At 42.0% G+C, this 60,948-nt stretch overlaps 2 protein-coding genes across 4 annotated transcripts in view; one reads left to right on the forward strand and one right to left on the reverse strand.

Moving 5' to 3' along the window:
- The window catches only part of vps53 (VPS53 subunit of GARP complex), a 235,043-nt gene extending 221,226 nt beyond the window's left edge, over nucleotides 1–13,817 (reverse strand). Inside the window, exons 1-3 of the mRNA XM_043718341.2 lie at nucleotides 13,687–13,817; nucleotides 8,782–8,862; nucleotides 3,421–3,470 (exon numbers count right to left, since the gene is read on the reverse strand). Coding sequence (XP_043574276.2) covers nucleotides 3,421–3,470; nucleotides 8,782–8,862; nucleotides 13,687–13,782 — 227 coding nt within the window. The 5' untranslated portion in view covers nucleotides 13,783–13,817. The remainder of the gene's footprint in view (nucleotides 1–3,420; nucleotides 3,471–8,781; nucleotides 8,863–13,686) is intronic.
- Nucleotides 13,818–32,012: 18,195 nt separating this feature from the next.
- On the forward strand, nucleotides 32,013–59,899 carry LOC122563971 (ceramide synthase-like). 3 transcript variants are annotated; one of them, XM_087977053.1, is made up of 7 exons: nucleotides 32,023–32,067; nucleotides 39,145–39,264; nucleotides 42,263–42,524; nucleotides 48,566–48,649; nucleotides 52,011–52,227; nucleotides 59,099–59,194; nucleotides 59,297–59,899. In XM_087977053.1, the coding sequence occupies exons 3-7, from the start codon at nucleotides 42,403–42,405 to the stop codon at nucleotides 59,546–59,548; spliced, it is 771 nt and encodes a 256-aa protein (XP_087833179.1). In that variant the 5' UTR covers nucleotides 32,023–32,067; nucleotides 39,145–39,264; nucleotides 42,263–42,402; the 3' UTR covers nucleotides 59,549–59,899. The 3 variants fall into 3 exon arrangements, with proteins under 3 accessions (XP_043574277.1, XP_087833179.1, XP_087833180.1); XM_043718342.2 differs by lacking the exon at nucleotides 39,145–39,264 and having other exon boundaries at nucleotides 32,013–32,067; XM_087977054.1 differs by lacking the exons at nucleotides 32,023–32,067; nucleotides 39,145–39,264 and adding an exon at nucleotides 41,843–42,021.
- The last annotated feature ends 1,049 nt before the right edge of the window (nucleotides 59,900–60,948 follow it).

Consider the following 60,948-nt stretch of genomic DNA (forward strand, 5'->3'; position numbering starts at 1 on the left):
CTCTTGTTCCTCAGATGCTGGCTGGCCTGCTGTGCTTTCTCCAGCGTCACACTTTTCAACTGTGACTTTGAATATGTAAAACAACATTAATTAGGACAATAATGACACTGAAGAGTGGCAAATTCCCATGAGTGCAGGGTCTCCACTGCCGAGTTTTAGAAGGGCGTAAGTGAAAACATTGGCAATATTCTAACTATACCTTGCAAAATTCCCTGAATTCAGGAACTGGTCCTATCAACTGGGAAAAAAAAAAATCGCATATTCCGCTCCATTATTCAACAAAGGCAACATGGGAAAAGTCAGAAACTATATACCAGTTAGCCTAGTATTCATTGCTGGAAATGATTAAAAGTAATTTTCAGTTAGCACATATGAAGAGCTTATAAATCTTTAGTTGACCTTCAACCACAAATTCGAGAATAAAAAAATAGGTGGCGTTGAGCGCAACATGGATACAGAGTTACAAGAAAAATTTATAGATCAAGTAAATGCACAAAACAGTGGCAGATGTACTTCAATATATGCACAAAGAAGGGCATAATAGGATAAATTAAAGTGCTTTTCAACTGGTGAAAAGCCACAACCAGTAAAGATCCAGGTACATAAAACATTAAAGCATCGTAGACAGCTATAGGAAATGATCAAAATAGTGAATGGAATGTTAGCCTTTAATCTGAATGACTAGAATACAGAGATTAAAAATGCTACCAAAGCTATGTAAAACTCTAATTAGATTAGGAAACCCTGCAATCCTAGAATACTATGAGCAGTTCTGGGCACCAAATCTTCAGAAGAATGTAATGGTTTTGGAAATCCACCGTAGATATACCAGAATGATATCTGGACTCTTAAACTGCAAACAACAATCAAACAATGGATGTATTTCTCTGAAATTTGGACAGTTAAGGATAAGATTTGATCAATACTTAAGATATAAAGGGGAACCAGTAGCTCCCCACATACTTTATTTTTGCTACTGGAGAGTCTAGAACTTCCGGCAGTATAGCATAAATAGTACAGAGTGAAATTAAGAAACACTTCTACAAACAAAGAGTGGTTGGTAATTTAATTACTGTGAAAGTGATGCACATTACTCGGCTATCCTGCAATATTTCGATCAGACACTAACTAATTTAAGGGGTGATGATATTCTAGCGGCGTTATCCAGTGACTCAGGTAATTTCATGGGGACCCATGAAATCCTGAAATGGCAGACAATGAAATTTGAGAGCAATAAAAATCTGGGATTAAGACTGTGTAATAACGATCATGAAACCATTGCTGATTTTCAGAAAAACCAATCTGGTTCATTTAATGTCCTTTGGAAAAAGAAACTAAGAAACTGAGGACTGCAGACGCTGGAGATCAGAGTCAAAAAGAGTGTGGTGCTGGAAACGCACAGCCTGTCAAGGTAACATCCAAGGAGCAGGACAATCAATTTTTCAAGCATAAGCCCTTCATCAGGAACTTATTCTCGAAATGTCGATTCTCCTGCTCGTCGGATACTGCCTGAACAGCTGTGCTTTTCCAGCACCACACTCTTCGATTCAGAAAAAGAAAACTGTCTTATGACTCCAGACCCATAGCAACGTGGTTGACTCTGAACTTCCCTCTGGGCAATTACAACAGGTAACAAAAACTGGCGCGGCTAGCAACTTCCATGTCCCATGAACGAATAAAAAAAACCCTACCATCTACATTTGAATTTACTCATAAATTAATGCCGTCAATCTCAATCAATGGAAATAATGGAGACAGATTAGCAAACTGAACCCTGATATAGAAATCAAGGGATAATGTTTCACAGACTTCATGTAGATAAGACCCCTTATAATTTTCACTCACAGTCAGGTAATCAGCTACGAGGTGCTTGAACATTTTTACTAGCATTTATGGAATCATACCAATAAGTCTCATGTACGTGCTATTTGCAAATACTGCATGCAAAGTGAATACAGTATGTAAAATGCCTAAATCTACACAAACTTTGTATAAAAAATATAATTTATATTTTGGTGCAATCCCTTAGTAACTATCTGCATTACAAAATCCTTCATTTTCACAATGGAAAATGCCGTTGAAAGTAATCACATTTTGATTACACTCAATAATCACATTTGAATGTTACACTTCATTTAGATAACCTGTGCGCATTGCCATTGAAGACTTACAAGTTAATATATTAAAAGTCCCACATAAAATAACATACATTTATACCGTGCCTTTAACATAGCAGAACATCTCAATCATATTCATAGGAGTGTTATCAAACAAAATTTAACACTGAGCCACAATTTGATTTTAGGGCAGATGACCAAAAGCTTGGTCAAATAACTAAGTTAAAAGGGTGTCTTAAAGGAGGAAAGAAAAGCAGTGAAGTGGGAAGAAGTTCCAAAGATTTGGACTTCCACAGTCAAAGGTATGGCAACCAAAATATGCAAAAAATACAATCGGGAAAGTTCAGAAGGGGGCGGTGGGGGTGGATTTGAAAACAAGGAACAGAACTCTCAAAGTGAAGGAAGAATTGGAAATAATACAGCAGTTCTTTATGATCAGGAAACTATAGTGGTTAAAATTAATGGTTTCCAGTTAATGCAGTCCTTAGGGCACCACAATGGTGAGAGTTCAATAATAGGAACAATTGCTTTGGTGGGGAAGCTGCAAAATGGTGACTCCAAACATCAGTGCTGAGGCCCAACTCATCACCTGATCTATAATCCAGGAATTAGAAGTAGAGAAAAACATACCCATATCATCAAACAATAACAAGTTGGAAGTTAGTGTTAATAATATCGACATGTAAACACATTCAACAAGCACTGTCACAGATCTTTGAAAAAATAACTTTTTTTTTAAAATGAAACTAGTTAATATATCCCATTCCCATGTTCAGATTGTTTTGTTGCCATATAGCTGTGCACATTATGGAGATAACATCATGCACATGTAACCAGCTCAGTACCTAACAACTCGCATATATAACACTTTTAACATAGAAAAACACCTTAAGGTACTTCGTGGAAGTGAAATTAAGAAAATGAATAGCAAAGATGACTCCCCAAGGGATAATCAAAAGCAAGTCAAAGATGGGTTTTAAGGAAGAGGGGGAGCCGGCAAGGCAGAGAAGCTTTGGGGTAATATTCCAGAGTTTAAGAGTAAAGCAGATAATGCCACAGCCAATGATGGAGTAAGGGGGTGAGTGTGAGGGGAGGGGTGTGACTGCAGAGGGTGCAGGTTGGAGCAGGGGACTCTGCTGCACAAGATCATCAAGTGAAGTAAACCAAAACTACTGATGTTGTCAAACACGTCACAAGAATAGAAATGATCAATCTTCAAATATGTACATTCAAATAAGACACTTAACTGGCACACTGTGAAATCTTTCCTACCAATCAAGAGACAACAGTTTATTTCACTTACCTGATTTTTAGTCTAATCTTGTTTACAACTTCATCAATGTTGGCCAAAGACTTAGGGGAGAAAGAAAAGCAAGAATAAGAGAACACTCAGTATCCAAACAAAAAGCAGCTTTAAATTCAGTAAAACAGTGACTCCTAGTGGAGTAGAACAAATAAAGCACAGTTAATTCTTCAAGCAAATATCGATTCTTTCAATCTTAATTTCTTTTAACTATATACATCAAAATCACTTCATCTAACATAGTTAATGTGTTGGTTCACTCACATAGAAAAGTTGCCAATTGAGTACTCACAATGCAATTAAATTAACTTAATCACGCAACTGGCATCCCAACACAAACCAGATCAATAACAACTGTGTATTTATACAACATTTTTAATGTCATAAAATGTCCCATATTAAACAGAAGCATTTGTAAGTAAATATTGACACCTTGTCACATAACGTTCTGTCTTGGCAGATAGCCAAAACAAGCTTTAAGGAAAGAAAGGTAAAGAAACAGAGGGATTATAGCGTCTATAATCGGAAACAGACCCTTCAGTCCAACCCGTCCATGCCGACCAGATATCCCAACCCAAACTAGTCCCACCTGCCAGCACCCGGCCCATATCCCTCCAAAAATTCCAAATCTTGCAGCTGATGCAGCAGTAGGTAATTAAGAGTTATTCTTCTTGTATATTCTCCTCTGCGTAAGAAACAAGACCTTTCAGGCAAACATTAGAACAGTCAAATCCAGAAGTGGCAAAGGTGTGAACGAGGGCTTCAACAGCAGATAAGCTGAGACAGGAACAGAATTGAGCCACAGATTGGAGGCGGAAAAAGATAGTCTTAGCAAGTGTCATCAAAAACCCATCACAAAATCAGACATGAAATCAAAATTGCAAACAGGCAGGCTTCGTCTCAGTTGCCTGGAACAGAGATGATTGCTGTGGCTAGGGAACAGAATTTGATGCTTTAGTCTTCATAATATTTGGGAAGTATTTGCCTCTTCCCTCCTTACTGTCAGATAACCAGTTTGATAATTTAGCACAGTGGAGAAATTCAGAGCAACAATGAAGAGCTACAGCTAAATGTAAACATCACACATATGAAAAGTAGGAAGGTACCTTGGATAATGTCACCGAGGAGCACCTGAAAGATGGGAAATAAGAGGATAGATCTCTGGGCGACACTGACTATAACAGTACAAGTGCAAGAAGTGACGTCATGGTGGGAAATGGCACACTAGCTATAACGGACAGATAAGAACAGAGCAAGGCAAGTGCAGTACTAAGCTTAAAAATGTGTTGCTGGAAAAGCACAGCAGGTCAGGCAGCATCCAAGGAGAAGGAGAATCGACGTTTTGGGCAGAAGGGCTTATGACCGAAACGTCAATTCTCCTTCTCCTTGGATGCTGCCTGACCTGCTGCACTTTTCCAGCAACACATTTTTAAGCTCCGATCTCCAGCATCTGCAGTCCTCACTTTCTCCAAGTGCAGTACCATGCAACTGGATGACAATGGAGGAGAACGTCAGGTAACGGAGGAGAATACGTGATCAACTTTGTCAAAAATCAGAAAAGGTAATCAATTCTCCAAGAACAAAAACATATAATTTGAATAGTCTCTCCTTAAAGTGCTAGCCTTAGAACTACGGTAAGGCAAAAGAGTTGATCCGATTGTACATCTGTTGAATTGAATGCTTTCAAAGTAACCAGGAGGTAGTCACATTATAGCATCAATACAAAGTGGTCCTGTCTAATGACATTGCAGTATTATTGCAAACGCAGCCTACATCTGAAATCCATGTCAAATTTGGCCACCCAAAGTAACAAGTGAGACTCATTTCACATTAGTGCTTGATTAAATATAGGCTGATTTTATTCATTCACAGGATATGGGTGTGATTTCACAAGGCCAGAACTCATTTGTCGATCACTAATAGGAGGTATTTTGAATACTGCAATACTTCAAATCATAGTGGTCTTGAACCAACAGCATGGCTCAGCAGACCATATTAGTGAACAACCAAGGGTCAATCTTGTAGCCATGAGCCTGAAAGATCAAACCACAGAAGGATGGCAGATTTCCTTCTCCAAAAGCAGAACAGAGAACCAAATGAGATTTTGCAACAATCTGGTAGCTTCCTGGGCACCAGTAGGGATATGAGCTTCTATTCCAGACTTAACTGAGTTTAAATTCCCCATTAATGGCATTCAAACTCCACACTATTAATCTAGTGACATAACCTTCGTATCATCGATAGTCACATGTGAGGTGCCAGTCAAGGCTAGAGGTTGGCTAATGTGGTACCATTATTTAAGGGTGGTAAGAGCAAGCCAGGGAACTATAGACCAGTGACTCTGATGTTGGTGGTGGGCAAGTTGTTGGAGGGAATCCTGAAAGACAGGATGTACATGTATTTGGAAAGGCAAGGACTGATTAGGAATCAACATGGCTTTGTGCATGGAAAATCATGTCTCATAACTTGATTGAGTTTTTTGAAAAAGTAACAAAAACTATTACGAGGTCAGAGTGGTGGACGTGATCTATATGAACCTCACTAAGTCGTTCGACAAGATTCCCCATGGGAGACTGGTTAGTAAGGTTAGATCTCATTGAATACAGGGAGAACTAGCCATTTGGATACAGAACTGGCTCAAAGATAGAAGACAGAGGGTGGTGGTGCAGGGTTGTTTCTCAGACTGGAGGCCTGTGACTAGTGGAGTGCCACAAGGATTGTTGTTGGGTCCTCTACTTTTCAGCATTTATATAAATGATTTGGATATGAACATAGAATTTTTTAGTTTGTAAGTTTGCAGATGACACCAAAATTGGAGGTGTAGTGGACAGCAAAGAAGGTTAACTCAGATTACAATGGGATCTTGACCAGATGGGCCAATGGGCTGAGGAGCGGCAGATGGAGTTTAATTTAGATAAATGAGAGGTGCTGCATTTTGGGAAAGGAAATCTTAGCAGGACTTGTACATTTAATGGTAAGGTCCGAGGGAGTGTTGCTGAACAAACAGACCTTGGAGTGCAGGTTCATAGCTCCTTGAAAGTAGAGTTGCATGTAGATAGGATAGTGAAGGTGGTGTTTGGTATGCTTTCCTTTAGTGGTCAGAGTATTGAGTACTGGAGTTGGTTGGTAGGTCATGTTGCTGCTGTACAGGACATTGGTTAGGCCACTTTTGGAATATTGTGTGCAATTCTGGTCTCCTTCCTATCGGAAACTTGAAAGGGTTCAGGAAAGATTTACAAGGATGTTGTCAGGGTTGGAGGATTTGAGCCACAGGGAGAGGCTCAATAGGCTGGGGATGTTTTCCTGGACCGTCGAAGGCTGAGGGGCGACCTCAGAGGTTTCTTAAATCATGAGGTGCATCGATTGGATAAAGAGACAAGTCTTTTCCCTGGGGTGGGAGAGTCCAGAACTAGATGGCAGAGGTTCAGGGTGAGAGGGGAAAGATATAAAGGAGACCTAAGGGACAACTTTTTCACGCAGAGGGTGGCGCATGTACGGAATGAGCTGCCAGAGGAAGTGGTAGAGGCTGGTACAATTGCAACATTTAAGAGGCATCTGGTTGGGTATATGAATAGGAAGGGATTGGAGGGATATGGGCCAGGTGCTGGCAGGTGGGACTAGATTGGGTTGGGATATGTGGTTAGCGTGGACAAGTTGGACCAAAGGGTTTGTTTTCGTGCTGCACATCTCTATGACTCATGGCATTGCATACAGTTTTTCCATCCAGACTAAACAGTTTCAATCAGGACAATCAGTAATTCGGCAGTATTTTCATTATTTCCCTCAAATGGAAAAAATGTGTCCAGAGGAACCTGGCATTCTATTATCCGAATATTGGATTATCCAGCAAGATTCTAAGGTTGCGATGATTGGCTAAAATGTGTTATCCGGCATTCGATTAACCGAACAGAATACTCCCCGCCCGTATCCTTCAGATAATGGAGGTTCCTTTGCACATGCTAACACCATGCTTAACAAAACACAGGGAAATCACTGCAAAATAATAGCACATAATCACATTTAAAATGATGGATGGATAAAGTTGTACAAGCTTGACTTGGTGGCAGAAATCTCTAAAAATTCAGAAAATCCTATACAGGATATTTTTGAAGGGTTTGTTTAACTCCTGCAGATTAGCAACTTTAAACTAATCCGGAATATTCCAAAAAGAAAATGGGATTTTGTTTTCCACCAATTTATTTCCTTCACTTGTCTCTTTCTACATAAGTTTCCCTCAGTTTTGTTTACATTCATGAGCTAAGGGAAAGAGCAGTATTCAAGTTTGCCCTCCCACTGATACCACTCCAGACATAGCCCCGCAATAAGGATTATTACTTTTCCATTTAGTGCATGGAAATCAATTTTCTTGAGGCTTCAGTTCCAATGGAAACCTCTTGGTCTTGGGCTATCTTGATGCATGTCAACTCCAAACATAGCCAATAGGGAGGAATCCCAAAAGAACTCTGCTGAATGCAATGATCGCTGACAGCACACGCCAAATTCAACCAGAGCCAATCACTTCCAGAAAAGTATGTCATCAGCTGAATATAACTACATGACACCCACTGTTACATAAACTCAGTGTAAAAATTGTAACTGAAACCAAGAAACTAGTATCAACTGATAATGATTTGAGAAGATTAAAGATTATCTTATAAACTTTTTAAGACACGCACAAAACAGGAATGCGTTTTCAGTCAGGATTTTGCATCTCTGGAAATCAGAGAAAAAGGTTGATATTAATTTCCTTATTTACAGTTTCTTATACAGCCAACATATCTGGCCTCAAATGGATGAGAAGCTGATCTAAGCACCAGAAAGCGTCATACCAGCATATTTCCCCATCAGAGACTCCTAGCCCAGAGTTGTCTGTAATTCAAAAGTACAAAGGGTATTTACATAACACAAATACTTCAAACTATTTCTGGGCTGCAGGCTCACAGTGGTGCATTATATCTCTTCTCTCAGGACTGCACTAAAGCACTTCAGGTGTCACTGTCATGCAGACAAATTCAGCAGCCATTTTTTAGACAGCAATGCCCAATAACCAGTAATGAGTGAATGAGCAATTACTTTTCTTTTATACGATCGAGCAGCCTCATTAAGGAACTCTAAACACAGAATAAATGCCCCATTGATAAGCAGCAAATGAATGTCTTCCTAAGAATAAAGTTTTTAAAAACCATGTCTGGCAGATAAATACGCTATGGTTTCTGCAAAAATCCAGCTAATGATTAAGTAGCTTCTGATGGTTGTAATGGACAGTTCAGATATCCAGAAGAACATAGTCACTGTTTGACAGAACACTTGAGAAATCACCTGTCATAGAAAAAACATCCACTGTTCTTTCAGCTCTCCTACCTGTTCTGTTGGGAAGAGTGTGTTGATGTATTCCACAGCATTGAAATCAGCCCTGTCCAAGGGATCCTGGCTGGGGAACACCTGTGTGATTCAGTGAATGACATATCAAATGCTTTACTCAAAATTATTATTCTTAGTAACGTTAAGGCGCCTACCTCCGACTCTGTACAATTTTGAGGAAAGAATGTGTAGTTCTACACTAATTCTAGAAGTTTTTTGAAACATGAAGCTCAGGAAAATCATTTAAATCTCTTATGGTTCATGGCTTATACACTAGCTCTGGTTTTTATTTTGCCATTTCTCTCCTTCTTTGCTGAAGATAGCAACTCCTACGGAGGTGAAGTATTCTTGCATGCTTAGCCAATTTTAACAACAGCTCTAACCATCAACTGTTTAAGAAGGGTGGTAAGGACAAGCCAGGGAACTATAGACCAGTGAGCCTGACCTCAGTGGTGGGCAAGTTGTTGGAGGAAATCCTGAGGGACAGGATGTACATGTATTTGGAAAGGCAAGGACTGATTAGGGATAGTCAACATGGCTTTGTGCATGGGAAATCATGTCTCTCAAACTTGATTGAGTTTTTTGAGGAAGTAACAAAGAGGATTGATAAGGGCAGAGCAATAGAGGTGATCTATATGGACTTCAGTAAGGTGTTCGACAAGGTTCCCCATGGGAGACTGATTAGCAAGGTTAGATCTCACGAAATACAGGGAGAACTAGCCATTTGGATACAGAACGGGCTCAAAGATAGAAGACAGAGGGTGGTGGTGGAGGGTTGTTTTTCAGACTGGAGGCCAGTGATAAGTGGAGTGTCACAAGGATCAGTGCTGGGTCCTCTACTTTTTCAAATTTACAGAAATGATTTGGATGTGAGCGTAAGAGGTACAGTTAGTAAGTTTGCAGATAACACCAAAATTGGAGGTGTAGTGGACAGCGAAGAGGGTTACCTCAGATTACAACAGGATCTTGACCAGATGGGCCAATGGGCGGAGAAGTGGCAGATGGAGTTTAATTTAGATAAATGAGAGGTGCTGCATTTTGGGAAAGCAAATCTTAGCAAGACTTGTACACTTAATGATAAGGTCCGAGGGAGTGTCGCTGAACAAACAGACCTTGGAGTGCAGGTTCATAGCTCCTTGAAAGTAGAGTTGCATGTAGATAGGATAGTGAAGGTGGTGTTTGGTATGCTTTCCTTTAGTGGTCAGAGTATTGAGTACTGGAGTTGGTTGGTAGGTCATGTTGCCGCTGTACAGGACATTGGTTAGGCCACTTTTGGAATATTGCGTGCAATTCTGGTCTCCTTCCTATCAAAAAGATGTTGTGAAACTTGTCAGAAAAGATTTATAAGGATGTTGCCAGGGTTGGAGGATTTGAGCTATAGGGAGAGGCTGAATAGGCTGTTTCCCCTGGGGCTGTTTCCCCTGAAGCGTTGGAGGCTGAGGGGTGACCTTGATCCAGAAAGGAGTTTTCAAACTGCTTTAAGATGATCCCAGATCTCCAAAGGTAAAAGAGAACAAAGCTTCCCAATCCCACAAAATTATTTTGCTTAAAAAGACATTGTTTCTCACAAGCAAATTCTCTACATTCCAACTTGTTGATTTTAAGTCTGATTCTATCCACAGATCTGGCAAATAGGTTTGACCAAAAGGATAATGAGTTTTCAGATGAAGTCCTTGTTATCTCAACATATTTCCATAACGCAAGTTTCAGAACAACCATGAACTTCGAGTCCAGTATGACAGTTCTTCAGAGTCATACTGAACTCGAAACTTTATTCTTTCTCTCTCCACAGATGCTGGCAGACCTGTTGAGTGTCTCCAGTTTCCAATATTTTGTTTCAGATTTCCAGCATTCACAGTAATTTGCTTTTTTATTAACCCTGATGACTCCTTCAGAATCTCTCAATAAATTGGGTACAATGATCCTATTGTGATCTCAAACAAGGCTATCTCATTTCTTGCGAATCTACTTACCCCACCTCAAAACTTTATTCAACTGGAGTCATTTTCTAATATGAGGACACTATCAACGCCTTGTCAAACAGAACAGCTGAATCTTTCTCCTATCCATTGTATTTAAACAAAAAAGGCAAAATCACTTAATAATCATTTCAGTATTGTTCCCACCTAGCATGCAAGCTTTTACATGTATCAGTATTAAACACAATTCCATTCATCTGATATTCCTTGTAGTGTGCATGCATCCAGTTCTTTAGATCCCCAGTTTTCACATACAACTTACCATTACCGACAAGTAATTCTGCGAACAAATTATTAATCAGGTGATTGACAGACTTGTGAAAATGGTAATCTTTGGATGAACTTTAGGTGACTTATAGGTGGTATTGTCCAATTAATATAAAACAAAGAACTGCAGATGCTGGACCTCTGAAACAAAAATAAATAAATTGTTGGAGAAACTCAGCAGGTCTGGCAGCATCTGTGAAGAGAAAACTGAGTTAATGTCACAGGGTTGGGGGAGTCCAGGACTAGAGGGCATAGGTTTAGGGTGAGAGGGGAAAGATTAAAAAAAAAGACCTAAGGGGCAACTTTATCTCACAGAGGGTGGTACGTGTATGGAATGAGCTGCCAGAGGAAGTGGAAGATGCTGGTACAATTGCAACATTTAAATGGCATCTGGATGGGTATATGAATAGAAAGAGTTTGGAGGGATATGGGCCAGGTGCAGCAGGTTGGACTAGATTGGGTTGGGATATTTGTTCGACAAGTTGGACTGAAGGGTCTGTTTCCGTGCTGTACACCTCTATGACTCTTATGCTTTGAGTCCAGTGACCCCTCATCAGGATTCCAATGAATTCATTTTCATTGGTGTCATGTCTGGAATAATATTCTGATTTTGTGTGTTAATATGCCACCAATTGTGGAATTGCTTTATGTAGATATTTTGGTAGGAACAGGAATGGAATTCAATTTGCACAGGAATTTGGTAAATACTGGAATAAAATTAATTATAATAATCTTCCTAATGTTGGGAAATTGGTGCAAAGAAAATAACTAATGAAAAATCATAGAATCCCTACAGTGTGGAAACAGGCCATTAGGCCCAGCAAGTCCACACCAACCCTCCAAAGAGTAATCCACCCAAGTTCATTCCTCTACCTTATTACTCTAGGTTCCCCCTGACTAATGCACCTAACCTACACATCCCTGAACATGGTGGGCAATTTAACATGGCCAATTCACCTAACCTGCATATCTTTGGACCTTATGAGGAAACTGCAACACCTGGAGGAAGCCCACACAGACACAGGAAGAATGTGCAAACTCCCCACACAGCCGCCAGAGGCAGGAATCAAACCCACACCCCTGACGCTGTGAGGCAGCAGTGCTAACCACTGAGCCACCATGTTGCTTTATTATTTTTAAAATATATTTATAAGATGAGACTGTTACTGACAGAGTCAGCATTTCTCCCCTCAAATTAACAGATGATGGTGACACTTTCTGGAGTTGGTGCAGTATTTGTATTGTAAATGTAGTCACTGTGCTGTTAGTTGACCCACCAGTGAAAAAGCAGTGACATATTTCCCAGTTAGGAAAACGTGAGACCTAGGGGAGAGAAGGCAAGCTTTGGTGATCTTTTGTGCCTGTTGTCCTTGCCCATCTAGGCAGTAGACTTCATGGGATTGAAAGATGTTGTCAGAAATGAGCTACTTCAAAATAAATGATTACTTGAAGTGCTTGATAGCAATCAAGCAGTCTCCTTTGCCCCTGCTATCAAGCTCCTTAAGTGTTATTGGAACTGCACTCATCCAGGAAAGTAATGAATATACCATCACAGTCCTGCCCTGTACATGGTTGATGGTGGAAAAATTCTCAGGAGTCAGAAATTGAGTTACTTAGTGCAGAGTATCCAGCCTCTGATCTGCTCTTCTATGCACAGTATTGTATGACAATTTCTATTTTTGTTTATTATTTGAAGAATCTGGGCAAGCTGGAATAAAGGAGTCAAGCCCAGCAAAGTTTGGTGGGTGATTGTGTACTTGCATGATATATTAGGTCAGCTCTAAGCTTATAACTGTATTTCATTTTCATTGGTGTCATGTCTGGAATAATACTCTGATTTTCTGTATTAATATTCCACCAATTGTGGAATTGCTTTATGTAGATAATGAAATGGGAAAATTTGGTACTTGTGATGCAGCAGTCCCAAAGATGTGACTGGTGCTGGATTGCAGGTTCAAAGATTTTTAGTTTAATGTACAAGTAGAAGTACACCATTTGGCTCAGTGGTTAGCACTGCTGCCTCACAGCATCAGGGACCCAGGTCCAATTCCAGCCTGGGTAGAGTTTGCACATTCGCCCCAGATCTACATGGGTTTCCTCCAGGTGCTCCAGTTTCCTCCCACAGTCCAAAGATGTGCAGGTTAGGTAAATTGGCCATGCTAAATTGCCTATAGTGTTCAGGAATGTAGGTTCGGTGCATTAGTCAGGGGAAACAACAAGTAATAGGGTAGGGGAATGGGTTTGCAGGGTTACTCCTCAGAGAGTCAGTGTGGACTTGTTGAACCTAATGGCCTGTTTCCACACTGTAGAGATTCTATGAATTTGATCCCTCAAGTCAGGGATGATCTTTTTAAAAATCGACGGGTTCACAGTTTGTGTCATCTCCTCTAGCAGCTATGTGTGAGTCGCAGCTCAACAGGTTTGGGCAAAATGCAAAAGTAAAGGAGTCTACTGGTTTGGAGAGATGACTAAGAGCTGTTGTGACTCAGTGCAAGTGGCCAGGGACACTGCAGGACCCTGACAGACAGCTGTCAACAAACAATTAAGACCACCCCACCCTTTATTATTGGGCAGTCACCTCACCCCGCTCCTCGCCAAAGTTAATAAAAAGCCTCAGCCCGCCCCCCCCCCCCGTCACTTTCGAAGGACCGCCCTGTACCTGCTCGATCGCCTGCTGCACCTCCGGAGACAGGTGCAAAACACCCTCTAACTCATCCACACACTCCAGCTCTTCCTCCTCCATGGTGGCGGCCATTGCCGGCGATTTGCACGCTGGGATACAGGAGGACTCAGCCGAAGACTGGCCGGGAGGCTGGGTCATCACGTGATCTGGGCGGAGCCCCAGGTCATTGAAAAACAAAGAGAGAGACTATTGGAGAAAATTAGCAATTTCTGACAGCCAGGAAAAAGTGGTATTTACTGGGGGACAGGGTAGAAGTGAGGAGATGGAGCCCAGAGAGAGTGAGATAGATATGAAAGGTGTAAGGAATGAAAACATTTCTAAAAAAATGAAATGGAGAAGTTTAGATTGGATTATCTACAGTGTGGAAACAGGCCAATAAGCCCAACAAGTCCAGCACTCACTTTCACCTCCAAGTCCACACCGACCCATTTCCCTCTGACTAATGCACCTAACACTGTGGGCAATTTAGTATGGCCAGTTTATCTAACATGCACATCTTTGAATTGTGGGATGAAACCCACACAGACACAGGGAGAATGTGCAAACTCCGCACAGTCACCTGCGATGCTATATCAAACCCAGGTCCTTTATACTGTGATGCAGCAGTGCTAATCACTGAGCCACCGTGCCACCATAAATAAGCAAGGAGATTGTGGATAGCAGGATGGCAGAAGAAAAGCTGAATAAGTGATAATAAGAGCAAAGGGCAAGGGAAAATGGATGAGCTGTATTGAATGCCACCCATTATAGTGGTTAGAGACTGAAAAAAATTGCAGACGCAAGACTCCAAGGTAGACAAGCAGGAGGCCGGGAGAACACAGCAAGCCAGGGCAACCACACCCTCCCCCCACTTCCATTTATCTCATTGACCCTTCTAGTCACCAACTGGATTCATTCCTCCTAGCGATCAACCAGGTCATACCCTCTTCCTGTGTTCACCTATCTCTACCTCACCACCCTGCACCACCACCCAACTGCAACTCCACTGACACCAATCCCCAGTCCTGAAGAAGGGTTGCACCTGAAATATTGACTTCTCCACCTCCCGTTGCTGCCTGGTTTTCTCTGTTCCTCCAGCCTTCAGCTTGTCTACCCATTATTAGTAAGCCCAGGAGAACATGGGAATAGGTGACTGTGCTAATAACAACCCAGGTCATAACAGAAACAAAAACAAAAGTTGCTGGAAAAGCTCAGCAGGTCTGGCAGCATCAGAACCGTTCTGAGGAAGGGTCACTGGATCCTAAATATTAACTGATTTCTCTCTTCAGATGCTGCCACACCTGCTGAGATTTTCCAGCAAATTCTGTTTTTGTTTCTGTAATGACACTGGTCGCTTTTAGCACAATCACCTATTCCCATGTTCTCTTAGGCCCATGAAAATGGATGGCATTCAGTACACTCACCCATTTTCTCCTGCCCTTTGCTCTTATTCAGCCATCCTGGCCTGCAATCAGCAGGTGTGGCAGCATCTGTGGAGGGAAATCAGAGTTAACGTTTCAGGTCCAATGACCCTTCATCAGAACAGTTCTGATGCTGCCAGATCTGCTGAGCTTTTCCAGCAATTTCTGTTTCTGTTTTTGTTCCTGATTTACAGCATCGACAGCTCTTTTGGTTTGTATTTAACCGTGTCATAATAGGACAGGATGTGGGTTGGATAAAAAATACATGGAAGGATGTGAATCAAGCTCTAAAGTTATTGAACTCAATATTGAGTCTGAGATGTTGCAGGGTCCCCACACAGAAAATGAGATGTTGTTCTCTGAGCTTTTGCTGAGGCTTGCTGGAGCACTGCATCAAGCCTGTGACGGAAATGTTAGTCAGGGAACACTGTGGTGTGTTGAAGTGACAGACAACTGGAAGCTTGGGGTCATTTTTGCAAACAGAACATAGGTGCTCTGCAAAGCAGTCACCCAGCCTGTATTTTGTCTCCCCGATGTAGAGGAGACCACACTGAACAGCAAATACAGTCGACTGAACTGAATGAAGTACAGGTAAATCGCTGCTTCACTTGGAAAGTATGTCTGAGGTCTTGGATTGTTAGATGGTAAATGGGCAGGTATTACACCTTCTGCAATCGCATGGGAAGATGCTGTAGTGGGTGTGAGGCAATGTTGGGAATGGAGGAGAAGTGGACCAGGGTGTCCTGGAGGGGGTGGTCCCTGCAGAATGCCTCATTCCTGATGAAGGGCTGATGCCCGAAATGTCGATTCTGCTGCTCCTCGGATGCTGCCTGACCTGCTGTGCTTTTCCAGCACACACTCTCAACCCTGCAGAATGCTGATAGGGAGGGAAAGGAATATGTCTGGTCATGGCATCCTGTCGGGGGTGAGAGATATGGCAGCTTACGTTCCAAAGGCTGCAGAGGCTGGTGGAATGGTCATTGAGAATCTGTTGTGGGAGGGAAAGAAAGGAGTGAGGGCAGACGTGTGGGAGGTGGATCAAACATGGCTGAGGGCCCTATCAACTGCAGTGGTGGGAAATCCTCAGTTAAGGAAAAAGGTGGACATTTGAGGATTCCTGCAGAAGGTGGCATCTTCAGAATAAATACAACAGAGCTGGAGAAACTAGGGGAATGGGATGGAGTTCTTGCAGGAAGCAGGGTATGAGCATGTATAGTCGAGGTAAATGTTGAAGTCGATGGGTTTGCATTGTATATTGGTGTCCAGCCTATCCCCAGAAATGGAAACAGATGTTGCAGAAGGAAAGGGAAGCATCAGATGGACCAGGTGAAGGTGAGGACAAGCTGGGAATTGGAAGCAAAATAAATTAAATTTTTCCAGTTCAAAACTTTGTCTTCAGCATAAATACCACTGCTGGTGCTGACAGTTCTGAGGAAGAGTTACCAGACTTGAAATGTTAACTCTGTTTCTCTTTCCACAGATGTTCCCAGACCTGCTGAGTTTCTCCAGCAATGTCCGTCATCGTTTCAGTTCTCTGGCATTCGCAGTTCTTTGTTTTATTCCAGCCAGAGAGAGTCAGAAATGAGGGCTTCTAATGGAGTAGGGTTAGTGTCCTTGCCTCTCATTCAAGAGACTGGGATTCAAGTCCTACCTGCTCCAAAAGTGTGTACTAACATCTCTAAACAAACTGATTAGTAATTAGCCTTTAAAATTAAAAATCTGTGAAACTTAATGTTTTCACTCATATTAGTGATGGGACTTAGTTGTGACTGAGCCTATGTCGTGCAGCAAATTGTTGTCCAAATTTCTTAAAGTTTTGCAGGAAGTGGATTTGGTCATCAGAAATCCGTGGTTTCTCTAATTTTGGAAAATAAATATTAATAAGCTTATACCAGGGAGAAACTTGGAAATTTTATGTGGTTGAGGTGGTGTGTTTAGGGCCTTGGATGGTGAGGAGGAAGAAAGGAGCAGGTTTCATGTATCGGTTTTACTGGTATCTTGAAGTATACAATATGAGCTGGACCACTAAAGCTCATTCACCAGTTTTCTTTAAGAGGTAGCAGCATTTGTTGCTATCGATCACATTGCAGAATAAATAAATCTTTGCCGTTAACAAATCTGTTAAGGTGAAGTAATTATTTGTTTCACAGAGATGCAAACAGAAACTTGTAATTTCTGGAAGTGCCAAATCAGAAGCAACACTGAAAGACCTCAGCAGGTGACAGATGGAAAAGTGCACTTGGCCCATCTTAATTCATTTAACCAGACACACATGACATTAACTTTTTAAATTGTTTCTTAAAGTCTTTCTGATTAATGATCCAAAGCATTTTGGAATCAGGTATTCCTGATGTTGAACATCAGACCTGCGGTACGTTTTAGGTTGGTGAAGGGTTTTACAGATTAGAGAGCCTAAGTAGATGGAGTTCAAATACTGATCAAACATAATGGAATTGAATTTTAGAACAAGTTCAAGGGTTTAACTAAACTACCTATGTTCCTGGGTTCCTAAATAATTCAAAATGTTTGCTGCTGCTATTTTATCTGTACATTGATCACTCTTCAAATAAAATGATTACTTTCACAAACAGATTATTTGTGACAATTGGTAACCTAATTATACATTGTAACTAATTAAGTGTAGAGTTTAACAAATATATAGAGGAGATTCAGGTAGCTAAATTACAGTTGTAACCTCTGTCATTATAGAAACTGGAATGGGCACAGTGCTGAGCAGAGCTAAACTATTATGCATATATTATTAATAAATAATGTTAGAACAAAGACCTGGAGATGTGGCCTGAGGTTATATTCATAGATGGACTCATACTAAAAGATTTTTCATCTTTAGTTGCTGCGATAATATTGGGTATGTCAGACAATTTGTACACAGCAAACTCGTGCAAATAACAATGTAATATCGACTTAGATAATCAATTTTAATTATGTTATTGAGGGCTAAGACACTGGAGTAACCCTCTGTGCTTCTTTGATCTTTTATATCCATCACTAGGAACATGTAGGGGATACAGTTTAACATCTAATCTGAAAAAAGCACTACCAATAATGCAGCATTCCTTCAGACCTGAACTTCAGTGTCAGCCTAGATTATTGGGCTCAAAAGTCTTTGGTGTGGAAAATTGAGCCAACAATCTTTTGTCTTCAAGTCAAAGGGGCAACTAACTGAGCAACAGCTGACACTTAATAAAATCCTCAATGCTGTAAAGTATGAAACTCAAATGGAAAATGCTGAAATTAAACAGTTCAGCCACAATCAGTAAAGAGAAAAATGCTATTCAATCAATTATACATAGTATACCTCACAACAGTAGGTGGCAGATTTGTACAATATCAGTCCTCCTGCATCCCTGCCTTTTACCTGGTCCTTGAGATCTTTCTGTTGCTGTGAATTCCCAATAACTGAATTGATTATAGGAAGGTAAGAGACACTACATTGAGAATTCTACAAGTGTAGAATGACACAGGACCAGAAAGCTAATGTTAGATTGCAGCTTTATCACACTTTCTTCTCTAGGTCCACTTAGGTGTGTTTCTAGCTGTTGTTAATCAACCTGTGCAAACAAACTGCTAGAGCATGTGGGACTTAAACCTGGACTTTCTAGCTTGGAAGTGGGGGACACTAATACGATGCCACAAGATCCCTACAAGTGTATTGTGTTACAGGTATTCAGTCTACCCAATAGTTCTCAGCTGTTAATTACATGTTATATTAGCAAGGAGTTGCTTCTTGGCTCTGTACTAATAAAACCAAATTGAAGCAAATTAACTTTTAAAATCTTAAGCTCCTTTTTACCTTTCCCAGAAGTCCAGAAGATGTGGGCAATTGGCTGAAAATTGGACCAGGGCAGTTCAAACATGGAAAAGCTCAGGTTGGAAATCAGTGTAGATAAAGCATTGAAAAAGCTTTGAAGGGGAAAAGAGGGCCTAAGGTAGGGTGGTGTTTAGAATGAACAGGGGAATAGAAACAGAAACGTTTGGGGGGGTTGGCATGGGACAGTGCAGCATTGATGCAAGAGCAATTAAGAGTGATGAAGCCATCAAAATGATGAAGAGCCAAAGCTAATAGAATAGGATAGCAATAACTAGGGACAGATGACAGAGCTACATTTTCATGTGTGTGTGTGTGTTAGATGAGACTTAAAATGGGTCCCTTTTCTTTTGGAAAAAGAAGACCAAGGAAGACTTTAGGATTATGAAAGATTTTATAGTGTGCACACAGAGAAAACATTTCCTCTTGTATGGGAGAGGCCTTCAATACACAATCGCAGGGAGATGATGGGATTGTGATAATGTCACTGGACTAGTAACCAAGTAAGCCCAGGCTATTGTAGTGAGGGCATGGGTTCAATCACACCATGGTGGTTAGTGGAATGTAATTTATTAATCTGGAAAATAGTCGTGGCACTACCACCATGCTAAATGAGTCAGGCTTCAAACATATCTAGCAACTCAAAACTAAGCACCCATGAACCCATCAACAGTACCAGAATTGTATTCATGCCAATCTTACATACAGGTATATCCCCATTCTAGCATTACGTCTCCCAGGAGATTAACCCTCATTTAATGAAGAGCACAGAAGAACAAGCCAAGAGCGCTCCCAGGCATACGTAAAAAATGAATTGTCAACCTGGTGAAACTACAAAACAAGCCAAATATTAGAAGCAATATTCAACAGACAGGGCTAAGTGATCCCACAACCAACTGACCGAATCTAAGCTCTGGAGACCTGCCATATCTAGTGAATGGTGGTGGACAATTAAATTACAGGTAATTATGCTATAACGCAGTGGTCCTGTTATCATGCAATCCCGTGTTATAAGAAAATTGCACAAACAGCAGCACCATTTAAACTAATGAGGATGGAATTGCATTATAACTTAAACACGCTTTAAAACTTTGTGCTTTAGAAACAGTGTCCCCAATTCGGCAATTGCGCTATAGCGAATTTGTGTTAACAAAATGCACGTTATAGCAGAATGACCTGTACCAACAAGAGGTTACAAATATCACCATCCTCAATGCTGGAAGAATTCAATGCATCAATTCAAAATACAAAGCTGAAATCAGAAACTGAACTGGACCATCCCATGTAAAAAACTGTGGTTACAAATGTAGGCCAGAGGCTCGGAATTCTGTGGGAACGAAGTTACCTCCTGACTCCCCCAAGCCTATCCACTATCCACATGGTGCAAACTATAAGTGTCATAGATAATTCCCCATTTGACTGGATGGGTGCAGTTCTAGCAACACTCAAGAAGCTTGACACCATCCAGGACAAAGCAGCCCATTTAATTGGCACTACATCCAATACCTTCAACATTCATGGCCTTCACAACTGATGCAGAGTGACAGCAGTGTGCACCATCCACAAAGATGCACTGCAGTAATTCACCAAGGCTCCTTCAACAGCACATTCTAAACCAGAGACCTCTATCATATAGAAGGATGAGAGCAGGGGATGGATGGCAACACCATCATCTACAAGTTCCTTTCCTAGCCAAGCACAATTCTGACTTCAAACATCGCTGTCAGTGGTCAAAATCGTGGGACTACATCCCTAACTGCAATGTGGGTCCACCTACACCATGTCAACGGCAGCAATTAAAGAAGTCAGCTTACTCCCACCTTCTCAAGAGCAATTAGAGAGAGATAATAAATGTGGCCGAGCCAGTGGTGCCTACATCCCATGAATAACAAAAAAACTTTTTGTTTGAAGGAGTGGGAAGTGGATAAACACAGAAACTGAGCAACTAATATTTGAGCAGTGGGTCAGGAAAGGCAGCAAGTATTCACATTAAACCAGAGTGTTTCAGGGGAAAGATTTGAAAACCAATTCAAGATCTGACAATAGCCATAGGAAGACATTTCAGAACATGTTAACAACACTATTGAACATATACTAATAATTATGATTGCCACTTCAGATATTTAATAAAGAGTGTCTGTGTACGTAAGAGTCATAGTCATAGAGACATAGAGATGTACAGTATGGAAACAAACCCTTCAGTCCAACTCATCCATTCTGACAGATTTTCATAACTTAATCCAGATGCCTTTTAAATGCTGTAATTGTACCAGCCTCCACCACTTCCTCTGGCAGCTCATTCCATACACGCACCACCTTCTGTGTGAAAAAGTTGCCACTTAAGTCCCTTTTGAATCTTTCCCATCTCATTCTAAACCCATGCCCTCTAGTTTTGTACTCCCCTGCCCTGGGGAAAATACCTTGGTTACTCACTTCATCCATGCCCCCATGGTTTTATAAACCTGTATAAGGTCACCCCTCAGCTTCTGACGCTCCAGGGAAAATAGCCCCACCTTATTCAGCCTCTCCCTATAGCTCAAATCCTCCAAACCTAGCAATATCTTTATAAATCTTTTCTGAACCGCTGCAAGTTTCACAACGTCTTCCTAGAGCAGGGAGACCAGAATTGCACACAGTATTCCAAAAGTGGCCTAACCAAAGTCCTCTGCAGCCGCAACATGACCTCTGAACTCCTTTACTCAATACTCTGACCAATAAAGGCAAGCATACCAAAGGCCTTCATTATTACCCTGTTGACCTGCAATTCCACTTTCAAGGAACTATGAACCTGTACTCCAAGATCTCTTTGTTTGGCAACTCCTTTACCTGCCCTCCATCAAATGTATAAGTCCTGCCCTGATTTGCTTTTCCAAAATGCAGCACCTCACATTTATTTAGATTGAACCCCATCTGCCACTCCTCAGCTTGTCAGCCCATCTGATCAAGATCCCATTGTACCCTGAGGTCACCTTCTTTGCTGTCCACTACACACCAGTTTTGGTGTCATCAGTAAGCAGTAATAACAGACATAGATACAATAAATATTGATGTAAAATCCTCTCTGGAACACAGGGAATGCCTTCTCATGGTCTGTTTTTCAAGTTCAGCCGGATCAATGGTACTGTTTCAATGTCCTCTGTTATTGAGGCTAAACACAAAAAGAAAATGTAACATTTAGAAATATAAGTGATCTTCTTGTACATTAGAATCAAATGTTGTTCAAGGAAATGGGATTTTTTGACATCCCTTTTGCTGTAGGTCCAATACATCAAAGGTTATATGTCTCCCACTCTGTCACAACCCATCAGCACTGTGAACATTGGCCTTGACTATTGATTGATCTCAGAGTCAGTAACCCATGAATTTGATTTCATTGAGAGTGAACACAGCCTGTAATTGGGTGCTCCGACTCAGGTCATAGCCCGAACTTTTGCACAATGATCAGACTCTATCTTATTAGCAAATATTTATCAATGTAAGCTGTGGCTTTGCTGGCAACCCTCTTGCTTTCAGTCCCACTCCAGGAGGTGAAGGACAGAAATCAGCACTGACGGTCGAAGTGCTGATCTTGAGAGAGTGTTACACAGTCTGAAATGTTAAACGGAGCCCCTTCTTCCTGCAGAGCTGAATGTTTAAGATCCCATGGCACTATTTTGAGCAACAGCCCGGTGTCCTGCTAGCATTTATCCCTCAAAGAGCAGCACAAAAAAATAAATTCATACAATCCCTAAAGTGTGGAAGCAGGCCATTTGAGTCCATACATGCCCTCTGAAGACCATCCTACCCAGAGCCACCCCCCTACCCTAACTCCACATTTCCCATAGCCAATCCACCTCACCTGCACATCTTTGGACTGCAGGAGTAAACCAATGCAGACATGGGGAGAATGCGCAAACTCTGCACAGACAGTCACCTGAGGCTGGAAGCAAACCCAGGTCCCCAACACTGTGAGGCTGCAATGCTAACCCCTCAGCCACCATGCCAGTGACCAGCCAATCATTACCACATGGCTATTTATTTGAGCACACATTGGCAGCTGCATTCTAATAGTGACTACTGGTTGTAAAGCAGATCCAGTGGTCATGTAAAGTGCAATATAAATGCACATCTAGGGCTCTAGTAGTGCAATGTCCTTACCTCTCAGCTGGAAGATTCCAGTCCAACTTGCCTCATACCTGTATCATTGTGTTTTGTTCTATTCTTTTATGGGATATTGATGTCACTGGCTGGACCATCCTGAATTGCCCTTGAGAAGGTCATGATGAGCTGCCTCTTTGAACTGCTGCAGTCCATATGCATGAATAGGTTGATTATAGTTGCGAGTCTTTCCTTCTTGGTCTTTGGATCTAAAACATCCCTCAATAAAAGGTATGGTTTGTCCCTTTCCTAAATACAAAAAGACTTAATTTACATATGTTGAAACTTATGGGCACACCATTTAAGATATTTACCATACAACACATTTAAAATATTCTATTAGATTTCTGGCTTAACTCTAAACAACCAGCATGGTCATTTGCAATGGGTCTTCAGTAGATGCCATTGATGATGGTACCATTTGGAAAGAAGGTGAAGGGGATCAATTGTGGGGAAGAATTTCCTGTTAGTTTTTAAACATCACTGTCAGGCTGAAGTAAGTGTTAAGAGCTCACTTCATGTGGGAAGAGTCCCTCACTGGGACTCCAGAGCCATTGATGAATGGCCGGAAGGTGTGCCCACTGACCACTTAAAGATGGCAGCTGGGCTCTTCAAGCTGGATGGGCCTCAGTGTGAAACAGTTGATGCTAGTGTGCAGGGTGAGTGGCTAAGCTGTAATCCTCAGGATCCAGTCCTGCTCTCTCTCTGGAATCCGTCAGCTGGCCTCAGCAACCCCAATGAACCACCTATGGGTGGGTAACCCTGTTAATATCTCCACTCCACCACCAAGAGACTGGCTCAAAGACCAGTTAACGAAGCCGGAAGCAGGGCTATTTATTGTACCTGTCTCCCTCCAGTCCTTGGCAGGGTCACAAAAACCTGTTTTTTTAAATGGCAGCAGACATTAAGTTTCTATAGGCCCTGAGTGACAGTGACTGTCAGATACCCATTCAGTTGTGGAAGACCACTACAGCCAATCCAATCCAATTCCTATTCTCAAACATCAAGTATGTATGAGTAGCTGTGGGCATTGCCCATCAGACTGGGATCAACTGATCCTTCATAGATCAAGGGTCAAGATAGATTCCTAGCTTAGGGAACCTCAGCCAATCAATCACTAAACTCAAAGACGTTAGTCTATGATGCTTTATATCAGCAAAGATGTCAAAGTGACCTGTTGAGGATTATTAAAACATTTAAAGATCTATTGCAGGATGATTAAAGTTTTAACAGTTTGTGTAGGAACAGGAGATATGTGTTTAACCGATGTAAAAGAAAGAATAGTCTGGATGTTCTCTCTTTCCCTCTAAGGCAGTGAGCCTCAGGAATAGATTTTTCCGACTGGTGCAGTGGGTGTTGACTCTCCAAATGCCTTTAAGGTGGAGCTGAGCCAGTGACAGAGGCAGAGTTTGCATCTTGAAGAGATAAAAAAAATTACCCTTCTCTAACATCTTTCACAATCTCCACAGACACCTCAAAGGAAGTGGTAGCATATTGGTAATGTCACAGGATGGGTAATTCAGAATTCTAAATTTAGTATTCTGGGGACATGGGTTCAAAATCCTACCACAGCAAATAGTGAAATTTGAATTCAATAAAGATCTGGCATTACGAAAAGCTAGCCTAATGTTGACCATGTAAACACTGTCATAGAGTCATAGAGTTATAAGGCATGGATACAGACCTTCAGTCCAACTTGTCCAAGCCAACCAAATGTCCCTAAATTAATCTAGTCCCAATTGCCAGCACTTGGCCCATATCCCTCAAAACCTTCCTATTCATATACCCATTCAGATGCTTTTTAAATGTTGTAATTGTCCCAGGCTCCATCACTTCCTCTGGCAGCATATTCCACTCACGCACCACCCTTTGTGTGAAAACGTTGCCCCTTTGGTCCCTTTTAAATCTTTTCCCTTCTCACCTTAAATCTATGATCTCTAGCTTTGGGGCTATTCACCCTATCCATGTCCCTCTGAGTTGATAAAGTTCTGTAACATCACCCCTCAGCTTCTGAGGTTCCAGGGAAAATAGCCCCAGCCTATTCAACCTCTCCCTGTAGCTCAACCCCTCCAATCCTGGCAACATCCTTGTAAATCTTTTCTGAACTCTTTCAAGTTTCACAACATCCTTCCTATAGCAGGGAGACCAGAATTGAATGCACTATTCTAAAAGTGTCCTAACCAAAGTCCTGTACAGTCACAGCATGACCTCCCAACTCCTTTACTCGATGCACTGACCAGTAAATGCAAGCATACCAAATGCATTCTTTACTATCCTATCTACCTGTGACTCTACTTTCAAGGAACTATGAACCTGCACTCCAAGGTCTATTTGTTCAGCAACAGTCCGCAGGACCTTACACTGTCAGTTGTTGTAAGGAAATAAAACCCCATCTGGTTCACAAATGTCCTTGAGGGAAAGAGATTGACCATCCTTATCTGGTGTGGCCTGCATATGACTGCAGATCCCCAGCAATGTTGCTAACTTTTAACCCTCTGGGCAATTAGGGAAGAGAAATAAATCTTGGACTTGCCAACATTGAGCATGAGCTATGAATGAATAAAAAAAAAAGTTTCAGAGCCAATGAAGTACTTTTAAGATGTAATATGGCAGCCAATTGGCTCATAGCAAGATCCCAATGTGATAATGACAAGATCACTTGTTTTTGTGCTGTTGACCAAGGGATAAATGTTGGCCAGGACACCAAGTGTAATTCCCTGCTCATCTTCAAAACAGTGCCACACGACCTTTTATCCATGGGATGGAGCATCAGCTTAATTCATCTAAAAGATGGTACCTCAGATGGTGCAGCATTCCAGCAGGTAAAAACAAGGACTGCAGCTGCTGGAAACCAGAGTCTAGATTAGAGTAGTGCTGGAAAAGCACAGCAGGTCAGGCAGCATCCGAGGAGCAAGAAAATCGATGTTTCGGGCAAAAGCCCTTCATTTGGAATAGAGGCAGGGTGCCTTGCAGAGTGGAGAGATAAATGAGAGGGGGATGGGGGTGGGGAGAATGTAACATAGAGTACAATAGGTGAATGGGGGTGGGGATGGAAGTGATAGGTCAGAGAGGAGGGTGGAGTGGATAAGTGGAAAGGAAGATAGGCAGGTAAGACAGGTCAGGGGGACAGTGCTGAGCTGGAAGGTTGGAGCTGGGGTGAGGTGGGGGAAGGAGAAATGAGGAAACTGGTGAAATCCACATTGATGCCCTGGGGTTGAAGTGTTCCGTGGCAGAAGATGAGGCGTTCCTCCTCCAGGCGTCGGGTGGTGAAGGAGCAGCATGTCCTCGACAGAGTAGGATGGGGGAGTTGAAATGTTGGGCCACGGGGCGGTGGGGTTGATTGGTGCAGGTGTCACGGAGATGTTCCCTAAAGCACTCTGCTAGGAGGCGCCCAGTCTCCCCAATGTAGAGGAGACCGCATCGGGAGCAACGGATGCAATAAATGACATTGGTGGATGTGCAGGTAAAACTTTGATGGATGTGGAAGGCTCCTTTGGGGCCTTGGATGGAGGTGAGGGAGGAGGTGTGGACACAGGTTTTGCAATTCCTGCGGTGGCAGGGGAGGGTACCAGGACAGGAGGGTCAGTTGTTGGGGGGCGTGGACCTGACCAGGTAGTCATGGAGGGAATGGTCTTTGCAGAAAGCGGAAATGGGTGAGGAGGGAAATTTATCCCTGGTGGTGAGGTCCGTTTGGAGGTGGCGGAAGTGTCGTCATATTATGTGGTTTATGCGGAGGTTGGTAGGGTGGAAGGTGAGCACCAGGGGGGTTCTGTCCTTGTTACGGTTGGAGTGTCAAATTTGAATTTGGTACACATGTCCAGGAGCTGGACCCAAGGTCATGTGACCCAGTTGCTACCAACCAAACCATTGTGTACTGAATAGAGGAGGTCTTTATTGGTTCACACTTGATCCACATGGTTCCTAAGGATTTGCCTCTCGTAAGAGAGTATATGATTTTGAGGAAGGTGGGGAAGAAGGAGGAGGTTTAGTTGTGATATATCTGCCATCACAGAGTGGGGGAGTTCACACGTTCAAATCAGAGACCATCCAAGGCTGTGTGGCAGAACTGTGGAGGGACTAAGCCCTGCCCTTCTATCAACAGAGCAAGACAAATACATGAATTAAATTGTGTCATATTTGTGCCAACAATTAAACACGCTTCAGTGAAAATATAAACATTTTAATCTCCCCATCATTTACACTGTAACATAGTACTTCATCAGCACAAAGGATCCCTTATCTCCCAATTTTATTTGACAACCTCTTAGTGAATGAGAATGAGCTGGCTATTGGCTGTTTTATGAAGCTGTGACAAATTATCTTATGAAATTAAACTGCTCCCGATGCAGACTGTCACAGCTGAAATCTAAAATACGTAATAACAAAGGAAAGTGATTTGTTTATCTTCATTTGATTGAACACCAGCATGTTGTTCTTTTCAATGCAAGATCTCTACGCTCCCCCCACCAAAAGCAATGCAGCAATCTCTGCAATTACTATTCCTGTTTCTTCAGGGCTGCCAATGCTTCCTTCCTCCAATTTATATCTTTTGTGCAGTCTGTTGTAATCCTCTTGCCAGTTCTCAATGTTTGTGCTGTTTTTGGTTTCCCTAAATAGCTTTTACAAAATGATTCAGGAAGCTAGGCAGACATATTTTGCATCCTTTCATATTAAATTTAGCAGAGGAAGGGAAGAAGGACTTGCCACTTCTCCAATCAGCTGGCAATATTGCACACCTTCATCATTCAATCAGTTTTGCTGTTAACTCTGGTATTTGATCATAGAATCATTGAAACGGAATCCACAGAAAGAGGCCCTGTGTGTCCATGCCACCAACGAGTGTCCATTCAAGCTCTTGATCCATGGGGCACTTCAAGCACATATCCACAAGGAAAACAAACCTAACCTATCCAATCTTTCCTCCAGACATGCCAGTTGTCAATCAACTTTGACCTCAGTTTTTGCAGCGTGATTTCCCATCGGAGTACTCCATATTGAAGAAGCTGTTAACCTCAAAGGGACAGAAATATAATTTAGCGTTTAGCTGTTTTTGAATAGAAGCAAGATCACAAGAACTGAGGGAAAATGGAATAGTAGGATCTGTAGTTTGGGTGCAATCAAATGAGATGGTGGAGTGGTTCATGACAAACAAGAAATCCAGCAGACATGTTGGGCTGAATGGCCTGCATTTGTGCTGTAATTTTAATGTGATTCTGTGAATTAAGTAACCTTGAGGAAGAAGGGATACTTTATGCATTATAACAGTTGCTTGCAGGTGGATTTTCCAAGTGCAGATCCAATTACAAAATGAATTATTTGGTGGTCCAGAATGTCTTTGGCAGAGCATATAATGTTGCATTGCATTATAGTCGTCAGCCATCTTTGATAACTCACAATGCTCTCGCCATTATCCTTCCTAGATACGGCACAAACAATCGCTTTTGCCTTAAATTCTTCACTCTGCCAGAAAGTGTTGCAATAGTCTCAGCGTTATTTCTAGCTTTCTTCAAAACAATTGATGCTTTCAAAACAATTCCTGCAAAGAATTTCATAACTGGGTTTTAATTTGAGTTCTTGAAGAAAGCTGGGTGTTGAAACGTAGTATTGTTACACAATTGCTTCTTCAAAAAATGATTAATCTCATCTCCTTTTCTCTTTTCAGTCTTGGTGCTAATCCACATTCGGGGCTTGGCCCCGAGATGTACATATTTTTGATCATTTGTGGGATAATTTGCCATTATCTCATGAATGGATACTTCATTCTAGTATCACTTGAGTCATTTTATGCAATTCCAGAAGCATTACAGTGTGCCATTCATATGCATGAGACAATTTGACAATTTACCAGTTAGGACAGGTTTGCGTGCTCAATGTTTGTCCTGTTACCAGAATCACAGAGTTGTTAAAGCACAGAATCATGCCTGCACTGATTCTAATACCTAGCGCCAATCTCTTGCCTTCTCCCCACATCCCTGCACACCAAATAAATATTGTCTTGAATACTTCAGTTGCACCTGCCTCCACCACACTTCGACATGGTGTATTCCATACCCCAACTACTCGCTGTGTGAAAAGGTATCCTTCTCACATCACCCTTGCTTCCTTTGCACATCAGCTCGCTCTCTGATACTCACTTTTGTTCTGCCAGGGTCACTCAACTCCTGAGGAGAAAGTGAGGACTGCAGAAGCTGGAGATCAGAGTCAAAACGTGTGAAGAGTTATGCTCGAAACTTCGACTCTCCTGCTCCTCAGATGCTGCCTGACTGGCTGTGCTTTTCCAACACCACACGTTTTGACACTCAACTCCTGATCTCATTAAAGCCTTGGTTCAAACATGGACAAAAGGCTGCATTTGACCAGGGGTGGCACCAAGAAAACACCTGGTGAAGCAACTAAAACATAAAATTAAATTAAATAACAACTGCACAAATGTTTCTAGTCATAAACATTTTTGAATAGGTAATTTTTCTCTCAAATTTATAGTAGGATGCAAACAGGTTTGAGCTTCAAGCTCTACTTAAATAAAACAAAACACACTGTGAGGACTAGGGATCTGAAACAAAAACAGAAATTGCTGGAGAAACTCAGCCGATCTGGCAGCATCTGTGCGAAGCAAGTAGAGATGACTTTTCGAATCCCGTGACTCCATCAGAACTGTTGGTAGCGAGGAAAAAGTGGTATTTGTGCTGAAGCTGAAATATGTGAGAGTGGGCGGTGGAAGGGGGAGGGGGAAGGGGTTAAGTGGAGGTGGAGCCCAGGGAGAGAGAGACATATATGAACGGTGTAGGTAAATAAAGATTTTGAGTTGTAGCTGTACAAAACTCTGGTGTGGCTACACTTGGAGTATTGCATACATTTTTGGTTGCCACATTATAGGAAGGATGTGGAAGCATTGGAAAGGGTGCAGAGGAGATTTACCAGGATGTTGCCTGATATGGAGGGAAGGTCTTATGAGGAAAGGCTGTGGTACTTGAGGCTGTTTTTGTTAGAGAGAAGAAGATTGAGAAGTGACTTAATAGAGACATCCAAGATGATCAGGGGATTAGATAGGGTGGGCAGTGAGAGCCTTTTCCTCGGGGATGATAATGGCTAGCATGAGGTGACATAGCTTTAAATTGGCAGGTGATAGATATAGGACAGATGTCAGAGGTAGGTTCTATACTCAGAGAGTAGTAGGGGTGTGGACCGCCCTGCCTGCAACAGTAGTTGACTCACCAACTTTAAGGGCATTTAACTGTTCATTAAATAAACATATGAATGGAAATGGAATAGTGTAGGTCAGATGGGCTTCATATTGGTTTCACAGGGTGAGCAACATCAAGGGCTGAAGTGATTAAAATTGAGGATCTACTGGAACCCAGAATTAGAGAAGCACAGAGATTTCAGGTAGTGAATAAGACAGAGAAGGGCAGGGCACAGAGGGTTATGAGCATGAAGAGAAGAGGTGGTATCGAAGGGTTGTTTTTTGGACTGGAAGCCTGTGACCAGTGGCGTGTCACAAGAACTGATGCTGGGTCCATTGCTTTACGTTATTTATATAAATAATCTGGATGTGAATACAGGAAGTATGGTTAGTAAGTCTACAGAAGGCACCAAAATTGGTGGAGCAGTGGACAGTAAAGAAGGTTATCTGAGAGTACAATGATCAGATGGACCGATGGGCTGAGGAGTGGCAGATAGAGTTAATGTAGATAAATGCTGCATTTTGGTAGGGCAAATCAGGACAAGACTTATACATTAATGGTCAGGTCATGGGGACTGTTGCTGAACAAAGAGACCTTGGAATGCAGGTTCAGAGTTCCTTGGAAGTGGAGTCGAAGATAGATAGGATAGTCAAGAAGGCGTTTGGTAGGCTTCAGGAAAGATGTTGTAAAACTTGAAAGGGTTCAGAAAAGATTTACAAGCATGTTGCCAGGGTTGTAGGGTTCAAGCTACAGGGAGAGGCTGAATAGGCTGGGACTATTTTCCCTGGAGCATCGGAGGCTGAGAAGTGACCTTATAGAGGTTTACAGAACCATAAGAGGATAGGGTGAATAGTCAAGGTCTTTTCTCCAGGATAGGGGAGTACAAAACTAGAGGGCATAGGTTTAAGGTGAGAGGGGCAAAATTTAAAAGGGACCTAAGGGACAATCTTTTCACACAGAGGGTGGTGTGTGTGTGGAATGAACTGCCAGAGGAGGTGGTTGGTATAATTACAACATTTAAAAGGCATCTGGATAGGTATATGAACAGGAAAGGTTTGGAGAGATATTGGTCAAGTGCTAGCAAATGGGACTAGATTAATTTAGGATATCTGGTTGGCATGGACAAGTTGGACTGAAGGGTCTGTTTCCATGCTGCACATCTCAATGAGTCTAACTTTAAAACCGAGATGTTGCCGGCCTTCCAGGTGCAGAATAGTTATGTTTCTGTTCCCAGGGTGGGGTAAGCAAATGCTATTATGCTTAGCAATGAGGTTAAATGATCTAATTCCCTGTCCAGAGAAACTATCTTTTGTCTTGGTCAGAAACTGCCTACATGGAAATTTATACATTGGGATGAATCAGTTTCAATTTGGGAACCATGGGACATTCCATGGGGCAATGACATAGTCAGCAAAACCAGACAGTTCTAAAGCACACAGAGTACTGACAAGCTCCAAATTGTTCATTAATGACCTGTTGACATTCTTCTTGCCTGAAACAGACGAGAGTAATGCATCACCGATACACGTCATTGTAGGGAAAACCTGACTGGCGGGTTATTGTGTCCCAAGATAGCTGGAATATTCAGTCTGACTGAATTTATGCTGTTGCTGAGTCACCCTGACTTACTAACTACAGGTATTAGTGGTTCTTCCACTCCCTCATTGCTTCGAGGCTTAGTAACCCCTCCCAGTGATGACACCAGCACTCAAAACAAAAGTATGTTTTGGTGTGCATCCAGGAGTCCACACAGGAGAATAAGATGAAGATTAAATTGAACGGTGTTGATTTAAAAAGATCAGAGATGGTGAGACTTCGCATTTCTAATATAAAATTAGTCAGCTTGCATGTTCTTTACCTATAGTTCCTCCTGGTCTCTTAGAGGCAAACATCTTACTTCCTGAAGTGTTTCCTTTGGGAATGGTATCAGTGCGTTACACACAAATATAAATCTTGCTCCTATATTTAGAGAGTCCTATTGTGGGGGAGCATGTAACCTCTGTGTATCAGAGTACCATACTCAGTTTCACCTTGTCGAATATATGTGGTCAGTCGCGGAGTCAGTCACACTGTCCTTTGGTATATCAGTGAGTTACAGAATAAGCATGCGCAACCTGAAACCTGATTAACAATCAAATTTGAAATTAAATAAAGGGAAAACTGTAAGGGGAAGAAGTTCATTAAAATGCATTTGAAAATGGTGTAACACTACAAAAGTAGGTTGATGACAAAGAGGGCCCTAGGAAGAAGGATGGTGTGAAAGTAAACAATAAAATATTCTCAGTATTACAACAAGAAATCGTCTGAACCTGGGGAGGTGATGGTAGAATGGTAATGTCCCTCAGCTGATAATCTAGAATCCCAGGATATTGTTCTGAGATGCTGGGTTTGAATCCCACCATGGCAAATGAAATTTTAATTCAATAAAAATCTGGAATAAAAAGCTTGTCTAATAATGACCTCAGAACCATTGTTGATTGTAATTAGAAAAAGCTCATCTGATTCACTAATATCCTTTCGGGAAGGTAATCTGCCATCCTTACTTGGTCTGAGACAAAAAAAAACTGCAGATGCTGGAATCCAAAGTAGACAAACAGGAGGCTGGAAGAACACAGCAAGCCAGGCAGCATCAGGAGGTGGAGAAGTCGACGTTTCAGGCATAACCTGAAGTCCTGAAAAACGGTTACACCCGAAACGTTGACTTCTCCACCTCCTGATGGTGCCTGGCTTCCTGTGTTCTTCCAGCCTCCTGGAGTAAATTGAAGATTACCTATACAATTCTAAGCAGACTAAGAACAGTGAAAGAGAAAGCAATGATCTTGCTTGACTAACCTCTCTGACTCCTTTTGTAAGTCTCACAATAGCATTCAATAGCATGCACCAAACTTTCAATAGGGCATTCAACAAACTTCCATTTAGAACATTCTTAGTTAAACACAATGCTGAAAAGCTCTTGAAACAGATACAGAATTGATTGAAACTTAGGAAACAATGAGTAATCATTATTTTGCTGGGATAGGGAGGGGGAAATTATTGAGTGGGATCTGATTCACAGTTTTACTGGCTTTACTTTATTCAATTGAATTGAATTAGCTTTGTTGTCACATGTACTTGAATGACTACAATGAAAGGTTTGTAAGTTGTCAGTTAGTGCAATCTTAGGTACAAAGGTACCTAGGTACAATCCTTAGTTACAGAATAGAAAAATTAAGAAAAGTTATATTACAACTATACACAGTATATATAGGTCAGAGAAACAAGAAGGAAAGTTAAAAAGACAAACGTCACAGTCTCTCTCCAAGGGTTATCCACAGCAAACCAGTACAGGGGGCATCCACATGGTCTGACCACTCGCTGCCACCATGAACTGCAATAGGCTGCTGGTCACTGCTTCGGAGGCTGGGACTGGGTGACCGAGGTCGAGAGAAGGGAGAGAAGAGCAGAGAGAGGTAGAAAAAAAAACAGAAAAAGAATGGACACAGCAGAGGCGCTCCGACTGGTGTGTCCTACCCCACCACCATCTTACTGTTGACTTGAATTATAGAGTCATAGAGATGTACAGCACAAAAACAAACCCTTCGGTCCAACCCGTCCATGCCGACCAGATATCCCAACCCAATCTAGTCCCTCCTGCCAGCACCCGGCCCATATCCCTCCAAACCCTTCCTATTCATATACCCATCCAGATGCCTTTTAAATGTTGCAATTGTACCAGCCTCCACCACATCCTCTGGCAACGTATTCCACACACGTACCATCCCCTGAGTGAAAAGGTTCCCTCTTAGGTCTCTTTTATATCTTTCCCTTCTCACCCTAAACCTATGCCCTCTTGTTCTGGACTCCCCCAAACCCAGGGAAAAGACTTTGTCTATTTATCTTATCCATGCCCCTCATGATTTTATAAACCTCTATAATGTCACTCCTCAGCCTGCGATGCTCCAGGGAAAACAGCCCCAGCCTATTCAACCTCTCCCTATAGCTCAAATCCTCCAACCCTGGCAACATTCTTGTAAATCTTTTCTGAACCCTTTCAAGTTTCACAACATAAGAAGGAGACCAGAACTGAATGCAATATTCCAACAGTGGCCTAACCAATGTCCTGTACAGCTGCACCATGACCTCCCAACTCCTGTACTCAATATTCTGACCAATAAAAGAAAGCATACCAAATGCCTTCTTCACTATCTTATCTACCTGCGACTCAACTTTCAAGGAGCTAAGAACCTGCACTCCAAGGTCTCTTTGTTCAGCAACACTCCCTAGGACCTTACCATTAAGTGTATAAGTCCTGCTAAGATTTGCTTTCCCAAAATGCAGCACCTCGCATTTATCTGAATTAAACTCCATCTGCCACTTCTCAGCCCATTGGCCCATCTGGTCCAGATCTTGTTGTAATATGAGGTAACCTTCTTCGCTGTCCACTACACCTCCAATTTTGGTGTCATCAGCAAACGTAATAATTGTACCTCTTATGCTCACAACCAAAACATTTATATAAATGATGAAAAGTAGTGGACCCAGCATCGATCCTTGTGGCACTCCACTGGTCACAGGCCTCCAGTCTGAAAAACAACCCTTCACCACCACCCTCTGTCTTCTACCTTTGAGCCAGTTCTGTGTCCAAATGGCGAGTTCTCCTCATATTCCCTGAGATCTAACCTTGCTCACCAGTCTCCCATGGGGAACCTTGTCAAATGCCTTACTGAAGTCCATATAGATCACATTTACCACTCTGCCCATATCAATCCTCTTTGTTACTTCTTTAAAAAACTCAATCAAGTTTGTGAGACATGCTTTCCCACGCATAAAGCCATGTTGACTATTCCTAATCAGTCCTTGCCTTTCCAAATATATGTACATCCTGTGCCTCAGGATTCCCTCCAACAACGTGCTCACCACCGATGCCAGGCTCACTGGCCCATAGTTCCTTGGCTTGTCCTTACCACCCTTCTTAAGCAGTGGCACCACGTTAGCCAACCTCCAGTCTTACGGCATCACACCTGTGACTATCGATGATGCACAAATTAAAATGGTCAAATTTGCAAAGGACCCAAAATAGGTGAGGAAATGAAATCAGTAGGAGTATTAGAGCTATTGCAAAATCAGTGCCGCGGTGGATTAGGTTCAATGCAGATATTGAAAGAACTGATTTGCTTTTGACATACATGAATTGGATGCTGAAACATTTTGAAAGACCTGTTGGCAACAGGAGATAGAGCAAATGGACTTTTCTCTCGAAGGTCGTGGATTGTCTCAGCTGCTGTGGCTACATTTGTCACAGCTGTCAAAATGTGAGCCGAGTTTTCAGTGCAGACTGTTGAATGTGGATTGGCCTGAAGCCACCTCAGTAAAATAGAAATTCTTAATAAGGACTTTTTTGTTTCAGTTTTGTAGTTACAGAGCATCATCCAGGCAGGGAAATGTCTGAAGAAAGAGCAACATAATTGTCATAACATTGTGTTAACACAGTGTGACAAAGGTATATGCTCTACTCAATATCCTGTTCATTCACTTCAGACTGCCATTGATTGGACCTAAACCAAAGTTGAACCAACTGCTCACTGGTTGAATTTGCAGTATAGGGGAGGGGATGTAGTGGGTGAAATTTGTCCTCAGAGAAAGCACAAAACAGGCGCTAGCCAAAGGCAGCTGGTTTAACTTGACACCCAGTTCACTGTAACTTAATTTACCCTTTTGCTGAAGACCCGAGAATGTTATAGGGGATTGGGGGGAATAAGTGTGGACATTAAAATCGACATCAATATCATCTGATCTGATAGTTGCAATGCTTCACATTTTAAAGCACCAATTTAAATAATGCAGGAGTTGACTGATTGACAAATAAACAGTCAAAATTTTCCTTTGGCAGACCCCTCAAACGTTTAAGTGACATTAATGTTCAAAAAGGTAATTAAATGCACCTTAATATTAAAACTCTTAGTTAAGCAGACTAGAAATTAAAGACAAGAAGATTCCTTGTGCTAAGTTCCATTTGCATATCACCCCAGTGTTTGGTGTTTACTGATTTAAAAGTTCTCATTCTTGTTTTTATACCTGTCTGTGACTATGCCCCTCCCCATCTCTGTAGCGACCTCCAGGCTCAAACAGCCACCCTCCTCTAACTAACCCCTCAAAACCCTCCAAGATACCAGCACTCACCTAATTCTGGTCATTTGGTGGCTCTGATTTTCGTAAATCCTCAACTCCGTGTTTCCTCCCTAAATCTCTCTTCCTTCCTCCTAATTCCATCCTTAAAATCTGAGTCTTTGACTGGACTTTTTGGTCATTTGTCCTTAAATGTCTTTATGTGGCTCAGTGTCAAATTTTGCTTTATAACGCTCCTGTAAAGTGTTTTGCAATGTTTAAAGGTGCTACACATATACAAGTTATTGTGGTTTTAATGCATTTCCACACACTGACCATGATAGCTCCAAACTCCAAAGGATTCCTCTTCCTCTTGCTTAACTTGTTTTATCTCATTTCTAACCTCCTTCTAAGCAATTATTAATCTTTATCTGTGACACAGAATGGAATTGCAAAGAAGCAGATGGAATAGTGCTTTGTTGTTAGACTTGCTAGCCAGAAACTCAGACTAATGAAATGGGTTCAAATCCCACCATCCCAGAAGGCAAAAGCAAATACAATATGTGAATGATGCATACTGGCCCACCATGTCCTGTACACCTCAAACTGGAGCTCCAGTATGTTAATTTCCAAGTATTTATGTTTATTCCATCTGGGATGGCTAGTGGTGGAGTTCAATTAATAAATCTGGAATATAAAGCTAAATCAGTCACGTTGACCAGGACAAATATCATTGAGTATGGGAAAAGCCACCTTGAATATTCATGCCGCACAAGGAAGGAAACTTGCTTGTTCTTACCCGGTTGGCGGCTACATGTGATTTGTTTCTTTATAGGCTACTGTACAGAATTGAACTGCTTTAGTGAATATGTATGTTTATAAAGATATTTTATGAATAATGCATATTTTTGAAATTTAAAGAAAAACGTGTGATTTCAGCCACCTTTGTGTGTGGCTGCATCAAGCTGTGTGTAGACCCTCGCCACGCAAACACAAGTGTCACTGTATACTGATGTTCGACCTGACCCGATTTTGTGAAAGATGAGACTGGCCTCATTCCAAGTATTTGGACCTTTCCATATCACCTGTCCTTTGTGGAGAAATTTGCAAAGAGAAACATCAGGAAGTGGTCAGCACAGAGCATCATCAAGACCCTGTGGGAAAAGGAAAGGGTGGATCGAGTCAGGTGGTTCCCTGAGCAGACTGTCAAAGTCATTTGACAGAATGCCTCATCACCAGAACTTTCCAACAAGCATCAAGACATCGCTTGGCTGGGGGTGAGAAGGGCACCTTGTAAGATTCTTCATATACACCCAGACACTGCATGCTGCCCTTGAAGTGGCTGAGGAGTTGGGGTGGGGGGGGGAGGGGGGTTAGTTTAGAGACTGTCACACATTTCCTTCTGGAATGTGCCTTTGCAAAGGAAGTCTGGAGGAAGATGCAGTGGTTTGTGTCGTGGTTCAGCCGAAGCGGCTCTGTAACGCAGGACTCTGTGCTCTACAGCCTGTTCCCTGGGGCGCACACCGAGACAAACATCGACTGTGCCTGGAGGACCATCAATGCAGTAAAAAATGCTCTTTGGTCTGTCTGAAACCTATTGGTGTTCCAAAGCAAGGAGCTGACCTCAACAAAATGTTGCAGACTGGCACATTCCAAGGTCCAGGACTACCTGCTAAGGGACGCACTAAACTTGGGGCAGCTGCTGCCAAGGTGCAGTGGGGAAAGACCACCATCTAATGTCTTTCTACTGAGTGCAGTGGGGGTCCATTCAGTTATTGGACCTTCCCAGTGCCTCAAATGTGTGTAATTATAGTCTTGTATAAATCAGAAGTGCCTTGGGTTTGTTTGTTCTACATATGTGAAGACTGTGGACAGAATAAAACTGTCCTACTGACTGTGCACGGATGTAAAGTTTGTTATGCATAAAGTATATTTTTGAAATTACAAAAAAGTGACTTTGGGTACACAGCAATGACATTTCCTCTTCACTCTTCTCCAAAATGGCCTCACAGGTTCAAGGGCAATTAGGGTTGAGAAGCTTTGCTAAGAGGTAGCTTTGCTAAATGATGCCCACGTCTCATGGCAGAATAAAGAAACATATTGGTTCATTAGATGAATGAAAGGATAGGTGAGAAGGGAGAAGCAGTGGTGCTAATGCTGAGGGGATTTCAGCTCCATTTCCTGAAACATAGCAGTCATAGAGTCATAGAGATGTACAGTATGGAAACAGACCCATAGAAAAGACTTTGCCTATTTACCCTATCCATGTACTGACGACAATGCTCAAGGCTTTTTTATATTACAAAAATATATTTTATTCATAAAAAATCTTTATGTACCTAGACAGGTACTAAAATGGTTCTGTACAGTCTTTGCATATAAAGAGAAAACACTGTAATTTGACATTCCCTGCAGTTATAGAAACCAAATGCATTACCGACTCATGCAGGGCACTATTTACATACATTTGCGGCTAAGAGAGGATCTGATAATTGAATGGACACTGATTGGACTGTAGCAGAGAAACCTTAGGTGGTGGTCTTTCCCCACTGTGCTTTGGCAGCAGCTGCCAGTAATAATTCAGAGGCAAGAATGCAACCAACTGATCCACAGCAGAAGCTGCACCAGAATTGTGAATATCAGCTGTCTCCCAAACAAAGCGAGCCTCTACTTAATATCATTCCACAACTTAGTGTGACAGCATAGACTGCAAGTTAAAATAGAGAACTGTAATTTGTGTAGTTGAAAATGTAAGTGTCTATTCGATATTATGAACTCCCTCTTCCATATCATTTACAAGTATAATTAGTGTCGGAGGGAAGATATTCCAGCAGTGAAGAGAGAAACAGACAGACACGCGCTGTCCAAGGGACAGAGAGTGACAGAACAATATTTGGATTTCCAACAGGCTTCAGATCAAGTCAGTCTTCAATTTAAAAATTGAACATGTTGATGGTGAGAATTGTTTGGTAGGTAAATTGTGAAGAGGATGTAAAGGGTATTCAAACTGAGCGATGTAGAGATGGTCAGTGAGTGGGTAAAACATCGTCCAATGCATATAAAATGGAGAGAGAGATGTTTGTCTGGAAGAATCAATAAAGAGACTTTAATTTTAATTGGAGAAATGTTGCAGGACTCTGAAGTACAGGTTGTTCTTTCAGGTGATGGTTGTGTTCTTGTGCATTATAGAAAAGTTGCACTTGAGAAACAGTGCTGTAAGTGTTGGTGATATAATTGTGTTACAGCCAAAACACCTTTTAGAAGTTTGCGCTTTAGAAACAGTGTCCCCAATTTGTCAATCATGTTACAGCAAATTCACGTTAATGAAATGCACATTATAGCAGTTTGACCTGCACAGAGGAATCTGGATATCCTCAGATATCAATCAATTGAGTTAGTCTGCAGGAGCAGTGAGTGATTGGGAAGGCAAAGGGATTTTGTTGTTCATTCATTGACAGAATGTAAGCATCACTGGCTAGGTCAGCATTTATCCTCTATTTCTATCAGCCCTTGTGAAGGTGGGAGGATGCCACCTTATTGAACCACTGCACTCCATAAAACTAATTTTTCTGGAGAAACAGAACGCAGCAGAAATTAAACTGCAGCTTTCTCTGTTCCTACTCCCAGTCTAATATTCAACCATTTAGTTTATACTGAGTTCAAAATTGGAATTTCATTGATGTTCTCTGCGAGTTTATATACAGCATAACACAAGGGGGATCGAGTTACAGACTGTAATCTGATTGAGGAGTTTGGGGCCTCTATGTATAGAACAACAGACACCCAGGAGTGAGTTACAGACAGGGATCAAGTCGAGGGGGTCAGAGGTGGTTTATATGGAGAAGAACAAATACCTGGGAATGAGGCAGAGGAGTAGCAGAATGAGTTTGATTGACATAAATGTGAGATGTTGCATTTTGTTCACACAGCCTATTCAGCCTCGCCCGACAGCTCAAACCCCCCCAACCCTGGCAACATCCTTGTAAACCTTTTCTGAACCCTTTTCAGTTTCACGACATCCTTCCTATAGCTGTATAGCTGAAATGAATTTTCCATTCATTTGGATGATTCGCTGGAAGTTTAACCTTCACCTCTAGCCTTACTTGAGGAACACTATTAAAAAGAGTCAGGGAGCCGGTGATGGTACAAAAGGAGACCACTCACCCCATTGAGTCCATGTTGTGTAGTAGTTCAGTCAGTCACATTCCCATGTTCTATTCTCTTTGTCCTGCAAATTTATTTCCTCAAATGCCCATCCAATTATGTAAATAAATGGAATCTACTGGATTCCATTCCTTACTCATCCAATTTACCATCTAAAATAATTCCAGCAAGTTTTAAAATGCTCCCTTCTATTTGCAAAATGCTTGCAGTCTATGCCCTAGATGCCTGTGCTCTTTAGATGCATGCTTATCACATGAGCACACTTTCCCAAAATAGAAATTAGGTTGATCAATTTGGAGTTACTAAGTTTGTGTCTTTTTAAATTCAGAGACTGCGTTTGCTTCAGGTATGACTCTAATGTGCAAAGAACTCTAAACAATAGCACCAAAGCCATATTATTTCCTCCTTGCATTCTTTGACAATTCCATTAATAAGGATCCATTTAATTCGTCATAATCTCACAAATAAGAGTTTACACATTTCAAACAAAGATGAGGAGGAATTTCTTCTCTCAGTAGGGGCCTTTACCACAGAGGACATAGAGACACTAAGTATATTCAAGAATGAAATGGGCAGCTTTTTAATCCAGGGTTATGGGGAAAAGGCCGGAAAGTGGAGTTGAGGATTATCAGATCAGCCATGATCTCATTTAACGTTGCAGCAGACGCGATGGGCTGAATGGCCTACTTCTCTTACATCTTATCATCTCAAAGGTCTTAACTTCATGACATGTTCTCATAGAATTAGCCAAGTGTTTGTGAAAAATATCTGCAGTATTTCACCTTGTGCTAGCTGTAGGAGGGAGCTCGGAGCAGAAAGGCACGTGGCATTAGGATGGTTGTTCACAGGAAAGATACAAGGACCATGAATATAGCAGAGAATTACAGAGGAAACCTTGGTTGGATTGTGAGGTATAATTGTTTGGTGAGATGCTTCAGTGTTTAGTGGGGATATGGGTCCACTGAGCGTTTGCACCTGTGGGATGACAGTTAGCTAAATAGCGATTGTAACATTTCACTGTGATTGAAGGTACTGTGAGTTCTCAGTGTGTAGCAACGTTTGTACTTGATCATCTATCACATGGTTGTTAACATTGGAGGAATACAGAAATGAAATAACATAAATTTCACTGTTTACAGCATAACAGATGAATGAGAAGTGCTTAATTTCTCCACGGTTTTTGTCGAATCCTTTATATGAGATATTTTGTTTATCTAAGATGCTTTCAGTTTATGTGTGACTTTGTTTTAGTAATCCCTGTAACGGTTCAAGTACGATGTGACCTTTCTTCAGAGTTGAATATTGACCCTGTTTTCTCTCCACAGATGCTGAGTTTCTCCAGCAGTTTCAGATTTGCAGCATCTGCAGTTCTTTGTTTTGTTTCTCTCAAACGTATTGGATAAAAATGAGGGTCAGATTGGGGAGAGAGAGAAACAGTGGTCGTGCTGTCTGGAATAAGTTGGGACCAACTCCCCCAGCTAGTCGACTCGTTCCCCAGTTTACTTCTGATCAGGTTAGACGATAGGAGATTGAAGATGGGACATTGAATGAGTCAGATGCATGTGGCATTCAATTGCCCTGGTTCTGCATGCAGATAAAATACACGATTGCAATCCGAAGCGGAGTCGAGGAATTAGTATTGTTACAGATTTTTAAATAGAAATTTTTGTGCCCTTAGGTGGCGCAGCTTTGACCTGTTTTTCTACTGTTGATGAACTCAGACGTCTCTCCCACTCTCTCTTCTCATGTTTCAGTTTGCGGAAGGACCTCGAAACTGGGCAGGAGGTGTGGTTGTTATTTGAATATCAGGTGGAGAGATGGTGATATCTGGTGTTACCCAGGGCTGAGAGTCAGACAGAGAGTCAGACAGCAGCCTGGACGTTTAAGGCTAACAATGTGGTACCTCCTTGCACTGGGCTGCCTTTTCTTCCCCTCTCTGTTCATCCTCACCCGGAGATTCTTGCAGAAAAACTTTCCCAGCTTAACAGATGTGGACACTGTCAATATCAGCGTCAGGTAAGTGCGCCTTTCTTTATACTGGGCTTGGGGACAAATTGATTTTATTCCTGGCTGTGGAGAATGCAGATTTCCCCCTGCACCAGCTGCTGCAATTCTAAACATTTCTTAGTGCTTTTCAGCGATCAAACCGACCTGATGGGATCATTACCTCCCGCACTGTTGCCTCCCTCTGCAATGGTTACAAAACCTTGACACTGATGCAAGGAAAGTTTTGCACCAAGTCTCTCAGCTGCATTGAATGACAATGGAAATCCCTGCTGCTGTTCCTGGCTTCCTTACCAACTGCCAGGGCATTTCCCTTCTTTCTGGTGAGTGGGACATGGAAACCTGGAAAATAGCAGCAGGAGCAAGCCATTCGACCCTTTGAGCCTGCCTACCCCCCCCCCTCCCCATTCAGTATGATCATGGCTGATCATTCAACTCAGTATTCTGACCCCACCTTTCAACACACCCTTTGGTTCCTTTAGCCCGAAGAAAGATATTTAACTCCTTGAAAACAATTCAGATATTCAGTCCAACTGCTTTCTGTGGCAGAGAATTCCACAGGCTCTCCACTCTCTGGATGAAAATATCTCAGTCCTAATGGACCTTGCTGATTGCAGCTTGACTGCAAAATAATGTGTTGCACTTCAAATCTAGGAATAAAAAGAAAATCCCTAGGCTGGAGGATGTTTTGGGGCTTTCTGAGAATGCACAGATAATTGCAAGTTAAGCCAAAGGTAACCCCTAAAGACCCCAAAACCTGCATTGGGTTTGGCCCTGGAGTACAGATTGAGAAGGATCCATATTAGAGCCACCAGAACAGTTAATGTCCCTTCCAACACCCTCCCCTGAGTGCAAATGTGTATGGGTTTTTAAAAAAATTAGCAATGTAATGAGATTCTCATCAGCACTCAGTGCTATAAGGGGTCTAGTCGGCACTTGCTGTTATCCAGTTCCTTTCTGCCTGCCAGTCTTGGTCAGGTGGGATTAAGACGATGAACTGTCGACAGGCACCTCTCATTATCCAGTCTCAGTTTCCTGCCTCTGTTCAGCAGTTCCAGCTCCCAGTTGGGGACATGAGGATCTGCTCCCAGAACAATGCAGCAAGTGGCGGGTACAAGCTGGATTTGGGAAGATTGGCATCTGTGGAATTGTCTTGTTTGAGGGGGCTGTGGAAGCAGGGACATTGAATGTTTTAATGGGCGAGTTGTTGACTGAGGAGGATATCAGTGCTAAGTCCAAAAAGCTGGAGTTAGTTCAGTTGGCTGGATGGCTGGTTCGCCGAGTGGGGTGATGTTACCACCGTGGATTCAATTCTCACACTGGCTGAGGGCACCATGAATGACTCTCCTTCTCAATCTCTCCCTTCGCCTAAGGTGTGATGACCCTCATATTAAAGTAGCCCCCCTCCCGCAGTTGTCTTTGTTTAATGAGAGAGCAGCCCCTAATGGTCTGCTAAGATTAGATTAGATTAGATTCCCTACAGTGTGGAAACAGGCCCTTCGGCACACACCGACCCTCCGAAGAGTAACCCACCCAGACCCATTTTCCATATTTACCCCTGACTAATGCACCTAACTCTATGGGCAATTTAGCATGACCAATCACCTAACATGCACATCTTTGGACTGTGGGAGGAAACTATAATGAAACTATGATGGTATTCGAACAGATGAAAGACTCAATCAAGGTATTTTTCAATGTATAATTTCAGTTACATCACACTGTAAATTTTTGCTATAAATTCTGTGCCTTAGAATTGTGTCCTCCACTATCACCTGATGAAGGAGCGATGCTCCGAAAGCTAGTGTGCTTCCAATTAAACCTGCTGGACTATAACCTGGTATTGTGTGATTTTTAACATTAATACAACTTTAAGATCTGATTACGTAAATATATGCCTGCAGCTTATACAGCATTATTACTGGTTTAAACTAATGTAAGATTTAAAAGTCTAACCTTAAAGTACGGCCACGAGTTCAGAATGTGTGCATTTAAAAGGAGTTGATTTTTTGCCACAAAAATAATGGTGAGGCAATAGTATTGACAATTACTTATGAGGAAATGCTACAGCAACTTCAGATAAAGAGTAGATGCAAAGTTAAATGTAAATATTCAAAAGGTTGTGGCTCCCTGAGCTGTGTCTAGCTGCCAAACTGAATGAATGTGACATTTGTTTGACTCACTGTTAAAGTGCACTGAATGATCTGAAGTTGCTGTAGCTCAATTTCCTCCTCTTTATATCCGTGTCCCCCAGCTTTAAAGGCTAACTTTCCACGTAAGGAATCATAAGAATTTGGGGAGGGGGTGCATGAGAGATAAAAAACAGCAAAGGATGATCAAAACAGGAAACAAAAAGGGAATCTGAAAGAAACTTGCCAATACTTGAGGTTGAATGCAAAATGCTCTCTGACTCTAGATCAGAAGAAAAATTGGAAACAAAGGTAATGTGGGCTTTTAGAGACTGATGGAAGCTGTTGATGGAAGCACTTGCATGTATGAGACAGGCAAAACTTGTCACATGACTTATTATTTCAATTCTTTTAATGATAAGTTAATTATTTGTGATCAACCTCTCTGGCACTGAATAAAACAATATGTACTATTGAAATAGGGTTGGTTTTCCAACGTGAAATTATGATCTGTCTTAGCAGAATCACAAACATAAAATATTCCATGAACTGGCAAAATTGGACAGCCTAAGGTGAGCTGGTGGTGTAGTGGAAGTGTGCTAAAAATCCTGAGATCCATGTTAATGTTCTGAGGACAAAGGTTCGAATCCTGTTATCATACTTGGTGGAATGAAAGCTCTTTATCAGTGATGGTGACTGTGAGACTGCCATGGAATTGTTAAAAAGCCAAACTGGTTCATGAATTTTCTTTAGGAAAGGAAATCTGCCTCCCTAACCTGGTCTAGCCTACACATGACTCCGGTCACATGGCAGCCCCTGAAAGCTTAGCATTTAGAGTAGGGCAAAAAGTAGCCCCATCCCCTAAAAAATAAAACAAATTCTTAACCCTGCTTATTAAAAAATATTCATCAATATATTTTATAAGCTACAGCTTTATTAACAAAATTAAAAATAGACTTGTCACAAAAAAATGTAATAAGAGTTTAGTTGTTGCATTGGTGTATATTAGTTATTTTTTATGTTGTTTTACCATTTAAAAGGTGCCTATCGATTCCAAAAGGAGCTTAGTTTGAAGAGCAAGTAGGCAGTAACTCAGCAGGAGTGTTATTTCGATCAGGGGGCTTGGCCCATTTAGTAGGCCAGGGCAGCTCTCAACAGGATGGTCTTGTCTTAAACTCCATTTTCGACATTACTTACAGCTAACAATTTTCCTTATTCTTCCATTGGTTGTGGTAAAGACAGCATTTGTTACCCATTCCTAATTGCCCCTGAACTGAATGGCCTGCTTTGCCATTTCAGAGGGGAGTCAAGAGTCAATCAGATGGAGTCACCTGTAGGCCAGACCAAATAAGGATGGCTGATTTCCTTACCACAAAGTACATTAGCAAACAAGGTTTATTTCACCTCACCCCAACAACAACTGTGCAGGTCAGGTGAATTGGCCATGCTAAATTACCCACAGTGTTAGGTGTATTAGTCAGAGGGAAATGAGTCTGGGTGGGTTACTCTTCGGAGGGTCGGTGTGGACTTGTTGGGCCTAAGGGCCTGTTTCCACACTGTAGGGAATCTAATCTAATCTAATCAAACAACCAATGATAATTATCATGGCCATAAATGGACTAACCTTTTTACTTCAGCTTTGATTATTAAATATAAAATTCCATCGAACACTCCTGGTGGTATTTGAAATTGTGGCATCACAGCATTAACCTGGGCTTTTGGATTACTCATACAATGATGCTGCCACTACATGACCATCTCCTTTATGCTAGTTTGGCAAACGAATTTCAGGCCGTTATCTTGGAAGAATATCAGTGTGTTACACCCTGACAGACAACCCTGTTATTCAGTCGCAAAAAATGCAACATGTATGAAGTAATAGCCACAACGCTTCACTCGAGCATTGTGTATTATTCATAGAAACAGTGATTCATTGTAAAACATTTGGATTATTATAAAATGACTAAGTGGCATCCTCTAAAGTTGACGCCGTGCATCTATTTTCAACATGTAAACACTGGTGATTTTTAAGGTTCCTTATTCTGAAGACGCAACAAGCCGGGTGGGTTGGCCTGTTCTGTCTCTGAAAATGTTCTGCAAACAGTGGAAAGGCACAGCAGCACGGGGTCAGATTTGTAAATGTTTCTTACAGTCAATTCATCAAAATCCAACATTTCGGGAGAAAACATTGAAGACATAGAATCTAGGTCAAGGAAAGAGTACCCGATCTGCTCTCTGGCTGAAGTCAGCAACTGATGATTTTTCTTTGAAAGAGGAGAGTTTTTTTGATGCTTTCCTCACCATGACATACATGATTTCCCTCCATTTCACAACAGCAACAGCCAAAGAAGGAAAATTACTTTACTGTTGTGAGACTGGCATCAGTCAGCGCCGAACATACAAATTATTGGGTACATGATAACATGACACTTGTACAAAAATCTAAAAAGCACCATCTACTGATTTGACACTGTTTTATTGGTTTACTCTGCAATTCACTTTCTGAAATCAAGTTTCTTTACAGCTATTGAGAATCTATTAATCATGTAGAGTCATCAACATACAGCACGGAAACAGACCCTTCGGTCCAACTAATCCATGTTGACCATAATCCCAAACTAAACTCATCCCACCTGCCTGCACTTGGCCTATATCCCTCCAAATGATTCTTTTTCGTGTACTTATCCAAATGTCTTTAAAACATTATAACTGTAACCACATCCACCACTTCCTCAGGAAGTTCTTTCCACATTCGAACCACTGCCTGTGTAAAAATGTTGCCCCCATCTCTTTTTGAAATCTTCCTTCTCATCTTAAAAATATGCCCCCTAGATTGGAAACCACTCTCTGTGTAAAGAAATTGCCCCTTATATCTTTTTTAAGTCTTTCTCCTCTCACCTTAAAAATATGCCTCCTGGTTTTGAAATAACTCACCTGAGGGAAAAGTCACCTGCCATTCACCTTATCTGTACCCCTCATTATTCTATAAGGTCACATCTCAATCTCCTATGCTTCAATGAGAAAAGTCCCAGCCTCTCCTTATAACTCAAACCCTCTATTCCCGGTAACATCCTAGAAAATCTTTTCTAAACCGTATAAGTGGGACTAGTTTAGATTGGGATTATGGTCGGCATGGGGTGATTGGAACAGAGTGTCTGTTTCGTGCTGTATGACTCTTAATATAATTATTATAGTGAAGATTGCTGGTACCCTATTGGAAAGGCACTACTAAACTAAAATGTCTTGGTGTAATGATGCCATATTTTGAGGGTGAACATTAAAGACACATTTAGATTATAGATATTCTTTGTTCAAAGCTGTAACTCTGGAATAGGTGGGACTTGAACCCAGCCCTCCTGGCTGAAATGCAGGGACACTACCACCATGCCACATGAGCCCCTTCACTTAGATTACAAATTTGGTTCAGGTGTTCTATCTACTTGGCTTCCTCACCAACATACAAGAGTGTTAGAGTCCAGTTTGGATGTTAAAGTGTGAACGCTCTCTGAAGTGGACATTTCTGACCAGTCCAGCAGGTGAACATGACGGAGCTTGTATGTCATCAGGCACTGCTGATTCCTGCTGGCTGGTTTGAAAGTCCACAAATATTCCATCCTCAACCAACTTGTCGCTTTGCTGAGCCTGACAATATTATGTACCCTGGGTGTTTTTATTTCGCTCTGACCCCATTGCCAGTTCTTTAAGCAAACACTAACTGTGTCAGATGGGACATTAAAAAATAATCTCACAACTTGGTGATGACAAGTTGTTTCTGTTTGGGTCCCGCATACCATGCTGTGGCAGTAACTACTGCAAAGTAAGCAAATATCTACCCCTGAACTCTCAACAGTAAATGGAAGCATCTACGTTCAATTTCTTTAGAGTTATAGAATGTTCCTCACTTCTTCTTTCTTGAAATTGCAGATTTGTTTCCTCCGTGCAAGCTGTGATGGCAACGTTTGCTGGTTTCATCATCACTTCCTCCTGCAAGCATGTGATGAAAGATAGGTAAGAATGTCTTTGTTAGCAGACTTGAGAGTTCAAATGTTAGACATGCTCAATCCCACTACAGAAAGATGCATCTATAAAATTGAAAATTCATGCTCAGAAAGAAGCCCAACTGGTCAATTTGCGACATGTATATTCTGCTCAAGCTGCTCTCATCTTTTCACGTCTAACTCTGATAGTGTAGGCCTTCATGCTGACATGGTTATCTAACTTTCCTTTTCAAAGCATCTATACTCCATGCAGTAATGAGTTCTCTGGGTGAAGGTTTCTTCTGAATTCTCAATTTGATTTATGTGTGACCATTCAAAATTCAAGGCCTCCAGTCTCAATCTTTTCCACAGTGGAAACACATATTATCCATTCTATTGAGTGATGTGGAGGAAATCTTCCATATAGACCTCTTTTAGATGGAACTGATGAATGATTTATTGTCACATGTATCTTGAAGACACAGTGAAAAGTGTCATCACAAACCAGTACCATGTTGAGTTTCAGTCAGGATAAAAAGAAATTACTTAATTATATGTTTCATCTTCTGTTCAAACTGGGGTTTCAAGCACGGCTTCAGGGCTTTTGTAAGATGTTCCCATCCTCAAGGAGTTCCATCCGGTTAAAGCAATAATAATGCCCCAAGAGACCCCAGCTCTGCTACAACTGCAGCCTTACTGACACAGCCAAGCATCCTCACTCCGGGCCTAATGCTACCTGGGGACCAGGCTCCAGGCCTGCTGCAACCAAGTGTACAGGCTCCAGGCCTACCGCTGCCAGGAGACCAAGCTCCAGGCCTATTGCGACCAAGAGTCCCAGATCCAGGCCTACCGCTGCCAGGAGAACAGGCTTGGGGCCTACCACTGCCAGGAGACCAAGCTCCAGACCTACTGTGACTAAGAGTCCAGGCTCCAGGCCTACCGCCTCAAAGAGACGAGGCTCTGGGCCTACGGCCGTCAGGAGACCAAGCTCCAGGCCTACTACAACCAAGAATCCAGGCTTTGGGCTTATTGCCAGGAAACCAGACTCCGGGCCTACAGCCACCAGGAGACCAAGCTCCAGGCCTACTACGTCCAAGAATCCAGGCTTTGGGCCTACCATCGCCAGGAGACCAAGTTCTAGGCCTACTATGACCAAGAATCCATGCTCTGGACCTACTGCCAGGAGACCAAGTTCTAGGCCTAGTGCAGCAAGGAGTCCTAATCCGCTTCAGCCTCCACCCTGCCAATACCGGCCCAGCTTCAAAAATGAAGCAAAGAAAAAGAAAAGTGCATAGAGAAAAGGATGCCTCTGGCCTGGAGTGGACAGGCTCTGATGACCCCAAATATTGCTTACCGTTCTGGTGTCATCTTGAAATTAAGGTATTATTAAATTAAGAACTATTAAAGTAGTGAAAATTAGACAGCATTCTTGTAGTGCATTGATTCCGATTCTTCTCTGGGCGTCTATACCTCTGCCTTTCTGAACGGATTATCTCTCGGGCACGTTCCACAGAATAATTGTCACCATGAGGCCTGAAATCTGTGAACAAAACCAAGCCACTGCCTGCAGACAACTCAAGTAGTGGGTATTGAAATGGAGTCTGCACTGGTTCCCACACATGCACAGTGTGTAGATACTGCTGATCAGACCCAGATAATGTTCTGCATACCTGGGCTTGAATCCCATCATGGCAGATGGTGGAATCGACATTCAACTAAAATCTGCAATCAAGATGATGACTATGAAACTGATGTTGGTTGTCAAATTAGAAACCTGTCTGGTTCACTAATGCCCTTTAGGGGAGGAAACTGCCCTCCTTACTTAGTCTGGCCTACATGGTTGACTCTTAACTGCCTTCTGGGTAAATAGAGATAAATGTTAGCTTGGCCAGTGATGCCCACATCCCGTGAATGAATAAATAAGTTTTCACTCTTTGAAACCTGAGGCCAATTGCATTCTCCATGCATGTATCTCAAGTCAGATGACCAACCCAGAACAACTCAGACTGGAATCTCTCTCTTAAATAGAACTCATAATCTACGACATTGCCATTGTCCAAGTGTTCATGCACAAAGCGGATCTCTGATCAGCATTGTGTGCCTGTAAATATGTATTCATATTTTCCCCATAACTAAGTACAAAACTCTATGATAAACACTGACTGATGTGGTTAAACAACCTTTATGACACACCTTTTCTGCCATTGAGCTAATGCAGTTGCTGAATTGTTACATCAACAAATTTGATTTAATCAAGTAAAAACGTTACCCCGTACCTGTTTTAGCAAGAAGCAATTGAAAGCTACCACCCACACAACCGAGTGATTCATGATATTGTGAACAAAATATTCGAAGAAGGCATATGGAATCCTGGAGCTTTATAAATATAGGCATAGATTACAAAAGCAGGGAGGTTTTAGTGAACATTTATAAAACGCTAGTTTAGCCTCAGTTGGAGTGTTGTATCCAATCCATTTTATTACATTAAAATATCCATACAATTTTATTAAATCCAATCCACTGCATTTTAGGAAGGATGTGAACACTTTTGAGAAGGTGCAGGTAAGATTGATCAGGATGGTTTCAGGAATGCGTGAGTTCAGTTACGTGGATAGATTGGTGAGGCTGAATTTGTTTTCTTCAGAGAAGACAAGATTGAGAGGAGATTTGATAGTGTCTTTAAAATCTTGAGTGGCCGAGACAGAGGAGGGAGAAATTGCTGCCATTAGCAGACAAGTTGAGAAGGAGAGGGCACCGCTTTTTAACAATGATTGTCAAAAGATGCAGCACAAATAAGGAAAAGCTTTCTGAACGGAGTGGGACCCGTTACACATGAAGGATTGAGAATTCACTGCCTGTGCATGTTGAGGAGACAGACTTAATAGACTTGTCTTCTAAAGGAGAAAGTGAGGTCTGCAGATGCTGGAGATCAGAGATGGAAATGTGTTGCTGGAAAAGCGCAGCAGGTCAGGCAGCATCTAGGGAACAGGAGAATCGACGTTTCGGGCATTAGCCCTTCTTCAGGATTCCTGAAGAAGGGCTAATGCCCGAAACGTCGATTCTCCTGTTCCCTAGATGCTGCCTGACCTGCTGCGCTTTTCCAGCAACACATTGTCTTCTAAAGGTAATTACAAGGTGCCTGAGGAGAGAACTTTCTCGGGCATTAGGATAAGGAGGATCAGGAGGAGACAAGGTGCATTTTCAGATTGCTGATGTGGTTAGAATAAGCTGAATTATGATCATTTTACAGTCTAGTGGCTTTATAGGTGTATACCAGGTAAACAGTTTTCAAACTATCAATGAGACAGCATATCATCTTGTATAGTAATTAATTGCTTTAGTTGAGACTCTTTAATTCTATATGCAGTGTATTTATTTGTTCTTTGTTACAGGCATTGGATTTCCACAAACTACGTGGTGTTTGCTGCACCTTACATGGCTTACGATATTTATGCCATGTACCTATCTCACTGGTTCAAGCACAAGGCAAAACATCACAACGGATTAAAGAGTTCATCCACTAACAATGTGATAGACTTTCTGAAGAAAAACTTCCTGATGGTGCTGCATCATCTCGCACTGTTACTTGTCTGCTTCCCCATTATTGTGGTGAGATTTCATCATTCTATTTCATTATAAACAGAAAATCTTGTCCATCATATTTCCTGTGCCACACTGTAGATTGGTACAAGCATGAAAGGGCACGATTGGTTTTGCTAAACTCTGGGTCAAGAATCAGAAATTTATAAGCATATTCCAAACTGCAAACTTCGCACCCTCAAACACCCCAAGGCTCCATCAACAATACCTTCCCAAACCCGTGACTTCTAGGAGGGTAAGGACAGCAGACGAATGGGGACACCACCCACCTGCAAGTTCCCCTCCAAGTCACTCACCATCCTGACTTGGAAATACATTGTTGTTCCTTCACTGTTGCTGGGACAAAATCCTGGAACTCCCTACCTAACAGCATTCAGGGTGTCCCTACATCTCAAGGACTATTGAGGTTCACCAACATTTTCTCCAGGCTATTTAGGGATGTTCAATAAATACTGGTATAGCCAGCAATGCCCATATCCTAGGAATGAGCTATGAAAAGAAAAGCATTTTTACGATTTCGGTATTTAGTAGAGCTGACTGAAACATAGCTCTGTCTTCTTAGCAGAACACTACATAAGGTGTGCTGAAAATGTGTTGCTGGAAAAGCGCAACAGGTCAGGCAGCATCCAAGGAGCAAGAGAATCGACGTTTCGGGCATGAGCCCTTCTTCAGGATTCCTGAAGAAGGGCTCATGCCCGAAACGACGATTCTCCTGTTCCTTGGATGCTGCCTGACCTGCTGCGCTTTTCCAGCAACACATTTTCAGCTCTGATCTCCAGCATCTGCAGTCCTCACTTTCTCCTACTACATTGGGTGTACCAATGGTGTAACACTCTCTGCCTTTATATAACAGTACAGTATCTAACTTATTACACAGAAGGTGCTCTTGCATCCTTCATACCTTTGTGAATCACTGTCAAACTGACCCATTTCATAGGGCAAGTTTATTTTGCTGCTGTAACTAGAGATGTATGCATACTTTCCATTCAGTAGGACTATAGAAAGCCAATGAAGATGTTTTTTAAAAATTGTTCATGGGATGTGGATGTCTGAAGATGCATTTAAAAAATATTGACACAGGTGGGTTATGCAAGATGGGTATTATAGTTCAAAGTTTGTGTGAAGATTTGTAGCTCGGGTGCTCGTTGTTGTGGTTCTGTTCGCCGAGCTGGAAGTTTTTGTTGCAAATGTTTCGTCCCCTGGCTAGGCGACATCATCAGTGCTTGGGAGCCTCCTGCGAAGCGCTTCTTTGATGTTTCCTCCGGTGTTTATAGTGGTCTGTCCCTGCCGCTTCCGGTTGTCAGTTTCAGCTGTCCGCTGTAGTGGTTGGTATATTGGGTCCAGGTCGATGTGTTTGTTGATGGAGTTTATGGATGAATGCCATGCCTCTAGGAATTCCCTGGCTGTTCTCTGTCTGGCTTGCCCTATGATAGTAGTGTTGTCCCAGTCGAATTCATGTTGCTTGTTGTCTGTGTGTGTGGCTACTCAGGATAGCTGGTCGTGTCGTTTCGTGGCTAGTTGATGTTCATGTATGCGGATTGTTAGCTGTCTTCCTGTTTGTCCTATATTGTGATTAGTGCAGTCCTTGCATGGTATTTTGTACACTACATTCGTCTTGCTCATGTTGGGTATCGGGTCCTTCGTTCTGGTGAGTTGTTGTCTGAGCGTGGCTGTTGGTTTGTGTGCCGTTATGAGTCCTACGGGTCGCAGTAGTCTAGCTGTCAGTTCTGAGATGCTCCTGATGTATGGTAGTGTGGCTAGTCCTTTTGGTTGTGGTATGTCCTCGTTCCGTGGTCTTTCTCTTAGGCATCTGCCTAAGAGAAAGACCACGGAACGAGGACATACCACAACCAAAAGGACTAGCCACACTACCATACATCAGGAGCATCTCGGAACTGACAGCCAGACTACTGCGACCCCTAGGACTCATAACGGCACACAAACCAACAGCCACGCTCAGACAACAACTCACCAGAACGAAGGACCCGATACCCAACATGAGCAAGACGAATGTAGTGTACAAAATACCATGCAAGGACTGCACTAATCACAATATAGGACAAACAGGAAGACAGCTAACAATCCGCATACATGAACATCAACTAGCCACGAAACGACACGACCAGCTATCCTTAGTAGCCACACACACAGACAACAAGCAACATGAATTCGACTGGGACAACACTACTATCATAGGGCAAGCCAGACAGAGAACAGCCAGGGAATTCCTAGAGGCATGGCATTCATCCACAAACTCCATCAACAAACACATCGACCTGGACCCAATATACCAACCACTACAGCGACAGCTGAAACTGACAACCGGAAGCGGCAGGGACAGACCACTATAAACACCGGAGGAAACATCAAAGAAGCGCTTCGCAGGAGGCTCCCAAGCACTGATGATGTCGCCTAGCCAGGGGATGAAACGTTTGCAACAAAAACTTCCAGCTCGGCGAACAGAACCACAACAACGGGTATTATAGTAAAAGCACAACATTGTCTGCAGTTTGTTTATGTTAGGGTTGAGGAGGGGAAGCAACATGATTCTTCTAATATACATACAGGTTTATTGACTTCTCTAAACTGAAATTCTGGCAAGAGAATTCATAGTACATCCACTATCATTACAAAACAGTTGGTTCTTCACTTGGTTTCTCTCCCACTCTTCAGGAAATCTGTCAAACAGCTCCCAGCCCAGCTTCTCGCAATTATTTTGCTTTTAAAGATCTTCATTCGGTATTTGGCCAATAAACGGTCCTTCAGGCAGGTTAACTAGCCCCAGCTAATTTTTTTTTAATCGATAAAGAAACCTTATTTGTACAATTTGACGGTTAGCTCAGCTGTTGGATGGTTGGTTTCCAATGCAAAGCTGATGTCTAAAGTTTGGGTTCAATCTCACACTGGCTGAGGTGGAGGATACGCCTTCTCAACCTCTTCCCCTTGCATGAGGTACGGTGACTGTCAGGTTCAACCACTTCCATTTGGCTCTCCCTAAGAGGGGAGCAGCCCTACGGTCTGGTAAAACTGGTGACTTTACCTTTACAAATAGACCACATCTGGCATTACATTAAGTGGAATACAATTCAGTTTCTTTCAATACAGGATGTGGCACTCTCGATGTGCCTCACTATACTTACAATTTATTGGTTCTATTTCCAATAGATATTACAAATTAAAATTCACTGGTGCAGCCGACCCAAGGGGTTTTTCCATAGGTTCCTGCTCCCCTGTCCACTGTGTCTTTATTAAGCCTCTGAAATGGCGCCTCGCCTAAAGAGCAATATTCATCTGATGATCTAGATACTGTCAACAGGCAATTTAAACATGGGAGGTATAACAGCAGAGTCATAGAGATGCACAGCACAAGAACAGATCCGTCTGTCTAACTCATCTGGGCTGACCAGATATCCTAAATTAACCTACTCGAATTTGCCAGGATTTGGCCCGTATCCCGCTAAACCCTTCCTATTCATGTACCCATCCAGATGCCTTTTAAATGTTGTAATTGTAGCAGCCTCCATCACTTCCTCTGGCAGCCAGTTCCATACATTTGCTAAAAACGTTGCCCCTCGGGTTCTGGACTGTCCTACAATGGGAAAAAGACCTTGGCCATTCACCCTGTCCATGCCCCTCATGATTTTATAATCCTCTATAAGGTCCCCCCTCAGTCTCAGCCACTCCAGAGAAAACAGCCCCAGCCTATTCAATCTCTCCCTATAGCTCAAACCCTCTAATCTCAGCAATATTCTTGTAAATATTTTCTGAACCCTTTCAAGTTTCACAACATCTTTCCTATAGGAGGGAGATCAGAATTGAATGCAGTATTCTAAAAGTGGCCTCACTGATGTCCTACACAGCTGCAACAGGACCTCCCAACTCTTATACTTAATGTTCTGACCAATGAAGATAAGTGTGCCAAATGACTTCTTCACCACCCTGTCTTAACTGCAACACCACTTTCAAGGAACTACGTATCTGTATACCAAGGTCTCTTTGTTCGGCAACACTCCCAAGGGCCCTATCATTAATTGTGCCAGTCCTGCCCTGATTTGCCTAACCAAAATGCAACACTTCACATTTATCAAAATGAAACTCCATTTGCCACTTATTGGCCTATTGTAGACATGCCTTCATTGCTCAGACCTTTGAATATAGGGGCATCATGTTTAGGTTGTACAGAATATTGGTGAGGCCTATTTTGTCCAATTCTGGTCACTGTGTTATAGGAAGATTATTATTAAGCTAGAAAGGGCTCAGAAAAGAATTACCAAGATGTTGTCACAAATGGAGGGTTTAAGTGACCAAGAGAAGTTGGGACTTTTTTCGCTGGAGTGTAGGCGTTTGAGAGGTGACCTTATAGATTTTTTAAAAATCACCAGGGGTATAAATAAGATGAGTGTCTTTTCCCTCGGGTTGGGGATTGGAAGACTAGGTGGTATATTTCTATGGTGAGAGGAGAAAGGTTTAAAAAGGACATGGGGGCAACTTTGTTTACACAGAGAATGGTTCATATGTGGAATGAACTTCCAGAGGAAGTGGTGGATGTGGGTACAGATACATTTAAAAGACATTTGGATAAGTACATGAATAAGAAAGGTTTGGAAGGAAATGGGTCAAGCGCAGGCAGATAGGGCTAGTTTAGTTTGAGATTATGGTCGGCATGGATTGTTGAATGCGGGCCTCCCATTCCATAGAGTTCCACAAAAGGCCCTATATAATAAAAAAAATAAATTAGAGCCAAGTGTTTCAGGATTGAAATGAGGAGGTACCTTAACATATACATACTGAGGATAGTAGAAATCTGGAACTGTTCCAAAGGTTCCTGGGGCTCAAAGAGGAACTGAAATTGGTTAAGGTCAGAAGTCATAGGACACCAGGTTATAGTCCAACAGGTTTATTTGAAATCACAAGCTTTCGGAGCCCTGCCCCTTTAGCAGGTGAAGTGGATATGAAAGGAGCAGAAAACCACTCAGTGGCTTGAGGGAGACAGTAAGATAATGGATAGGATAAATAGACAAAGTCTTTTCCCAGAACTAGAGGGCATAGGTTTAGGGTGAGAGGGAAAAGATATAAAAGACACCTAAGGGGCAACTTTTTCACGCAGAGGGTGGTACGTGTATGGAATGAGCTGCCAGAGGAAGTGGTGGAGGCTGGTACAATTGCAACATTTAAAAGGCATTTGGATGGGTATATGAATAGGAAGGGTTTAGAAGGATATGGGCCAAGTGCTGGCAAATGGGACTAGATTGGGTTGGGATATCTGGTCGGCATGGATGGGTTCGACCGAAGGGTTTGTTTCCGTCTCTATGACAGGCTGAGGACAGAGCCGAGACGCTACAGCAGTAACCAATCAGTACAGTCAGCGATTTATTCAAAGATGGAAAGAGAAACATTTATATAGCTTTTTAAATCTGTCAGAAACCTCTTGAAGCTTCTCATATACCTATGAATCACATTGGAGCAACAGTTAATGTTGCTAAATGGTACTATTTTGTGCACACAACAAGATATCACAAACAGGAAGGTTGGTTAGTTTGTTTTTGATGGTGCTGGTTAAGAGAGGAATGTTGACTGTGTCAACACTCTGCTCTTCGAATGACAATGATTACATCTTTACCATGCAGTGGAACATGCAGATAGACCTTGGTTAACACTTTACTTGAAGCATGGTATCTTCAACAATATCGTGCTCCCTCAGCACTGTTCGCCCAAATCATGGGGCTACAGTGTAGATCCACAATTGTTTCACTCACTGTTGAGACCAATACCAACCGAAACAACAGATCCAATTCAACAAAATAAAGGCTTTGTTTTTTCGCCTTTCTCCAGCCAAGTTTCTCGTTACTATCAAGTATTCACAATGCTGTAGTTTGGTAACAAGTTTCCATAAGATCATACCATGATCTTGACTATAAAGTCATTCAGCCCATCGACTCTGCTCCATTCCACTCTCCTGCCTTCTCCCCGTAACCCTTGAACCCCTTACCAATCAAGATCTTATCGATCTTGGTCTTAAATAAACCAATGATTTGGCCTCCACAACCCTCTGTGGTAATGAATTCAACAGATTAACCACCCTTGGGCTGAAGAGATTCCTCCTCAGCTCAGTTTTAAAGGGTCATCCCTCTTCTTGGAGGCTGTGCTCTTGAGTCCTAGTCTCTCCTACTAGTTGAAATGTCTTCTCAGCATTATCTAGGCCTCTGAGTATTCTGTAAGTTTAAATCAGATTTCCTCCTTACCCTTCTAAACTCCATTGAGTACAGACCAAGAGTTCTCAACTGCTCCTCATTTGACAAGCCTATGACAAGACTAATTATTTTGTGTAAAAATTAGGTGTTGGATTCCTCAGATATCAAGGCACATTCTCGACAAAAGACTGCAGAAGCCAAACCACTGAACATATTTAAGAAAGAAAATGATATCTAGGGGTACAGGAGGAGAGTGAGCAAATGGTGTTAAGATAGAGGATCAGTTGTGATCATGTTGAGTGGCAGTGGGACTCGACGGGCTGAATAGCCTTTTCCTGCTCCTGTTTTCTATGTTTCTATGACCACTAGGCATCAGTTAGGTGAGGTGGATTGGCCATGCTAAATTGCCCATAGTGTCCAGGGATGTCCAAGCTTGCTGGGTTAGCCATGGGAAATGCAGGGTTACAGGGATGGGGTGGGTCTGGGTGGGATGCTCTTCTGAGGGACGGTGTGGACTCGACAGGCCAAATGGCCTGCTTCCATGCTGTAGAGAGTCTATAATTAAGACATTTTGCTCCTACCAAAATTAAAATCTCTATCACTCCACTCTATCAATCAATCCTGTTAAAAATTAATTTCCTTGTGATCAAACTGTAACTTAACAGCAGATCTTTTTTTTCAAATTGCAGTATTACAGAAAGGGCCTTGGAGACTTCTTCCTGGGATGTATGTTCATGGCTGAACTGAGTACACCATTTGTCTCATTTGCGAAAATACTCAAACGGGTCTGTATTCATGAAAGTAAAACAAAATGTTGCAATACATTATTTCAAGGCACAAGAATCAAAAACAAAATAACCTAAGCTGTTTTTTGTCTTATATATCAGTTCAGAAAGCAGAACACATTGCTCTACAAGGTCAACGGTGTCATCTTGCTGGTGACATTCTTCCTCTGCCGTATCCTCGTGTTCCCCTACATGTACTGGGCCTATGGCAAGCAGTATGGGATTCCGGCCCACCTTGTCCCTTTCCACATCCCCCTGCACTGCACCTTGGGGAACGCCATGCTGGTGGCTCCTCAGGTTTACTGGCTCAGTCTGATCATTGGGAAGGCAGGGAAGACTGTGAAGATGGAATGACATGACAACGAGGAAGATGCTGCTGTTGTTCCCACATGCAGGGATGCAGTGACTCTCTCTCGCAGAATGGTGCTGAATGTGTGTTTTGGAAATATTACTCTTTTGTTTTTACATACTGAGGTGATTTTGCTCATCTGGCTGGCCTGACTATTACCAGTGTTTAATGGGAATTTCTTGGACAATCTCTCTTTGCACGCATTAAGTTGGACGCACTTCAATTTCTGCTACAGACTGCTGGCAGCTGGTGCCGGTAAAATTACCCCATTTTTATTTTGATAATGACAGAAGATTCTATTTGATATATATTTTATAAAGTATATTGTGATTTATTTAATAAAGATTATAAACTTAGTTGTTCTTAATGTTACAGACGGGTTTGAAATTTGTTAGTAAGCAGTACCTGCTCGAATGTAAAATCTGACAATGTAGTTAGGAGGCTGTTTTTTGAAAATAAAAGTTTCTTTTTTTTTGGAATAGGACACAACAGAAAACACTTATTTCCAAGCAGCCCCCTCAAACTCTCCAATGTTAAAAAGATCCAACTCAAAGCTAACACCGTTCTTTACTTACAGATGGATCAAATGTCCCCCTCAGAAAGACAAACCAAAAGGGAGGGAATATGTGCATCTGTCTCTGTTGCTGAATTGATGCCCCTAAATCCTTTCCACTACAGTTAAAGAAATAACTGGCTGAAAATCACTATTCATGATTCTTAACAAGTTACTGCATTACTGTCAACCTACAAAAGTAATTGGTTTTGCCCTGATTATATACCCCCATGTCAATTCATATTGGCATAGAAATTATATGCAACTCAAGCACCAATTTTAGTGGAGATCGATTTAAATAGTAATTTTTGACTCATTCCATCTCACCTTTCCAGATACCAATCTGCAGAACCTTCTCAGGTTTTGAAGGCCATCTGGTGTTTTGTTGTCATTTCCAGCTCCTCTTGCACCCTTCCTGGTGACCCTTCTCCAGCTGTTGATGAGCCTATTGGGTACCAAATACACCTTTCTCAACCTTAAGCATGGCTCTGTCCACCTTGTGTACCTTTGTACACCTCCATATGTGATTCTGAGTTTGCTTACCTAACCTCGTGCATGAAGGTATCCCTCCGGACTTGGTACAGTTCCATTCAACCCGCCCCCACTCTCAAATCTGTCCAGTTGTTTCCCAAGGGGTAAGTCCACCCTTGAATAAAACACTGCAAGTACAGCCATGCACAATATGGGCCATTCTACTTGTGAAAATAAATCCTTCCAGAAAGCTTTGATGGAACAACTCAGATGGCAACAGGGCAGCAGACAGGATGGAATTCAGGAAGATGAGAGGCCTGCAGTCAGTGCCTCTGCTACAATTTCCTTTTGTGCCTTTAAAATAAAATTTTAATCAGTTGC

This window comes from Chiloscyllium plagiosum, unplaced genomic scaffold, assembly GCF_037043375.1.
Source record: "Chiloscyllium plagiosum isolate Xiang-an unplaced genomic scaffold, Cpla_swu_hap1 HiC_scaffold_31, whole genome shotgun sequence".
NCBI lineage: Eukaryota > Metazoa > Chordata > Chondrichthyes > Orectolobiformes > Hemiscylliidae > Chiloscyllium > Chiloscyllium plagiosum.

What these genes read in the sequence shown, in the direction of transcription:
- LOC122563971 (XM_043718342.2), top strand. Translation starts at nt 42,403, where the DNA reads ATGTGGTACCTCCTTGCACTGGGCTGCCTTTTCTTCCCCTCTCTGTTC. An exon ending in ACTGTCAATATCAGCGTCAG is followed by an intron (nt 42,525 to 48,565) that starts GTAAGTGCGCCT and finishes TTGAAATTGCAG; the next exon opens with ATTTGTTTCCTCCGTGCAAG. An exon ending in AAGCATGTGATGAAAGATAG is followed by an intron (nt 48,650 to 52,010) that starts GTAAGAATGTCT and finishes TCTTTGTTACAG; the next exon opens with GCATTGGATTTCCACAAACT.